This window comes from Aegilops tauschii, chromosome 4 (genome assembly GCF_002575655.3).
Source record: "Aegilops tauschii subsp. strangulata cultivar AL8/78 chromosome 4, Aet v6.0, whole genome shotgun sequence".
In the NCBI taxonomy this organism is placed as follows: Eukaryota; Viridiplantae; Streptophyta; class Magnoliopsida; order Poales; family Poaceae; genus Aegilops; species Aegilops tauschii.
In genome coordinates, this window is record NC_053038.3 from 434,814,226 (window position 1) to 434,885,864 (window position 71,639).

The 71,639-nt window shown below is 46.3% G+C and overlaps 3 protein-coding genes across 4 annotated transcripts; all 3 read left to right on the forward strand.

The window, feature by feature from the left end:
- The first annotated feature begins 25,845 nt into the window (after positions 1–25,845).
- On the forward strand, positions 25,846–28,625 carry LOC109731552 (FAD-linked sulfhydryl oxidase ERV1). Of its 2 annotated transcripts, none has more exons than XM_020290729.4 (6): positions 25,846–26,113; positions 26,195–26,275; positions 26,516–26,563; positions 27,163–27,227; positions 27,824–27,901; positions 28,184–28,625. In XM_020290729.4, the coding sequence occupies exons 1-6, from the start codon at positions 25,859–25,861 to the stop codon at positions 28,296–28,298; spliced, it is 642 nt and encodes a 213-aa protein (XP_020146318.2). In that variant the 5' UTR covers positions 25,846–25,858; the 3' UTR covers positions 28,299–28,625. The 2 variants fall into 2 exon arrangements, with proteins under 2 accessions (XP_020146318.2, XP_020146315.1); XM_020290726.4 differs by having other exon boundaries at positions 25,861–26,113; positions 26,192–26,275.
- Positions 28,626–28,946: 321 nt separating this feature from the next.
- Positions 28,947–30,579, forward strand: LOC109731528 (uncharacterized). The gene is made up of 3 exons (XM_020290700.4): positions 28,947–29,259; positions 29,765–29,808; positions 30,003–30,579. The coding sequence occupies exons 1-3, from the start codon at positions 28,977–28,979 to the stop codon at positions 30,225–30,227; spliced, it is 552 nt and encodes a 183-aa protein (XP_020146289.1). The 5' UTR covers positions 28,947–28,976; the 3' UTR covers positions 30,228–30,579.
- Positions 30,580–34,642: 4,063 nt separating this feature from the next.
- Positions 34,643–52,149, forward strand: LOC109731551 (QWRF motif-containing protein 2). The gene is made up of 7 exons (XM_020290724.3): positions 34,643–34,881; positions 47,513–48,813; positions 50,009–50,128; positions 50,257–50,373; positions 50,449–50,538; positions 51,456–51,563; positions 51,647–52,149. Exons 2-7 carry the CDS (start codon positions 47,668–47,670, stop codon positions 51,713–51,715), a joined length of 1,650 nt encoding a protein of 549 aa, XP_020146313.1. The 5' UTR covers positions 34,643–34,881; positions 47,513–47,667; the 3' UTR covers positions 51,716–52,149.
- Positions 52,150–71,639: the final 19,490 nt, after the last annotated feature.

Genomic DNA, 71,639 nt, shown 5'->3' on the forward strand with positions numbered 1-71,639 from the left:
ATGGTGTGTTGATGATGAACTCCTTGCTCTTGTGCTTCAAATGATAGTCTCCCCAACACTCAACTCTCTCTCATAGGATTGGATTTGGTGGAAAGATGATTTGAGTGGAAAGCAACTTGGGGAAGGCTAGAGATCAAGATTTATGTGGTTGGAATGGAATATCTTGACCTCAACACAAGTGTAGGTGGTTCTCTCTCAGAAAATATATGTTGGAAGTGTAGGCATGTTCTGATGGATCTCTCCACGAATGAAGAGTTGGTGGAGGGGTATATATAGCCTCCACACAAAATCTAACAGTTACACACAATTTACCAAACTCGGTGGGACCGAATCATGAAACTCGGTCGGACCAACTTGGTTCATAATGTGACCGTTAGGATTTTCAGTGGGATCGACACGTCAACTCGGTGAGACCGATTTCGTTAGGGTCAGGGCATAACGTAATCTCGGTGAGACCGATTACACAAACTCGGTGAGACCGATTTTGGTAATAGACAAACAGAGAGTTGGTCAGGCAAACTCGGTGGGACCGATTCGCTCATCTCGGTTTGACCGAAACATTACGAAAGGGAACCAGAGTGTTTGCATTGCAATGTCGGTGGGACCGATTGCATATTTCAGTGAGACCGAAATTATTGCAATAGGCAACAGAGAGTTTGCAATCCCATCTTGGTGATACCGAGATCCGTATCGGTGAGACCGAAAAGACTAGGGTTTCTGGCAGTGGCTATGTGAAGAGAACTCGGTGGCGCCGGATAGGAATTTTCGATGGGGCCAAGTTTGAATTTTGGTTTGGGACATATGTGGATGTGAGAAAGTGGTTGAGGGCTTCGGAGCATATCACTAAGCACTTTGAGCAAGCAAGCTATTAAGCAACACCTCATCCCCTCTTAATAGTATTGGCTTTCCTATGGACTCAATGTGATCTTGGATCACTAAAATAGAAAATGTAGAGTCCTGAGCTTTGAGCTTGAGCCAATCCTTTGTCCTCAGCATCTTGAAGGGGTTCCACATCGTCTAGTCCATGCCACTCCATTGTTGAACTTATCTGAAACATACTAGGTAGAAGCATTAGTCCAACAAGAGATATGTTGACATTAATTACCAAAATCACCCAAGGAGCACTTGTGCTTTCAATCTCCCCCTTTTTGGTAATTGATGACAACATACATCAAAGCTTTAGATAAGGATATAGAGAATAACAAGTAAAGCTTTGGAAAGACATATAACATGCATAGGCTCCCCCTAGATGTATGCAATCATGTAAATATGGAATATAGGAGCATGTGAATGCATAAGCATGACAGAGTAAGCAATGTGTTACATGTATCTTGGCTATATGCATCAGAGCAAATGTTGTAAATATGGGAAATGTATCTTCATGCTCGTGAGTCCCTCTTGCAAACAGTATGTACAACAGCAAGAAATCCTCATACACATGACTGTGATGCATATGCTTACCTTGTGGTCTTGAGTTGGCTTAGGAAGGAATGAACCTGAGTAAACAAGGTTAGATAACACAGATACACCTACTAGCCAGAGCAACCAAAAGAAACCACAAGAGTACCAAGACTGGGATGACATGTAGAGAGTGAGTACTGAGTACTTCATTGGATATAGACATGTCCCCAAAGGTAAAGATGTGCAATGAATTCAAGAATTTCCTTCCCTTAGATGTCTTGCTCCCCTTGAATCTAACATGGGATACTGGGAGAAGATAGGGAACAGAAAAGCAAAGCAAAGACAACAAACAGAGCTAATGCAAACAATCAAATATGAACATGTCTTTCCCCTCATAAAGACATGTGACTTCTCTCCTCTTGAACACAAAGCATCTGGGGTCTTTGATGTGATACTTCTTTCTCATTGAAGAATTCTCTCCCCCTGAGTATTCTCTCTCCCCCTATGATTAAGCTTTGATGTGATCTCTCTCTCCCCCTTTGACATCAATTTCCAAGAAGGGTTCTTCTGGATTTTTGTTTCAAATGGGTTTGGTCCTTGAGTCACAAAGCAAAGTAGCAAGTCGAATGTGATGCTGGTAGAGGACAAGAATCATTGAGTGGAGCTGGAGTAAAAACAATGCAGGAACAAGTGGCAAGCTGTCTTTTCTGAAGTGAAATCGGTAGCACCGAGTTGTGTGCTTCGGTGGCACCGAAAGAATTCGGTTGGACCGAAGAAAACAAATCGGTGTGACCGAGTTCAGCATAGTGAAAACACTTGTCACCTCAGATCACTAGGCAATTAAGATCTCACAAGGATTTGCAAGGAATTAACTAACAGATTTGCAATGAATTGGATGCAGGAAATGCAGAACAGAAAAGAAATGAAATGAAACGATCTAGATGAAGTATAAAAGGGGAAACAAGTATGCATGAGACAAATGCAAGAGCACGGAGAAACACGAGAGAACTTCATCTAGAATTGGTCGGTGACAAAGTCACCTATGTTAGAGTATATTGACTTAGGAGTCAAGTGAGGTCACTTGATCATAGGTCATACTCATCGTTTAAGCTCAAAATGGGGTTACCATTTTTCATTTAAGCATCTTGATGTGTTCACATCTTGTTGAGTTGCTTTGCCCCATGACTTGGAGTAAAGCTTCTCTAAGATGGAATAGCATACCTTGGGTGGTGGTGTTGATCTTGGTCATGTAGCTGAACTTGTGTGGGTTGCTCAAGGTTGATGTAGCTTGTCAAGAATTGGGAGCACGACATGGAATTTGAGTTCGTTTACCTACATGGGTTAGTTTTGCAAGGAAGAGCACTTGTGTATCCAAAATGGCAATCATAAAATTTAATATAGAATTTGTCAAAGGATATGTTTGAAGGGTTTCGAGCTTCCTTGTCTTCAACCACCATTGTGTAGAGACTTGGTGAGGTAGAAATTGCTCAAGATGTGAGTGAGTTGCAATCTCATAGATTTAGATTCAGCCAAGTACCTACAAGGGTTAGATAGCATGCAAGGGTGCAAATATATCCAAGACATATAAATAGCATCATGAAAGGAATATCAAGGATTAGTCAAAGGCTCATGCCTTGCATGTATCCAAATGGAGTTCCTACTCCAAGTTTGAAGCATCAATGATGTTCAATTCTCCTGTCAAACGGCAAAAGACTTTCTCATCAAGCGGTTTGGTGAATATATCCACCAATTTCTTATCGGTGCGAACATGCTTAAGATCAATGTCCCCTTTGGCAACATGATCTCGAATGAAATGATGACGAACTTCAATATGCTTAGTTCGAGAATGTTGCATGGGATTGTGAGCAATTTTGATAGCACTTTCATTGTCACAAAGCAATGGAACATGTTTCACATATATCCCATAATATTTAAGAGTTTGGGTCATCCAAAGTAATTGAGCACAACATGAACCAGCAGCAATGTATTCCACTTTGGCGGTGGATAAGGATACCTAGTTTTGTTTCTTGGAGGACCAAGACACAAGAGATCTACCAAGAAATTGACAAGTACCCGAAGTGGACTTTCTATCAACCTTGTCTCCGGCATAGTCCGAATCGGAGTAACCAACAAGATCGAAAGAAAACCTCTTAGGATACCAAATGCCAAAATTTGGTGTGTGCATTAAGTATCTTACTATCCTTTTCACAGCCTTAAGATGACATTCTTTAGGGGCCGCTTGATATCGTGCACACATGCACACACTTAGCATAATATCGGGACGAGAGGCACATAGATATAACAATGAACCAATCATGGAGCGGTAAACCTTTTGATCGACCGGTTCACCATCCTTGGTCAAATCAAGATGTCCACTAGTAGGCATGGGTGTAGTCATACCTTTGCATTCTTGCATATTGAACTTCTTGAATAAGTCCTTGGTGTACTTTGTTTGAGAGACAAATGTACCTTCCTTAGTTTGCTTCATTTGCAAACCGAGAAAGAATTTGAGTTCACTCATCATAGACATCTCAAACTTCTCCGACATTAGCTTTCCAAACTTCTCACTAAAGTGAGGGTTAGTCGAGCCAAATATAATATCATCAACATAGAGTTGGCACACAAATAGTTCTCCATTAACCCTTTTAGTAAAAATAGTAGAATCTATTTTTCCAATTTCAAAGCCTTTTTCAATAAGGAACTTGGTCAAGCATTTATACCACGCTCTAGGAGCTTGTTTAAGACCATAAAGAGCTTTGTGAAGTTTGTAAACATGATTAGGTTTCTTAGGATTGACAAAGCCGGGAGGTTGCTTAACATAAACTTCCTCCTCAATTTCACCATTTAGAAAAGCACTTTTAATGTCCATTTGGTACAAGGTGATATCATGGTGATTAGCATAAGCAAGTAAGATGCGAATGGACTCAAGTCTAGCAACGGGGGCATATGTCTCACCATAGTCCATACCTTCGAATTGAGTGTAGCCTTGGGCGACGAGACGTGCTTTGTTGCGAACTACTTGTCCATCTTCATCTTGCTTATTGCGAAACACCCATTTGGTACCGATGATGTTGTGGTTTTTGTCGGGCTTCTCAACCAATGTCCACACTTGATTTCTCTCAAAGTTGTGTAGCTCTTCATGCATAGCGTTTATCCAATCCGGATCTTCCAATGCTTCTTCAACCTTCATAGGTTCAATTCTAGAGATGAATGAATAATGTTCATAGAAGTTAGCCAAACGAGTTTTAGAGCGAGTGATTCTCCCGGTTTGGATATCATTGTAGATTTGCTCGACGGGATGGTCTTTGGCGACTCTTGCTCGAACTCGTGGGAGCTTTTGCTTTGCTCGGGGTGGAACATCTTGTTCTTCTTCTTGGCCTTCTTCATTGTTGACATTGTCGTTCTCTTGTCGCGGTGGAGAAAGAGGTTGTTGATGTTCATCTTGGTGTGCTTCCTCGTTTTCTTCGTCTTGGTGTGTCCCACTTGTGGATGCTTCCGTATCAATTCTTGGTTCACCTTGTCGTGAGGTGGAAGCTTCCACTTGGACGGACGAGGTACTCTCCTTCACCTCCGTTGGATGAATCTTGCCAATAGACAAGTCTTGGATTGCTTTCGAAGGGTCTTTATCTCCTACATCAATTGGCAATTGCTCTACTTGCGAGCCGTTAGATTCATCAAACTTCACATCTACCGTCTCTTCAACCTTTCGGGTGAAATTGTTGTAGACACGGTAAGTGTGAGAGTTTGAGCCATAACCAAGTACGAAACCTTCATGAGATTTAGGAGCAAATTTAGAATGACGATGCTTATCAAGAATGTAACACTTTGAGCTGAATACTCGAAGTATCCAACTTGGGGTTTGTTACCGGTGAGGAGCTCGTATGTCGTCTTGCCGAGTAGCTTGTGAAGATACAAGCGATTTGTTGCATGACAAGCTGTCTCAACCGCTTCCGCCCAAAAGTGTTTTGGAGTCTTGTACTCATCAAGCATCGCTCTTGCCATCTCGATAAGAGTCCGGTTCTTCCTCTCAACAACTCCATTTTGTTGAGGTGTGTACGTAGCCGAGAACTCGTGTGAAATCCCCTCTTCGTCAAGAAAGGTGTCCACATTTGCGTTCTTGAACTCCGTTCCGTTATCGCTCTGAACCTTCTTGATTTTCACTTCAAATTGATTTTGGGCCTTCCTAGCAAAGTGTTTGAAGATCTTTTGGACCTGCGATTTGTCATCAAGAAAGAACACCCACATAAATCTTGAAAAATCATCGACTATGACAAGACCAAATGAGTTACCACCGAGACTCTTGTAGGCATTGGGACCAAAGAGATCCATATGAAGTAGCTCGAGTGGTCTTCTCGTGGTCATGATGTTCTTCACGGGGTGACTCCCTCCAACTTGTTTTCCTGCTTGACAAGCACTACAAAGTCTATCCTTGTCAAATATAACATCTTTTACTCCAAGGATATGATCACCATAAGCTTATCAAGGTTTCGCATGCCCACATGACCTAACCTTCTATGCCACAACCAGCCTTTAGAAGATTTAGCAATTAAGCAAGTTCTAGGTTGAGCCTTTTTAGTGAAATCAACAATGTAAAGATCACCTCTACGTATACCGGTAAAGACCATTTTATGATTGTCTCTTCGAAACACTTGGCAATCTACTTCAGTAAATAGGACATTGAAACCGAAATCAGCAAGTCTAGATACTGAAAGTAAATTGTACCCAAGAGATTCAACGAGCATGACGTTTTGTATGGAGCTATCATGTGAGATGGCCACCTTACCGAGGCCAACCACCTTACCCTTTGAGTTATCACCAAAAGTGACATACTTTCGAGGGCCATCATTTTCAGCAAGCTCATGAAACATATCTTTGTCTCCGGTCATATGATCAGTACATCCACTATCAAGGACCCATTCCTTTCCTCCAGCCATGTAGCCGCGAGGATTAGCCATAAGACCAAAGTGTCTCATCGCATCGTCAAGATCATAGTCACTATCCTCATCCTCATCATAGTATCCATGTTCAACATTGACTTGTATTTGATCAATTCCTAGAGAGGGTAATTCATTAGATAAATGATCATCACAATGGTCACCTTTATGAATTCTAATAGCTTCGGATATGATATTGCTAATGATTCCAACATTTCCTTTGGCACGCATGAGATTGGTAAGCTCAAATAGACAATCACCAAAGCTAGGATCACTAGAATTCATCTTACTCAAGGCAATAGACTTATGAAGAATTTCATCTAAGTTTTGCAAGAAATAGTTTGGAAATATTTCCTCAAGAAATCTCCATATAGTGTAGGCACAATCAAGAGTAGGCAAACATCCAATCAAGTTTCTAGGCAAGCCTCTAGTGATAAGATTAACAGTTCTAAGGTTGCGGATCATGTCAATAGACTCATCAAGGGTAGGATGCAAGGGATCAACATGAGGTGCACAAGGGCTAGTAATGTACTTGTTCAAATGATACTCATTGAAAATCTCAAGCATTTCATTTTTCCACTCATGAAAGAATTCTCCATCAAGAATAGGCACTCTATGTCTAAGACTCCCCAACGTAGACTCATCCATCTTCCTCCAATAGTGATTAAACCAAAGCAATGGAGACCAAAGCTCTGATACCAATTGAAAGGATCGAGAAGAGGTGTCTAGAGGGGGGTGAATAGACTCTAAGGAGAAAAAGTTACAGTTTTTAATTTCCTTAAGTTGATGTGGAGTTTTGGCACAAGTTTAAACATTCACAATACATATCAAGCAAGCATGACAAGAGTATATGAGCAGCGGAAAGTAAAGCATGCAAGTTGCAAGAATGTAAAGGGATGGGATTGGAGTGTGCAAACGCAATTTGGAGACACGGAGATTTTTTATCCGTGGTTTCGATAGGTGGTGCTATCGTACATCCACGTTGATGGAGACTTCAACCCATGAAGCATAACGGTTGCGCAAGTCTACGGAGGGCTCCACCCACGAAGGGTCCACGAAGAAGCAACCTTGTCTATCCCACCATGGCCGTCGCCCACGAAGGACTTGCCTCACTAGGGTAGATCTTCACGAAGTAGGCGATCTCCTTGCCCTTACAAACTCCTTGGTTCAACTCCACAATCTTGACGGAGGCTCCCAAGTGACACCTAGCCAATCTAGGAGACACCGCTCTCCAAGAGGTAACAAATGGTGTGTTGATGATGAACTCCTTGCTCTTGTGCTTCAAATGATAGTCTCCCAAACACTCAACTCTCTCTCATAGGATTGGATTTGGTGGAAAGATGATTTGAGTGGAAAGCAACTTGGGGAAGGCTAGAGATCAAGATTTATGTGGTTGGAATGGAATATCTTAACCTCAACACAAGTGTACGTGGTTCTCTCTCAGAAAATATATCTTGGAAGTGTAGGCATGTTCTGATGGCTCTCTCCACGAATGAATAGTGGGTGGAGGGGTATATATAGCCTCCACACAAAATCTAACCGTTACACACAATTTACCAAACTCGGTAGGACCGAATCATGAAACTCGGTCGGACCGATTTGGTTTATAATGTGACCGTTAGGATTTTTGGTGGGACCAACACATCAACTCGGGGAGACCGATTTCGCTAGGGTTAGGGCATAACGTAATCTCGGTGAGACCGATTTTGGTAATAGACAAACAGAGAGTTGGTCAGGCAAACTCAGTGGGACCGATTCGCTCATCTCGGTTTGACCAAAAGGTTACGATAGGGAACCAGAGTGTTTGCATTGCAATCTCGGTGGGACCGATTGCATATTTCGGTGAGACCGAAATTATTGCAATAGGCAACAGAGAGTTTGCAATCCCATCTTGGTGATACCGAGATCCCTATCGGTGAGACCGAAAAGACTAGGGTTTCTGGCAGTGGCTATGTCAAGAGAACTCGGTGGCGCCGGATAGGAATTTTCGGTGGGGCCGAGTTTGAATTTTGGTTTGGGACATATGTGGATGTGAGAAAGTGGTTGAGGGCTTTGGAGCATATCACTAAGCACTTTGAGCAAGCAAGCCATTAAGCAACACCTCATCCCCTCTTAATAGTATTGGCTTTCCTATGGACTCAATGTGATCTTGGATCACTAAAATAGAAAATGTAGAGTCCTGAGCTTTGAGCTTGAGCCAATCCTTTGTCCTCGGCATCTTGAAGGGGTTCCACTTCCTCTAGTCCATGCCACTCTATTGTTGAACTTATCTGAAACATACTAGATAGAAGCATAGTCCAACAAGAGATATGTGGACATTAATTACCAAAATCACCCAGGGAGCACTTGTGCTTTCAGAGACACATATTGAATTGTTGCCATCGAGGATAAAAAGATGGGGTTTTCATCATATTGCTTGAGTTTATTCCTCTACATCATGTCATCTTACTTAAGGTGTTACTCCATTCTTTATGAACTTAATACTCTAGGTGCATGCTGGATAGCGGTCGATGTGTGGAGTAATAGTAGTAGATGCAGGCAGGAGTCGGTCTACTTGTCACGGATGTGTGGAGTAATAGTAGTAAACTTTTGTTTTGAATCTTATGGATCTAAACATTCATGCCACAATAAAGAAAATTACATGGTTAAATATGTTAGGTAGCATTCCACATCAAAAATTATGTTTTTATCATTTACCTACTCGAGGACGAGCAGGAATTAAGCTTGGGGATGCTTGATACGTCTCCAACGTATCTATAATTTTTTGTTTTTCCATGCTATTATATTATCTGTTTTGGATGTTTTATATGCATTAATATGCTATTTTATATTATTTTTGGGACTAACCTATTAACCTAGAGCCCAGTGCCAGTTTCTGTTTTTTCCTTGTTTTTGAGCTTCGCAGAAAAGGAATACTAAACGGAGTCCAAACGGAATAAAACTTCACGATGATTTTTCTTGGACCAGAAGACACCTAGGAGACTTAGAGTCCAAGCCAGAAGAGCCACGTGGCGGCGGCAAGGGTGGAGGGAACGCCCTAGGGGGCGCCCCTACCTTGTGGGCCCCTCGGTGACTCCCGACCTAGCTCTTTCTCCTATATATTCACATATATTCCAGAACCACCAGAAGCATCCACGAAAACACTTTTCCGCCGCCGCAACCTTTTGTTTCCGTGAGATCCCATCTTGGGGCCTTTTCCGGCATCCTACCGGAGGGGTATTCGATCACGGAGGGCATCTACATCAACTCTATTGCCCTCCCGATGAAGCGTGAGTAGTTTACACAGACCTACGGGTCCATAGCTAGTAGCTAGATGGCTTCTTCTCTCTCTTTGATTCTCAATACCATGTTCTCCTCGATGTTCTTGGAGATCTATCCGGTGTAATCTTCTTTTGCGGTGTGTTTGTCGAGATCCGATGAATTGTGGATTTATGATCAGCTTTTCTATGAATATTATTTGAATCTTCTCTGAATTCTTATATGCATGATTTGATATCTTTGTATTTCTCTTCGAACTATCAGTTTGGTTTGGCCAACTAGATTGGTTTTTCTTGCAATGGGAGAAGTGCTTAGCTTTGGGTTCAATCTTGCGTGATTTCATCCAGTGATAAAGTAGGGGTAGCGAGACACATATTGAATTGTTGCCATCGAGGATAAAAAGATGGGTTTTTCATCATATTGCTTGAGTTTATTCCTCTACATCATGTCATCTTACTTAAGGCATTACTCCATTCTTTATGAACTTAATACTCTAGATGCATGCTGGATAGCGGTCGATGTGTGGAGTAATAGTAGCAGATGCGGGCAGGAGTCGGTCTACTTGACACGGACGTGATGCCTATATTGCATAATCATTGCCTTGGATATCGTCATAACTTTGCGCTTTTCTATCAATTGCTCGACAATAATTTGTTCACCCACCGTATTATTTGCCTTCATGAGAGAAGTCTCTAGTGAAACCTATGGCCCCCGGGTCTATTTTCCATCATATTAGTTTCCGATCTACTATTTTGCAATCTTTTATTTTCAGATCTATAAACCAAAAAAACCAAAAATATTTTATCTTTTGTTTAGTTCTATCTATCTCTATCAGATCTCACCTTTGCAAGTGACCGTGAAGGGATTGACAACCCCTTTATCGCATTGGGTGCAAGTGTTTGATTGTTTGTGCAGGTGCATCTATTGGGGACTTGCGCGTTACTCCTACTGGATTGATACCTTGGTTCTTAACTGAGGGAAATACTTATCTCTACTGTGCTACATCACCCTTTTCCTCTTCAAGGGAAAAACCAACGCAAGCTCAAGAAGTAGCATTTTGGAACCGTCTATGATATATCTGGCATGGAAAGTATTGGGAACTACTCGATCGTTTTCGTTGACAGGAAAGGCATGCCACCCAAAATGTTTTACCTCTATATTTTTCGCTTTGAGCTCTGGCAGCTCTACAAATCCCTACTTCCCTCTGCGAAGGGCATTTCTTTTACTTTATGCAATTTTTATTTTTATTTGAGTCTTCATCTTCTCTTATAAAGCACCAACTAAGGGGCACTATGATCGTACTTGAGCATTGGGTGTAGCTAATATGTGAGTGTGTTTCATGAATGGATCAATGATTGAGCATAATGGGCTAGGGATAACTTGCTTTAGTGTTGATATTTTGAAAGACATGGTTGATTGTTGATAAACCTGTGAATAGTTTCAAATCCAGATTGAATCCAACCCAAACCAAACAACTCTTGGTCTCTAGTGCAAACCAATCCAATCCAAAAGTTTACAACTATAATCCAGACCAAACCAAATTATAGGTATTTTTCACCCAAACCCATCCAAACTATTTCCCCTTTTTGGATTCAACCCGCAGTTTCAAACCGTGGATACAAGAAGCTGACGTGCTGATGTCAATGTGCTGACTCCACGCCCACTGCCTGCCACGTGCATGATGCCCCAGTCGGCCGCAGTCTCGCGCACGGCGGCCACACAGGCGGAGCTGGCAGAGGGGGCCCGGTCCATCCACGTCGACGACGGGAAACTTCGGAGAGCCAGGCGGCCAGCTTGCCGTCGCCTAGTCCGAAGGCATCGTGCACCCAGGCCCTAGAGCTCCTTCACGGGCTGCACGTACTATGCCAGGATCGCGGACAGGCCACTCATGCTCAGCGGCTTGATGCATGGAATGGGTTGAGCTACGTACGTGTATATGGTAGCTGGTCTTCCCGTACGGTTTGGTCCAGAGACTGGATTATGTCCATGAATTGAGACCATTTAAGACCGAATGGTTTGTGTCCAGACCAAACCAATCCAAACCGGTAGTTGATAAAACCCAAACTAGACTAGATTGCTTTAGATTCTCAGACTATTTAAACCAACCCAACACAGTCCAATAGCAAAACCAACCTGAAACTAAGGTATCAGCCCAAACTATTCCCAGGTCTACTTGTTGATATGCTTGAGTATTGAAATCTTCATGTCAAAACTAGACTATTACTTTGAATCATATAAAAGTCCAAGTGTCCATACTACAAAGAAAAGAATATGTGATGAACATGTTAGGCTACATTCCACATCAAAAAATTTGTTTTTATCATTTACCTACTCGAGGACGAGCAGGAATTAAGCTTGGGGATGCTGATACGTCTCCAACGTATCTATAATTTTTTATTGTTCCATGTTGTTATATTATCATTCTTGGATGTTTTACAATCATTTTATAGCAACTTTATATCATTTTTTGGGCTAACCTATTGACATAGTGCCCAGTGTCAGTTGCTGTTTTTTTGCTTGTTTTTTACTTTGCAGAAAATCAATACCAAACGGAGTCCAAACGCAGCGGAACTTTTTGGAGAATTTTTCTAGGCCAGAAGACATAGGATGGGCCAAAGAAGTACCAGAGGGGTGCCCCGAGGGGGGCACAACCCACCTGGGCGTGGCCGGGGGCCCAGGCACACCCTGGTGGATTGTGCCCACCTCGGTGGCCTCTCGCACCGCCTCTTTTCTCTATAAATACCCCAATATTCCAAAAAAAACCTATGGGAGTTGACGAAACAAAATTCCAGCCACCGCAAGTTTCAGAAACCACAAATCCAATCTAGACACCATCATGGAGGGGTTCATCATCCTCATTGGTGCCTCTCCGATGATGCGTGAGTAGTTCATTGTAGACCTACGGGTCCGTAGGCAGTAGCTAGATGGCTTCGTCTCTCTTTTGATTCTCAATACAATGGTCTCTTGGAGATCTATTTGATGTAACTCTTTTTGCGGTGTGTTTGTTGCGATCCGATGAACTTTGAGTTTATGATCAGATCTATTTTATCCATGAAATTTATTTGAGTTTTGATCTCTTATATGCATGATTACTTATAGCCTCGTATTTCTTCTTCGAATCTTTGGTTTAGTTACCCCGACTAGATCAATTTTTCTTGCCATGGGAAGAGGTGCTTTGTGATGGTTTCGATCTTACGGTGCTCAATACCAGTGACAGAAGGGGAAATGACACGTGTGTATCATTGCTATTAAGGATAACAAGATGGGGTCTATTCCTACATGAACAGATGTTGTCTACATCATGTCATCGTTCTTATTGCATTACTCCGTTTCTCCATGAACTTAATACACTAATGCATGTTGGATAGCAGTCGATGTGTGGAGTACTAGTAGTAGATGCAAGCAGGAGTCGGTCTACTAATCTTGGACGTGATGCCTATATAATGATCATTGCCTGGATATCATCATAATTATTTAAAGTTCTATCAATTGCCTAACAGTAATTTTTTTACCCACCGTATGTTATTTTTCTCGAGAGAAGCCACTAGTACGGCCCCCGGGTCTCTTCTTTATCATATTTGCCTCCGAGATCTATTTTTATTTGCTTTTTATTTTCAGATCCATTAATCCAAAAACCCAAAAGTACCTTGCGGTAATTTTTTATTATTTATTTTATCTCGCGTTACCGCGAGATCTATTTATCCAATCTACTACAATTTTATCTATCTTTTTACCCGGGAGGGATTGACGACCCCTCTTACACGCCGGGTTGCAAGTATTTGTTCTTAGTGTGCAGGTACCATTTACATAGTGTTGCGTGGTTCTCCTACTGGTTCGATAACCTTGGTCTCATCATTGAGGGAAATACCTACCGTAGTTGTGCTACATCATCCCTTCCTCTTTGGGGAAATACCGACGAAGTTCAAGCCGCATCACATACCAACACATTCCAAGGAATTTATTATTTGACAACATAAAGTAAATACTTTTTTTTCATTTCAGGACTGGGCATCCCTAATACCTTTTCCATACTCTCGTGCAATGCCAAGTGAATAAACACTCATCTTGAGAATAACACATCTAGCATGGAAAAATATCAGCCTCCCCCTACCGTTTCATGAGCGGTACGAGCACACAAAAAGGAAATTTATTTTGAAGATTAGAGATGGCACATACAAATTTGCTTAGAATGGCACAGAAATACTGCATATAGGTAGGTATAGTGGACTCATATGGCAAAAAATGGGTTTAAGGATTTTGGTAGCCCGTGTTCCAGACCGTTGCCGCCTTCTCCCGCCGCCTCTTCATCGCCCCCGACACCGCACATGACGACCACCGCCTCCACCCCCTCCTCTCCCTCTCCCTCTCCCTCTCCCAGCTCGCGCCCCTGCCGCCAGAGGTCCTCAAGGCAAGCTCTCTCTCGCCGCTTCCTCTTCGTTTCTCCGTATGTAGGGGCTTGTCCTAAGGTGTTCGGGTGAATGTGCAGCAGAAGGATGCCAAGGTGGCGCCCCTGACGAAGGAGGAGGTCGGCCGGGCCACGTGGATGCTGCTCCACACCATCGCCGTGCAGGTGCTCCGTCTTTACCCGCTCTGTCAGTAGCACACCAATGTTCAGCAATTGCCTGAAGCTACTAGTCTTGTTCATTTAGCAGCATATCATGGGTCAACAATTTCCCATTGTTGTTTTCCCTTCATTGCAGGCAAATTTTCAGCATAAGTGAGATTGAATCTTTTAACTAAGTAAAATTCATGCGCATACTAATCTATCTCACTTACTGGACCTCTCATTGAAGTAATGAAATAGAGAGCATGTATGCAAGGTTGTCCAGTAATTTGACACTTTCTACAACTACATGCCGTTGCTTGTAGATCCACAGGATACATCCACTCCCTCTTCTCTTTGTCAATTGCAGTTACCTTTTCCTGGAATGTACTTCTCTTCACAAGTTCATGTTCAAGCCCTTGGACTTTAGCAGCAGCATTTTCGTCACTTTAGGGACTATGATGTGCCCTACATAAGTAGCAGCAGCAATGCTCTGCCTCAGGTCAAACAGGTCTACAATGTGAAATCCTTTCCATTTTCTTATCTTGGAATTAAATGACTCTGCAAGGTTATTGTTCACATAATCTAACTTGCAGAACTCATCGAAAAGTGCCCTGGCCCATATCTTGGTGTGATGCTCATCTAAATACTCTTTCACATCAGGCTGGCTATACAATTGCCTCAGGTGGTAGTTATGCTTTTTAGTGCTATAAGTTAGGGAACATGGCCACAAGTTCTCATCAAAAAATTCCCCCTTAAACTTCTTGGAGAAGTTAGCAGCAAGGTGCCTCATGCACTCCCTGTGCTTTACTCCTTGGAACACATCATCTACAGCTGATTCAAGTCCTTTGCATGCATTAGTGTGTATGACAAGCCCTTTTGGGTGCCCTATGAGTTTCTTCAAGTGCTGGAAAACCATGTCCAACTCTCTATGCTCTCTACCTCTAGCACATCATAAGCAACTGGAAAGATCCAGTTGTTTGCATCTACAGCACAAGCACTTACAAGTTGTCCTCTGTACCTCCCATTCAGAGCAGTGGCATCTACTGCCAGATATGGCCTACACACATTTAGAAACCCTTTCCAGCAGGCCTTAAATGACACAAAGGCTCTCCTCAAACACTCCTTGGACCTTCTCTGACCATTTTTTTTCAAACTCCACTGTGTGCTTATCAATGTGAACTACACTACCAGGTGATGCCTTCTCAACCTCGGCTTTGAATGTACAAAGCAAATGAAAATTTTCAGTCCACTTACCATATATGTTGTCAATGGCCATTTGCTTACCATATAAAACTCTCATGTATGGCAGTTCAACCCCATACTTTTTCTTCGGGTCAGTTTGAAGCTGTGGCACATAAATATTTGAATTTTCTCTGACCCAGTTCTTAATTGCATCTGCAACCCGTCTGCACTTTGTTGACCTCAACCTTTGCCTTCTTGTCACACTAGGGCCTGTGTGAGGATGTCTGTTAACTTTCACCTACAATTACAATTAATAAGCAAGTCAGACAAACAAATGAGCATAGAAATTGTGGAGTTGTATGCGCTGAAACAACAATTAACCTGCAATTAGTATTGTTATTTCCTGCTTGTTAGTACCTGAAATAATTTGATACTTCTCATTAAGGAGGCATGCATCCTCCACTTACACCTTGGATATGCACAGTGAACTGTCAATCTACCTGGCTCACTTTTGTCAATTTTGAACTCACTTTATGTCTTGATTGAGAAAGTTGCTAGTGCATTTCTGCATTTTATCACATCAGAGAATACAGTTCCTTCTGCCAAAGAAGGATCATCTCTGTTAAACTATACTTCTGCCCTATCCTCATTAGAACTCTCAGAATAAGCCATGTCATAATCCTCCTCTCTCTCATCTGAATCTGTCTCTTCAAATTGAGGGGGGGATACAATCTTGATCTTCTAGAACTGCTTCTTTCCCCTTGGGCACTTTCCCAATTACAAACTCTGGATGCAAGATTTCCTCCTCATCATCTGTGGGAACATCATCAGGAGCTTCCTCTTCTATGATAGGAGCAACATCTGATTATCTTCTACTGCTAGGACCAGCTCCAGTTGGTTCATGTACTGAACTAGCCTCTGAATTTCCTGCATTTCTACCACCAGAACTACCTCTGTCACCAGAACTTCCTCTGCTACCTGCATTTCCTCTCCCACCTACATTTCTACCCCTCCCTCTTGTCTGGCTGCACCTAGCTTGAGAACTATTAGCTTGTGATCTAGTAGTTCTCCTCTCAAGCTCTCCTCTACTTCTTTGTATTACATTGATTTCAATCTCTGTTGACTTACTTTCTGCATATATTCCAAACATGATAGCTAGCTCATCATCACACTGGACAGGCACCCAAGCAGTATTTGCCATGTCCCAATACCTAATTTCAACAGCATCATAGAACCCCCATGGATATTTCTTTGAGATTAACACTTCTAAACTTGATAAAAGTTGATGTACAATCAACAACCAATGGGAAAGAAAACCCTATGCCAGATCCTTTGGTACCAGAACTACCTACACACTTGTTTCCATCCTACAGTTCAGATTAAACGCTCTAGTTGGGTGCATCCTACGAGAAATATTCAGAAGAAAAAGCAAGTTCATGAACAGAGCACAAGCACTACTGACGAAATTAACCTAAACGAGTGTGCATGCAAGCAAACGATGACTGTGCATAGAGACATACCCTCTTGGAACCGCCCTTGTCGTTGTGCCGTGGTTTGTGAGCTCTCTGCTCTACCGCCCCCGTCGCTACCACGAACAACGGCCATTCCGTCTAGTCGCCGCCTCTTCTGCCACTTCTAAAGACCGATGATGAGCGGCGCAATCAGATCCACCGCCTCTGCATCTGGATCCACGAGCTCGCCCTCGACAGCCACATCGATAGGGGAAATCAATGAACTAGGGTTAGGGTTTGTCGCGAGAGAGAACATAAGAGAAGAGGGGGGGGGAATGAGATGGGGTTGGAGAGATGTGTGTAGGCCCCACATGTAAGAAAGAAGGGCAAGGATGTCCAGAATAACTAACTAACGCGGTCAAAGCACTTTGACCAGACAGAAAAGGTACGAAGGGGTATTTTCATAAGAGTCATTGACGGAAGAGGGGTATAGTTGAGCACCGTTTTTTTAGGGGTAAAGATGAGGTCGGGGCGAAGTTAGGGGGAAAATGTAAATGTCCCTTTTAATAATGTCGACCATGTTTATAGAGAATGTTTTTTTAAATAAAAAAATGGCCATCATGCATAAAAATGTTTATCGTGTATTTTACAAATTATCATGCATTTTTTAAAATATTTATCGCGTATATCATGAAAAAAATGAGTGTATTTACAAAATGTTTAGTGTGCACCTCCAAAAACATTTATCATGCATTAATATATTGCTCATCGTGTACTAGAAGATGTTCATTGTGTATCATAAAATGTTCACAGTGCATTTATAAAAATAGTAGTGTATTTATAAAATGTTCATCGTGTACTAAAAAGTGTTATCATGCATTGAAAAAAATTAATCCTATAGGAATAAAATGTTCATCATACTTTAATTCTTTAAGAAAATGTTCACCATATAGCTAAAATTGGTCATTGTGCATTAAGAAATTGTCATCATGCATTAGAAAACTAATTGTGTATTTTAATTTTTTTTTCATAGTGTTTTAAAAAATAATCATGCATAAAAAATCAATCATGAATCCAAAATATCCCATCCTATCTTTATAAAAAATCATCATGTATGTAAAAAAATCATAATTATTGTGTTTTTCAAAAATATTCATCGCGTAATTATAAAATTACACAAACTCTTTTTAAACAGTGAACACATTTCAGGAACTACATGGAAAAGTTAGCAAATTTACCCAAAATAAACTTCTATTTTCAAGTAGAGAAAACAATAAAAAATACTATAAATGTACACGTACAAGTGCAAAAAGAACAAAAGTTTCTATCCAGTTGCATAGACGTTGAATGCTTCAGCCAGGTCGGTATGTTCATTTTGTGGGCCACGGAAGGCTCATTTGGCTTGCCATAAGTGTCGTGTTTCCCTCTAGTTAGGGTTTTCTTCTCCCGGAGGCGATCTATCGCCGCCGTCGAGACCTTACCTTCCCTCCTCCGATCGCTCCTCGTCTAATGTTTCGGGCTGACTTAGGGGTGATCTCTGCATCACTTCCTGGCCTTGATCGTCGACCTGGTAGCGAGAAGAGAGCTAGGGTTCGTCCACAACGCCCGATCTGACTCTTTCTTCAGGCTAGGGTTCAGGTTTTTCGCTTACGGCAATGGGAGCGAACGATGATGAAGCGTGTGGTTCAGGCGCCATGACAGAGATGGAAAAGATGATGGCAGAGTTAGGGCTCAGGGAGGAGGACCTGGACGACGTTGTTTTCGACGAGAAGGCGGCGCCGTCGGAAGCTACCAGGTGGATGGCAGTGGCTAGGGTTCACATTGATAAACCATATAGCCAATACTGGTTCTTCAAGAACATGAGGTCAGCCTGGGATCTTGCGCATGATGTTAAGTTCCGCCCTCTCGAGGACAACCTCTACACGATGCAATTCTTCTGTCTAGGAGATTGGGAACGGGTCCTGCAGGAAGGGCCATGGAACTTTAGGGGAAACGCAGTGGTAATTGAGCCTTATGATGGTGTCACAAAGCCTACAAAGGTGAACCTTGACAACCTCAATATATGGATTCAGATCCATGGTGTTCCAGACCTTTATGCTCATCTAGTTGGGCCTCTTGCAGCTAAAGTTGGGGAGGTTCTGTTCACCGAAACAGCGACACAGGACTTCGCGGGTAATTTCTACCGTGTCTGGGTCAAAACCAATGTCCACAAGCCGCTCAAGAATGCGGTGTCTATGATACGCGATGGCAAACGACAGATTTACCGGGTGAAGTACGAGCGCCTCCCGGACTGGTGCGCTGTCTGTGGTCATCTAGGGCATGTTTTCAAGGAGCATGGAGATGGGATACATCCTCCCTCGGTCCTGTATTTTAAGGACCTAAGGGCGACATGGAACATGCGGGTTGGAGCCGGCCCTGGAGCTGGTCGTAGCAAGGAACGACGTGGAGGCCGTCGCGGCGGCCGGGGAGGACGTGGCATGGGTCCGACAAGTACGGGACAGGAGCACTCAGAGCAGGATACGGATGGTGATGTGGATGCGGTGATGAAGGAAGCAGACGGGAATAGGAAGCGTCTGCCAGATGACCTGAATGTGAATAGCCAAAAAACCATCCCGCCTGCAGCTAACAGCGCCCTTGCCCTGCCTCTGGCGATTGTGCCAGCGAGCCCCTCATCCAAACAGGAGCAGAAACGGCTTAGATCCAACCAAGACAAGAACAGTTTGAAGAAAAGTGGTGTTTCAGAAAAACAAATGACGCAAAATCGGCGACCTCCCGCCAGGAGGATCGCCGGGCGCAATGAATCTGCTCTGTTGGAATTGTCGTGGTGCGGGCAAAGCCGCGACAATTCAGGAACTTCGCGATCTAGCGAAGCAATTTGCCCCGACCGTGTTGTGCATAGTTGAGACACAAATTTCAAAGGCACGGGTCGAAAGTCTTGGTGATACTTTAGGTTTTTCTCATGCTTATGCAGTTGGTAGCACTGGCCGTAGCGGTGGTCTCAGCCTTTTTTGGAATGATGGAATAAATATAAATGTCTTTGGTTATTCGGAGTATCATATAGATGCCACTGTTAGTTCCCCGAACAGTATGGACTGGCGCCTCACTTGCGTTTATGGGGAGGCCCAGGTCGGAGAGCGGTATAAAACTTGGGACACGCTAAAATCTTTGGTCTCGGCTAGCCCTCTGCCCTGGCTGTGCTTAGGTGATTTCAATGAGGTCTTACATGCCCATGAACATGTCGGATCAGGTCAAAGGCGTGCCACCCAGATCGCTGGCTTTCGGGATGCGATGGACGTCTGCGCTCTAGATGATTTGGGTTACCAAGGGCGACCCTGGACCTTTGAGAAGAAGACAGCGGGCGGCACATACTGCCGAGTGCGCCTTGATCGTGCTATGGCAAACAGTGATTGGGTTGCTATGTATCCTCATGCCATGTTATTTCATGAACATGCAGCCTCTTCTGACCACTGTCCCATCTGGCTGCAACTAGAGCCACGCCCTATTTCTAGCCAGGGGAGAAAGATCTTCCGGTACGAACTGTATTGGGAGAGGCACGCTGATTATAAAGCTGCTCTTGACAGCCTATGGGCGCAGGAACCAGGAGCGAATACTGTGGTCGATTTGAATAAGAAGCTTACAAACTTGTCCGTTTCTCTGACCCAATGGAGTGGCGCCATGATTGAGCAAGTGTCCAGAGAAATTAAGAAACTGAAGAAAGCCCTTGCAAATTTCCAGAATGACCCTCAGAGAATCTCGCCGTCGCATGCAGAGGTCAAGACGGCGGATCGGCTCGTCGAGCTTTATCACATGGAAGAAATCCTGCTCCGTCAAAGATCCTGGGTGGACTGGCTTACGGATGGCGACAAGAACACAAAGTACTTCCAACGTCGAGCTAGCATGCGGCGACGGAAGAACCAAATAAAAAATCTCCAACGTGACGATGGTTCGACGACGCAGGATGTGCCTGAGATGGCCAACTTGGTGAATTCTTTCTACAAAAACCTTTTCACCTCTGAGGGCACGTCGGGGATGAATGAGGTTCTGGATACTGTCCCGTGTAAGGTGACAAGCAAGATGAATGAAAACCTGACCGCTCCGTACATAGCTGAGGAGGTCAAGACGGCCCTGTTTCAAATGTATCCTACGAAAGCACCGGGACCAGATGGATATCCTGCTCACTTTTTTCAAAGGCATTGGGCTTTATGCGGTAATGAGGTGACAGATGTGGTTCTTCGGATTCTTCGGAGAGAGGAGAGCCCGGAGGTTATTAATGAAACTATTTTAGTTCTCATCCCTAAGGTAAAGGACCCTACACAGCTCACGCAATTCCGCCCTATAAGTCTTTGTAACATTCTTTACAAGATTGCTTCAAAGGTTTTGTCCAATAGACTTAAAATCATTCTTCCTGATATTATCTCCGAGGAGCAATCTACTTTTGTTCCAGGAAGATTGATCACCGACAATATCATAACGGCATATGAATGTTTGCACTTCATGAAAAGGAACAAGGCACAAAGAAACCGTTTTTGTGCAGTTAAGGTGGACATGATGAAAGCCTACGACAGAGTCGAGTGGAGCTACCTGGAGGCTATAATGTTAAAGATGGGGTTTGCTCCCTCTTGGGTGGCTCTGATTATGAGAATGGTGAGTTCGGTAAAATTCTCAGTTTTATTCAATGGCAGCAAACTTGAAGAATTCCTGCCATCCAGAGGGATCCGACAGGGGGACCCAATTTCTCCATACCTGTTCTTGCTTGCAGCAGATGGCCTTTCGTGCCTCTTAAAAACTACAAATGAATCATCGCACCTCAGTGGTATTCGAGTAGCTCCATCGGCACCGCCGGTAAGCCACTTGCTTTTCGCAGATGATAGCCTGCTGTTTGTTAAGGCCAGTGTTGACGGAGCAAATGAGTTGTCCTCCTTGTTAGACTCTTATTGCCATGCCTCGGGTCAGAGAGTCAACCTTTCAAAATCTTCGGTATTTTTCAGTAAGGGATGCCCAAACAATCTCAGAACCAAAGTAAAACAGGTACTCAATATAACCAACAAATCTCTATCAGAAAGATATTTGGGTATGCCCTCTGATGTAGGCAACAACAAGAATGGTACTTTCAAGTTTCTGAAGGATAGAGTGTGGAACAAAGTTAAAGGTTGGCTTGAAAAAATTCTTTCCGTGGGGGGAAAAGAAGTCCTGATCAAATCAGTGGCTCAGGTCGTTCCGGTTTACTCGATGTCATGTTTCAAACTCCCTCGGGGACTTTGCGAGCATTTGAATTCTCTCATAAGGAAATTTTGGTGGGGCAGCAAGGATGGAAAGAGAAAGGCGCACTGGGTTTCTTGGAGTACCATGACTAGGCCTAAGCAGTGCGGGGGCCTTGGTTTCCGATATATCGAACTGTTTAACCTCGCCCTTCTCGCGAGACAGGCGTGGCGCATTTTATCGGAACCAAATACCCTAAGCGCGAGGATCCTAAAGGCCAAATATTTCCCAACAACAGAATTTCTTCATGCTGAACTTGGATCCTCTCCATCACAAGCGTGGAGAGCCATATTGGATGGGAGGGATACATTGTCACAAGGTCTTATACGCCGGATCGGAGACGGTCAGACTACAGAGATATGGCACCACAACTGGTTGCCGCGTGCCCACAATATGAGGCCGATCACGAGCAGGGTCCCTAATCCACCGCAGCTAGTTGGTGAATTGATACGGCCGGATGCGTCATGGGATAGACAGACTATCACTCAAGTTTTCCTGCCAACTGATGCAGCAACCATCTTCTCAATCCCTCTATGCACCAAGCATATTGATGATTTCTGGTCTTGGGCTCACGAGAAAAACGGAGTTTTTTCAGTCCGCTCGGCGTATCGCATGCTAGTTACCACAAAACACAGTCGCGAAGCTTGGCTGGAGGGGCGCTTAGATTCTTCCAACTCTGAAGGTGAACAAAAGTCATGGTCCAAATTATGGAAAATAGATGTGCCTTCAAAGGTCAAAATTTTCCTATGGAGACTAGCCCAACAGTCGATTCCGACAGCGGACGTGTTACATCATCGAAACATGTCGACAGTGGACACTTGCGGGCTGTGCGGTGCAACAGATTCCTGGCAGCACTCCCTTCTTCATTGCCATGTTTCTCATTCTGTTTGGGCTTTGCAAAAGCCGGAAATTTTCCAGGTACTAACTAAAACAACTGAACCAGATGCAAAGCGGTGGATCTTCTCCCTCCTGGACACGCTCCCGGTGGCGGAGTTTACACAAGTCCTGGTTACTCTCTGGGCTCTCTGGTTTTCCCGACGACAAGCTTTACACGAGCATATTTTCCAGAGCCCGTTATCAACCCACCATTTTATCATGAAGTATATACGAGAGCTCAATGACTGCAAGCCAATTCAGGTGAAGCACACCCCAACAACCCGACCTAGTGCGAGGAAGCCCAGATGGATAAGGCCTCCGGAGAACTTTGCAAAAATCCGTGTTGATGGGGCCGTCAATAGAGCAAATGATGAAGGTTCTTACAGTGCAGTGTGTAGGGACGGAGAAGGCAACTTCTTGGGCGCGTCGGCCATCAGATGTGCCGGCCTCACTGAACCGGCTACGCTTGAAGCATTAGCTTGCCGGGAAGCTCTTGCGCTTGCTCAAGATCTCTCGTTATCCCATGTTATAGTTGCTTCTGACTCCAAAGGGGTGGTGCAGGATATCAAGCTAGGCACTGGTGGGATGTATGCAACCATTGTGAAGGAGATTAGAGAGACAATGGAGCTTTTCCATCAATGTTCCGTCGTCTTTGAAGGACGGGAAACCAATCAAGAGGCACATAGCCTTGCTAAGCATGCTTTTGGTCTGGATCCGGGGCGCCACATGTGGCTTTTAAACCCCCCAGATTTGAATTGTATCCCTATGAACATTATTCAATAAAGTAAAGTGTGTTTAGACTCAAAAAAAGTCTGGAATTGGCGATAACCATGCCCACGGCCCACCGTAAAGCTCCCCTCGAAATCCATCGATTCCGCTACGCCCCACACCATGGAAGCTCCCCTCTCTCCTCCGGCCACAATGGCACCGTCGGGCTCGGACCCGCTGGAGCACCATGATGTATAAGTTCTTATCTCAGTTGTGTGGCACTCGCTTGCTAGCAGCGACGACATTGTCTGCAGGTTTGGGTTTATTTTGGTTGGGCGTGTGCAGACGGGGAGCGCACAGGAGGAGCTGAGCAACCCGGTTTGTACTGCTTTTAGTTCTTATAATCAATTTTCACTTCATGTTCTTCCCAAATTTCTAAATTGGCGTTCGATTCTTGCATAAGCTGCAGACTGGAGACGTCAGGAGACTGAACTTCCTGCCATAAGAGGTCATTTGACTTTTATAGTATATTGTTCTCATTGGTGCATGAACACTTTGCAGTTGTTGTTTCTTAGGAACACTCATTCTTGTTTGTTTTGTATCTCCAAGTAGTTTGGTCGGTTGCCTTTTTAGACAAGTTCTTATCCAGTGGCGGAGCCAGCTGAAGATCATTGGGGGGGCGAAACAGAAATCTTCAGTGTTTGTGGGGGATGCTAAAAGAAGTCTAATAAGCCTCCCTAAATAATTTTTCTTCAGGAATTGACCAAAGGCTGGGGAGGGGGGGTAGAGAAGTGTTCTTATCTATCCGTCAACATAGCTCCGCCATTGTTCTTATCTATCCGTTGTGAGGTAGAGAAGTGTTTGCGTAGAATTTTTGTGCTCTTTGAGAAATGAGAATGGAAACATCAACTACAAGTCTATGATTACTTAATGCTTAAATATAGCAAACGGACCCCCAAAATGACAATTTTTAATATGTGACAATTTTTAATATGTATGTTGAGTGTAGAAAAAAAATCAAGACCAACAGACAAAATAACCACTGTTTCATCTTCAAAACTGACCCGTTCTCTCTCGAAAACCAAGATTCTTAAAAATTTACCATGAACTTTTATGAAACATTCTTAAAAATTTACCACGAACTCTAGGGGTCATACCATGACACCATGTCAAGTTTTATATTTTTCTATCTTTGTTTAAATTTTTAGAATTAAAAAACCAACAAGCTCCATGTTGGTGGTCGAGTCTTGGCACCCTGGTATTTCGCACCGCTTTTCTTCCATTGGATAAGGCCTAAACATAGACTGAAGACCACCAATGTGAATTTTTAACCCATTTCTGGCCATTATTTCACACACTTGTAGTTCAAACCTTCATTGAATGCCTATAAATACACTTAATGGCTTGAATATAGCAATCAAACCCAAAAAATGCAAAAAAATGACACGTAACATGTAATGGTGTATGATCAAGTTGAAAGCTATCATTTGATAGAGCTGAAACTTGAAAGCCCCACCCATATTACCCCATAAAACTCCTTATCCTGGAAATATAATGGGAATTTGAAAGTGAAAAGATGAAATTGGGGAGGCGAAAAACTAACCACAACACACAACGGTATGGGAACCAATAGAGAAGATTGTCCACTTCAAAAGAAAAACAGAGAAGATGGTCACCCCAAAGGAAGGGAGAAGGTGGCGGCTGCCGAGGAGCCGGGGTGGAGGAACAATAATAGGAGGATGCAACGGCGACATGGGAGTATGAACAACGCTGGCGGAAAACAAGCCAGACGGCGGCGACGATGGGGGAAGGAAGACACATGAAGGAACAGACGACAAGGTATATTAAGAAACCTAAATGTTTAAGGACTTAAATGAAAAAGGGGAAAGCGGTAACCAAGAAAATGAAAATCGAAAACTGGGAAACACGCACGCTCGCCTCTCCTTACAACATATGTCGAATGCGGAGAGCGGCGAAAGAATCCCTCATCCCATGACAACGCGACACATGTTGCGCTGGGACTCTGATCCGAAGTGACATCCACAAGATATCCCTTAACTAGTGATTTTGCGTGTAGACTGAAAACAAAATCAACTCAACACCGGAAGCCTGGAATTGACGATAACCTTCCCGCAAGCCCATGATTTTGCGTGTAGACTGAAAAAAAAAATCAACTCATCCACAGGAATTGACGATAACCAGGCCCATGGTCCACGGCCCACCGTAAGCTCCCCTCGAAATCCATGGATTACGCTACGCCCCACACCGTTTCTGCGTGGAAGCTTCCCCTCTCTCCTCCGGCCGCGATGGCACCGTCAGGCTCGAACCCGCTGGGGCCCGTGTTCCAGACCGTCGCCGCCTTCTCCCGCCGCCTCCTCATCGCCCCCGACACCGCACCCGAAGACCACCGCCTCCGCCCCCTCCTCTCCCTCTCCCTCTCCCCCCCTGCGCCCGCGCCCCCGCCCCTGGCCCCGCCCCCGCCGCCGGAGGTCCTCAAGGCAAGCTCTCTCTCGCCGCTTCCTCTCCGTTTCTCCGTATGGAGGAGCTACTCCTAAGGTGTTCGGCTGAATGCGCAGCAGATGGATACGAAGGTGGCGCCCCTGACGAAGGAGGAGGTTGGACGGGCCACGTGGATGCTGCTCCACACCATCGCCGCGCAGGTGCTCCCTCTTTACTGGCTCTGTCGGTAGCAAACCAATGTTCAGCAATTGCCTGAAGCTACTAGTCTTGTTCATTTAGCAACATATCATGGGTCGTCAATGTGGATGGTCCATGGATTATTATGCATTTTGCGTTTATTGATCAATTTGCTTGTGGATAAGGCAACGAGTTGTTCGAACAATCGACACATTAAATCCATTTGCTGCCAGCTTACTTTGTTTTGTTTAACCGTGTTTCAGTTTCCTGATGAACCAACCAGGCAGCAGAAACGCGATGCGAAAGAGCTGGTAAGCAGGACAGGGAACTCACCTACATTTCTTTACATTTGGGGGTGATGCATAGGTGTATTGTATCGCATAATCTTCATATCTTGCGGAATTAAAATCTTGGAAGATGTATGCTTTTTTTTATATAGGCTTAGCTTGAGATCTGTACATGCTTTGATAAGATAGCCTGTAACGGATTCGTCGAAGGCAATGCTTGTTTTATTCTTCTATTGACTCAAATAGATGCGAGACTGTTACTTGATAAAATTCAGGCACAACGAGTTTCACAGATTGAGTATTGCTATGGCAAAACTACTGGGACATGCGATATTATAGACTTACCGATAACTCTTCTGTCCATTTCTAATAAGTTCTGAGCTTACACGGTTTTAGTAAGTATGTCTTCCACTGGGTTTATCATTACTCTGAATTATTATCATGTTATACGAGCGACTATTGACTACCACTTAATCTATCTGGAACATCAGTAGAAATTAGTTTGTTCAATTTTTTGTTTTCTCTCTTCCTGAAGATTTCCCTGTCACACATCTCATTTTAACTTTTGCTTGTCTTTTGGGTCCATGTACAAAGATAACATTTCTGCCTGTTTTCATATTCAGATGGCTTTACTTTCTAGAATTTATCCTTGCAAAGAGTGCGCTGAGCACTTCAAGGAAGTTTTGAAGTAAGCAATGCTCTCCGGCCTCTTGGATAAATTATTGTTTCCATTTAAGCGGTTTGATGCTTGAGATGCCTTTGTACGCTACAGGCTTATATCTTGCTGAAATGTTGGTATTTGATAGTTATCAAGGAATTGTTCTTTGACCTTTTGCTGCTATATGATTAGTTATTACTTTTGCAACATGACCTATGCGTATAGTGTCAGATTACCTAATTTATATACATGCACTTGTCTGGCACAATCTGCAACATTTTATGATTGAACTTTCCACACCTGCTCGGTTCTTCACAGAAACCAGCTGATAACTGACAAGGATCATATAGATATAACAATTGAGCATGATGATTCAATGGCTATTTATGTGTACCAATTGCTAATATGTGGCTCAGGTGAATTGCTGGCCATTTGGGTTCTTGAAAACTTGCTTAGATTAGAACACTTCATCGTTGTGGACTTGTGGTGTAATATGTTCAAACCATGTGATCAGGTTGTCCAGTTGTTGTTACTCGATCACCTTTTTGTGTTATGTCGACATAATGGCAAATAGGCTGTTCTCTTGGAACAATGTTAAACTGACTTCATTATGATCCCATTTTCAGAGCAAATCCTGTGCAGGCAGGATCCCAGGCTGAGTTCTCCCAGTGGTTATGCTATGTGCACAATGTGGTTAATCGAAGGTAAGTCCATACGAGCAACTTTGTAATGTTTACGCGGTGGTCCCTCGGAAAACCATCAAGGTAATTGTAGTTATAATGTGTTTCTGTTGTCACTGGAAAGATACCATCTGCAGGTCAAAAAGAGGAGAACCAAAGCAGTATATCGTTTTGGTTCCCTTTTACGATAAACAGATGTTCTCATTCATCACAACATATAATGACTTTACAGAATATTAGGCCGTTCACCGACGGGACCATTCTTGTGAGCTGCTCACCTGAGCATATTGTGGTTGTGTTTTGCAGCCTTGGAAAAACAATATTTCCCTGCCAGAGAGTAAATGCACGGTGGGGCAAGCTGGATTGCCCGGATCGTGCGTGCGACCTAGAAGGCTCGAACGACATCATGCCGAACCGATGACACTGCCCAGAAACCTTATAAAATCTCCGCGCCAGTAACAAATTTGAACCACTATTGGATGGGCAATACCAGGAGGACAAGGAAAGATAATTCAGGACAATACCGGTGTATTATTATTGTTTACCTCCTCCATCCTCTATCCCTGTCAAATGTAATACTAGTATATGTCATCTGAACCTGCCCCTTGATGCCGCGCTCCTGTACAGTACAGTTTCGCCATCTTTACGGTGATGAAATATCCTATGATCTGTAAAGGTTTTGGGTGAAGTTGTATCAGTTACACTGATTTACTGCTTTCTGAAATCTGAACCCTGATGCTTTTTTCAACTCCCCTATCTGGCAAACATTACAGGTTTCTGTGCAATCTGTATCACCGAAAACCCTGGAAATGGGACACGTTTCTGTTCATGAGATTGCATAGGATAATTTGTGGGAAAAAGAGGCGGCAAATGTGTGGATCGCTACTGATATAGTAGTAGTATATTCAGAGGCAACAAGACCTGCAAGAGCTTGGCAGTCAATGACAAAGCAGGCCCGGCGGAGGAATGCATGGAGGCCACCTTCCTCGCTTTTTCCGGCCATTTTTCCTGCACCGCCTGCCTCCTCGGTGTTGCCGAGACATAAATTCTGCCGTGTTATCGCGCCATTTCTTTAATCCCATGCTGACACCTACGAGTGATGCACATGCGGAGGTTGCATCACCCGTTGCATTGCATGCACTGCCTGTCTTTATCTTACAGCCAGGAGACGGTCTCAAGGAAGCAAACCACAAGAACCAACGCCGGTGCTGAAGTTGAACCGTCTCACCTTCTGAGCTTGGAGACCTTGCAAGCGGTGGAGAGGACGATGGCGATGAAGCGCCGCTCCGTGCTGGCTTTGCTCGTCGTGGCGTTCGTCGGAGGGAACCTGCTCCTCGGGGCCTCGTTTAGCGCCAGAAGCACGGTGAAGTCCTCAGCCTCAGGTACGCACGCAATGAAAACTGCCTCTGTTTGCTGTTCTCTCTCTTGCCCTCTTGTCACTTGTAGTTCAGATGAACCCCGTTCTGTTTCTTCTGTCCCGTTTGGTTTAGAGAGAAAAGTGTAGATAGCTTTAGCAGCTAGTGTCCGGTGTTGGTGCTTGGTTCGATCTTTAAAAAGATCTTGGATGCGAGGTGGTGAAAGAAACTGCCAGTCCGACATGATAAAGCAAATCTCATAGTTATATCTTTTTATTTTGGGTCTTCTCCTCTCTTTTGACGATTGGGTCCTCTTCTCTGCAACTGCATACAGCTTGAAGGAAATGTTTGTAGGAAACTAAGCGAGGTTCCCAAAGTTATCTTCGTAGCTCCAATAGACTGTTAGATTCCGTTACGTTTGCATGGTTTGGTGCTGGTTTCTTCGGTTCTCACTATGTAGGTTCAGCAGCTACTTAGTTTCAGTAGGGAATATATGGCCTATGGCTTGACATCTGAACTGCAACCAATGCAGACCCGGACTATGGAACCGCTCAGCTAAACGGCAGGAGACTAAAGGTGTGCATTCTCTGACAGACAGAACCTGTAAAAGCACACTACATTTCTTCACACATCAGTATAATATACAAACACCACATATACCCTCTACTTCACATAATTTTCATAATGAAAATTTGTTTTTGTTTCATTATAGCTTCTATAAACTCTGAAGGAAGAATACCTAAGTTGTGTTCCTTGTATACCTTTCCCAGGAAAGTGGACACGGTGTTACCAACAGGAAGACTAGAAACTTACAAGATGTGAAGGCTGATGACTACCAACCTATTGACCCAAGTCCAAGCTCGAAGGCAAGTATTAGGCCAGCTCCAATCGAGCATGGCACTCCTCTTCTTCCTTATGTGCCACGGTACCCGCCGCCTCCTGGTCAACCGAAGGATGCGCGTTCTGCTCAATCCGCTGCCTCTCCTGTCGCTTAGCTGAAAACTGAAATGCTCCAGAGGCGGTACTTGAAAGATTAGAGAACCACCATATGTCCAAAGTTTTCTCTGATGTTCCGTTGTGTGTCGTATGTGTGTTTACGCAAAGTACTTGGATGGTGCATGTTCTTTGATGTCTCAGTGTTTGGAACCACTTGGTGAGGGACAGTGTTAGTTGTATTTGTGGGTGGTCAATTAGTCAACTGCTCAAATCTTGAGGGCATACTTCTAGAGTAGATAAGGTACCAGCACTATTCTGGGGCACCTAGGTAAGCTGCAGTACTGTTGTCATATGTAAATGTGATTGTTATGTTATAGCATAACTATGTATTAGTCAGAACTGTTTACTGAATTCTTGTGCGACCTTGGTGCTTGGTTGAAGCAGTTACCCAATTTTCAGAGAACTATCAGTATTGGAATATCTATTTCCAGCGTGAATCATTGGACAGGTGTATTCACCAATCTAAGCCTCTTAGTAGGTCCGGTTTGGAACGCGAGAATTTTTCTGGGTTCCAGATTGAACTATTTCCTATGAAATTCTGTTGTCCCAAACATTCCCCCAAAAGTTTATTCTTCCACTTCTTCCACCAGCTATCTGTAAAGATGATGGATTTGACAACCTACTGAAGGTGGTATTGTCAAACCAGATTCCATAATTAATAGAAGTTGACACTTAAGCTCTAAGTGTTTCTCGTATGGGTATTCTCACATTTGAGAATCTTGCAATAAAGGTTTTCTAAGTATGGTACCCTCTAGTTTTGGTCGGTATGATGAGAAGGATGGCTAGTTAGTCCATGTCATTTCCAAAGACACTTTTCTGAATACAATAGTCAAAAATATACAAACATGTCCTGATTACATTTTGCACAATCACCTACCGTTACCATACCCCTTGTATGTATTCTGTGACATCCTATTGAGCACATGTTGATTCTTTTATTCTTAATTTGCCTTAGAAACTAAGGATCATGTGTTAATCAGCAAACAAAGCGTGCTACCTATCTGTACTGTCTTGGCAACTTCCTGCAGGCGTGTGTTCAATTGTATAGCATATTTGACTTGGTGATAGTGCAGTTAAGCTGCAGTTTAGTTGATGTGAGCATGCAGCTGCAAAATTGGCAACAAAACTTAGTTTGTCAAATCAAATTTACACCTGTCAAAACCATACAATGTCATTTTGCCGACATCGGAGGAGGAGGAATATAGCATGGTTTCTTCTTTAGTAAAATATGATATAATGCTGACATATTATGTTAGCTTATCTATTGATGTAATCTATCAATTCTGTAGAGCTGGTTGTTGGGATTTCCAGGATTGCTTTCAACTTAAGTTCAGACAAGCAGAACAAACTAATGGTGATTGACTGATGGTTCCCCTTATACCGGTCTCTTCCTTTCAAGCTTTGTTCATCTGTCCCACTGACACAAAGAGATGTCACAATATCATATGATCTATTATATGATACATGTCACTGTTTTTGTCTCGCGGACTAATATTTGTCAAAAGTAAATTTGACCACAAAAATCTTCTTGAAATGAACTTGGTTGCCAAAGGCATGTTCTGTTATATTAAGAATGCGTGCTCTAGATCAAAAGCAAGCAGAACTAAACATGCACATTACCTGCCAGGGCACATCCTGTTCATAATCTTATTAAAAAATACCAATGTTGATTCACACGCAGAGAAAAGAATCAATATGTCATCAGCAACTTGGATAAGCTAGAGTGACATGAGACCTAATCACCAAGCAACACTAGCAACAACCTTGATTACTATCATGACTTCATGAGTCATGACATGCATGTTCCTTCTGCCTCAAGGTATAATCCCATCACAGAGTTCTAGTTAAAGTCCACATACACAATGTATCCACCAGTAGGGATCTTTTTACAAGAAACTACTCATGCATGATGCATGCATCCTCATTTTTATCTACTATAGGCAGTGAGCTTCAATTACCTCTCCACTGACAGGCGACAGCCTTCAACTATTATCACTTTGAGTCTGAGTGAGACCTACTTTCAGCGATAGGCTATTAGTGCAAACAGCCTAGCTCACAAGCTTTTGTAGTGGACAATAATTGTGGTTGAGTACCGGTGTTAAGACTCAGCAATCACAAAAATCGCCCTTTGCTGACACCTTAGCTGCTAATGGTGACGCATTGTTAGACTTGGAGCGAAAACCGATGGTGTTGTTTCTTTCAACAGTATTCCTGACCCAACAGATACAGTGACAGAGGTTGTTCAGAAGATGTTGAGTTTGCGATGACATTTTTCCAAACCATCGGTTCGCAGCGGTACGATTATCGTAGTCGGAAACAGACATTTCAAAGTAGCGTATATCTGAATTTACCTTTTGGAAATAGTCATGCACCTATCCCCTTCTGTCATCTGACACAACGTTTCCTGAATCATTCTTCTAGATAAATGACATTCTGCTGCAACTATCACGTTTATTTTCGAAACTGTTATGTTTCCTTTTCTTCTTCTTTTTTTGGTATTATATCTTATGTGCCCATCCATATCCTTCATGGCCGATAATTCCAATATCAGTACCATCATCTTGCTGCATATGTGGATGATCTCCATGGTGTATATGTTACGCTCGAAACTAATAGTACCAAATATATCTCCGGTAAGCTTATTACAGATGACAAGGATGCTTATTTTGTTTTCTTGGTCCAAGAAGAAGCATCTGTCTCATGGAAGGCAAGGATTGCATCGCTCCGTCCGTTTACGAGAGCTTTAAAAGAGGAAAGTGGGATTCCACTTTGACAAATTCTCAAGTCTCAAACGAGAATAGATTCTAAAACAAGCCAAAATGCTGCTTTTCATGAGCCTTATTTGAAGCAACTGCATCTTAGCATTCTCTGAGCGTTTCATTCCCCGATCCAAGCAAAGTTATGCTGAAGCCTAAAGAACGGAGATTTCCTTTCCAGGAATTGAACCAGCCGATCAAAATAAATTGCAGCACTGAATCCCAAGCTTGTGAAACTGAAACCTCACTCTGATGTTACATTCAAATGCACTTATGCCCAGATCCTCTGCACTAAGCATGGAACATGACAAGTGCAAGCAAGGCCAACTGGCCACTCAGAGCAAGAATGATGGCTTGCTGCAACTCATGGATAAAGACAATTTGGCTCAATTCAAACAGTTTTGGGACCATTTGAATTCTGTATGGAGACGTAAGCGGATTAAGCGGTCGCACACTTGCCTAGCTGTCGCGTCGCACGCCGTGTGATGCTCGCTCCTTATCTGAAAGCCGGGGAGCAATCGTCCGAGTCACGCTGCGTTGCTGCAAAGGCATAGGCATGATAGACAATTATGCCTGCCATGCCCGGGTTTAGCCCAGTTGAGCCCCTATTCTTTTCGCAGTAGTCAGTGCTAAGTCATGTGCTCTTGAGCGATACTCATGCCTTCCCTCTCTCTGCTTTCCCTGGATGCTTCCTCTGCTTTGATAGCGCAAACCTGTGAGCTCTTTTTTCCTTTTCTCTGCGATGAAGAACAATCCTGTGAGCTCTTATTTGCGCGTTCGTTCTCTAACCAGTAACCACTCATCAATGCTAGCACATCAGACTTACATGTTCCTTTCTGATTTTCTCTCTGAAAGTACTTATACAGTGCCATTGTACCATTCTGGTGCAGTAAGCAGCAACTGGTTAGTACAGTACGATCAAACTTAACTTACGAGCTACTACCACTTAACCACAGCCAATACTGCATGACATGTGTAAACGCCAAATGCTAATTAATGCTGTAATGCATGGTCCTGGAGCTACATTTGGCTGCTTTCTTTGGTATCCACTGTTCCTCTATGCTGAAACTGCACTAGTTAGTTAAAAGCCACTGAACAGTAACACTGCCGTGACTCCATAGCACGTCCATTTCCAGTCCTCGAATCAATACTCACTGCATCAGAAACAGCAATGCACAGCCACTACGAACCTTCTTCACCAGCTAGCCAGTAGCCAGTGGGCAGTACAAAAGCGTCCAGCTCTGCTCTACTAAGATTCTGCCGCTTTTACACTGTGAGGAAGTGGAGCAGCGGTCAGATACCCGTCGCCTTTGTACACACACACACATGTGCACATGCATGATGCATCAGCACATGGCCAATATGCTAACGTGATATATTCACTCGCAGACTAACTATAACCAATGATTAATCAGTGCTGATGGAGGCGAGAACATATGTCTTTGGGAAAGCCGATGCACTGTTCCAATCTGTAAACTAAAGAAGACACAGCAGTGCAGTGCAGTGCAGTGTGCCCCATGAGGCTGAGCCATGACTGATTAATTAAAAAGCGCATGTATATGAGGAAAAAATAATATGGGAGCAGATCCTCCTTAGAAGCAAAGGGGAGAGGAGGACAAGGAAAGGTATGTTATGTATGCAGACTTGCAGAGGGGGGAGGGAACTGGGTGGGGGCCTAACGAAGCTTAATTTGCAGGCAAATAACAGCCGCTTTTAAGGGCCCTCTAGCTGCTTGCTCGCTGGGTTTTGGAGCCTAGTATTTTGTCAAGGACGAGCTGAAGAGCTTCTCGTCTCTGGGAGGGAGGAACGAGGCAGCTAAGGCAGGCCGGGTTTCATCCGAAGAATATTAAGCTTCTCGTCCCTGCCTCTCTGCTGCATTGCGTTTCAGCCGACTCAGGTACCACTGAAACCCATGCAACCTTTGGAAATTCAGGCTTGTTCTTCCTTACTGTAATGGCAGTTTTGCTTGGTCTCGTTTTCGATCGGTTTTGTTGGGAATCTTAATGTTCTCCATCCGGTGTTCTTTCTCCTCTGTTGCTGCGTCTGCTCTTCATTTTTCTCTGGTCGAAGTTGCGTCGTAGCTTAGCTTGTGAACTGGAATCATGCACCGCATTGCTCGATCCTCTTTTAGCTAGGTGACGAGTTATCAGGTTCGATAAGACAATCGAAGCTGGGGTTAACCTTCGGACTACTTAACTTATCGGGCGTGATTAACAACAAGGCCATTTGTGAAAGTAAAAAGGCGATTCCTAGCTTTCGGCAAACATAGCACACTTTCTTGGCAAAAAGTAGCTAGCTGCCTCACAAGTCAGAACTGCGTCGTAATGAACACGTGGTCTGCTAGTGGTAATCTTCTTGTCCAACTGTTATTTTTGGATCTTTCGGGACAGCGTCGGCGTCGTAGCAGCTTTGTTTGCTGATGCCACATACGCAAATCTCATTTTGGGTGCGAAGAAGTTACCACAAAAGGCCAAAGGAAATACTTCACGGCTTGTCCAATTGTTGTCGCATATCCTTATCACCGGCCGGGGATGAATTACGTATAACATACGTAGTTCATGTCGTCATCCTAGCCTGACGAGACCCTGTAATAAATCACCATCGACGACACACCTTGACTGATCCATATAATGTGCCGCGATCGAGCCCGTGTTGTACAATCTACCGTGTTGGTGTATATAACTAACTCATGCTCAGAACGCCCAGATTCCACTGCCATTCTAGGAGCTCCAGCTGGGACTACTATTATTAGCACACACGTCAATCGGAATGGATTCAGAGACCTTATCATTTTTCCCAGTATCTCGAACTAAAATGGGTGGACGCTATAGTACACGATGGCACAAACTGTATGCGTGTATGTGTAACGCAAACGCACACGATTCACATGTACGTGCTGGGATCAGAGCCCTCTGATCCGCCGTAGACAGGCAAGCACAATCATGGGCACATGATGCTTCCCCTCTGTCTCGTCCCATGTCCATCATCGTCGGACACAAGCTAAGCTAAGCTACGGTCAAACTGAACCCCAATCAGGATGGATGTACAGTGCTGCCCGGCCGGCGAGATGATCGCCCTGATCATTGGGGGTGGATTTCTTCCTCTTGTCCAAGATCTAGGAGAATGTGTAGTGTTCATTCATTTCAAAAAGAAAAGTGTAGTGTTCATGTCGTTACCAGTGTCCATGCATGGCTCGTGGGAGGAACGGAGTCTGTCTTGGACTCTTCTGCCTATAATTTTTTTTTTAAGTTCGCCGGCCTGTTTTGTTTCTGTACACTAGAATCGGTGATCTGGTTCGCTGTTCTCGGACCAAGCCCCGTCCACGTGGTTAGGTACACAGAAACCGATACGGTTCTTGCACGTGGTTTCCCGTCGCGTCTCCATGCGTCGGCTGTGGATTTGTCGTGCCGTAACTCAGATTGCCATGGTCCTTTTTGTGATCGAGTAACACGTAGGAGTACTCCGTTACTCTCGCACCCGCACAGCACTAAACCAACCCAGCACAAGTGGAGAGCAGTGTCGATGCCGATGCAGTGCTGGTCTCGTGCAAGGACCGGCACACCCGGCGGCAGCAGATGCAGACAGAGAGGCGAAAACGGCAAGGAGGCTTCCGGCCATTTAAAGGGAGCTGTGTAGTGCAGCCTAGTGAGCGGTGGCACTCCCTGTGGTCCAAACGTGTACTCAATCCAGTACCAGTACTCAAGAAAGAAAGAAACCATGCGTGGTCTTGTCTTGGCTCCGTCTTCCGTCCAGTAATCTGGATTGCCTCCAAGCCATGGCTCTACCGGCTCTACGTGCATGTGCGCCGGCCCCGTTGGTCTCCCGGCGGCGCCCTCGACTCACCCACTGAATCACTGTAGTCTGTATGGCTGGAGAGCACCAGAGCACTAGACCCCCCATCGGCCATTTCCGGTTACGGCGCAGACCAGGCCCAGGTTCTATCGTCGGCATGGAAGGCCACGACGTCCTCCTTCTTCCCTCACTCCCTCCTCCCCGTCGTTCTCTCGCCCGTTGATGTCTTGCCATTGGTAGGCCAATCCGTGGACGGATCTCCCGCTCGGCTGCGCCGCGGTCGGTCCTGCGAACCGACATGCCGCTCGCGACCGTGACAGCCGGTCTTTATTACCGCCGCCGCGCTAGCTCAGCTACTTCTACTACTACAGGCCTACAGTGCAAAGCTGGTCTGGTCGGGTCCCCTGATCCGTGGAGCTGGAGGCCCGGGCACCGGCAATGGGACGCGCTCCTCGAAAGAAGAGAGAGAATTCTTAACGCCACCTTTACAGAGGGGGGGAGCGGCCTTTTTGTCCGGCGGGCGAGGCGAGCGAGCAGGTGCGGAGGAGCAAGACCGGCCCGAGGGGGACCAGCGAGAACGTGCTCCATGGACCAACGGACGCGGAGGAGGCGACGGATGCCGGTGCCGGTCGCGATAAGGTGGCCGAAAGACGAGCGCTTTGTGCCAAGTGCGTGACAACTGACAAACCCGGGAGGTTCCGGCTGGATCGCTCCGCTTTACAGCATCCGCTCGGCCACGGCCACGGCCACGGGCGCGCACATCCATCCAACCCAACCCACCCCAACGCTACGTTCGTCTCCGTGGCCAGTGGGGATGCCGTGCCATGGCGTCTTCCCGTTGGTACAGCTTCCGGCCAAAGGCGGGTGGCACTTGTACTGTTGTGTTATGGCCACTGTAACTAACCTACTGCGCGTAGTACTGATGAGTGTAGCCAAGTATGATTGACCTAGGGATAACTAGCATGAATGCCAAGTTTGTTTTTTTTATAGAGAGCTGCCTCTCTCTCGGATTGGTTAGGCTCAGACAGGCAAAGCCCACTGGGCCGGCCTGAGCCCAACCACTTCCTTTCCCGGTCTGGCTAGAGACAAGCACTCGGGGGCCAGATTAATTGCGACCGTCGACGTCCCCCGTTGATGAATTAGGAAAGGTTTAGCAGATCGGTAACGTAAGACTCCGTCCGACGTGACACGCCTGGCCTGCGTGCGTCGTAGGTGCAGTGGGTGCCACCGTGCCAACTAATGAGACGCACGTAAGTATTGTACATCCCAGCTAAACTTTCCGGTGGCCATCGCCATGGGATTGTTTATGGCCGCTCCTCAGTGCACACCACCTTGATTATCATACGGCACCGGACGGACTACAAACTAGGCTTGGCACTGCTTTAGTTGTTCATTGAAGCAACCGCACGTATATTATCTGTGTTTGTGCGTGTGTGCACTGTGCAGAGTAAAGATTATTATCGCCACCGATAGCTAGCGTACAACGCAAAATACTGCTTCTTGTCAAATACAAAACCTCCTTTTTCTCCTTTTGACTTTAGATAATACAACATGCTGTCATTGGTGGTGGTTGATGCTGATTGTTACTGCCGCATCTTGTAGTTCACTTCGACGGGATATTATGTCACCTTTCTTTTACGTTTTTTTTTGCGGGCAAACCTTTTTTTTACGTTGATGCTTTGTATTCTCTTGATGCTAGTGTCAAAAAACGGCTTACATTATAGACGGAGGGAGTAATAAAATACACCATTTACTGGAATGAAAATTAGACATCGTACCGGAAGAAGAAGAAAAAAAGGCCAACCACTCTTAGCCTCAAAGAATTTAAATTATATTGACAGAATCCTTTAGTTATGGCCCTTTGATAGTTTTCACCCAGTTTTTTCTTAAAAGAAAATTGATAAGGTGGATCAATGGGATAGGATGATGTGGCAACCGACTAGGCGGCCAACTTGTGCCTGTATTCGCTAAGGAGAGTAGTTTAGTGCAACCAACTACACATTTTCGACAAAACTGGCAAAATTTAAATAATTTGATTGAATTGAATGAAATTCAAACCAATTTGACATGATTTGGTATGCTTACAACGAGTATGCAATAGAGTTGTCTTGTCAATCATGTACGATGTTCTTCTAACAGTTGATCTAGCTTTTCAAATTGGGAAAGGTGGTAAGATAGGGTAAAAGCTATCACATGATCACAATTCAAGGTAAAATGCAGTAAGTATTTCTAAATGTGGTAAAATTTGTCACGATGTCACAGCTAAGGTGTACAAGGAATGGGTAGCAATATACAATTATAAATTGCACGCATCAACCACTTCATAAGAAAACAATTGTCGAAAAAATGACTAGCAACATACCTGAACACATTTGAATCACGACAAGGACCGAGTAGAGGAACCGAGCAAAACTCACTAAAGACCTAGCAGCCGGTGAGCTAAGGTTCAAAAGCGACTAAGGGTGGAGGTGAACAGGCAGGACCATGTGAAAGATCGTGGATGTCGCCTAGAGGGGAGGGGATGAATAGGCGCTTTAAAATAATTGCAGTTGAGGCTTGAACAAATGCGGAATAAACCTAGCGGTTAATTTGTCAAGCACAAAACCTACAACAACTAGGCTCACCTATGTGCACCAACAACTATGCTAAGCAAGAAAAACTGCTTAGGTGATAGCAAGATATATGACAAGAAACAATATGGCTATCACAAAGTAAATTGCATAAGTAAAGAGCTCGGGTAAGAGATAACCGAGGCACGCGGAGACGACGATGTATCCCGAAGTTCACACCCTTGCGGATGCTAATCTCCGTTTGGAGCGGTGTGGAGGCACAATGCTCCCCAAGAAGCCCCTAGGGCCACTGTAATCTCCTCACGCCCTCGCACAATGCAAGATGTCGTGATTCCACTAAGGGACCCTTGAGGGCGGTCACCGAACCCGTACAAATGGCAACCCTTGGGGCGGTCACCGAACCCGTACACTTTGGCAACCCTTAGGGGCGGTCACTGGTACCCGTCAAATTGCTCGGGGCGATCTCCACAACCTAATTGGAGACCCCGACGCTTGCCCGGAGCTTTGCACCACAATGATTGAGCTCCGAACACCACCAACCGTCTAGGGCGCCCAAGCACTCAAGAGGAACAAACTCAAGGGTACCAAGCACCCAAGAGTAATAAGCTTCTCAACTTGTAACTTCCACGTATCATGTGGAGAAATCAAACCGATGCACTAAATGCAATGGCAAGGGCACACGGAGTGCCCAAGTCCTTCTCTCTCAAATCCCACTGAAGCAACTAATGCTAGGTAGGAAAATGAGAGGAAGAACAAGAAGGAGAACACTAAGAACTGCAAGATCTAGATCCAAGGGGTTCCCCTCACATAGAGGAGAAAGTGATTGGTGGAAATATGGATCTAGATCTCCTCTCTCTTTTCCCTCAAAAACTAGCAAGAATCCATGAAGGGATTGAGAGTTAGCAAGCTCGAAGAAGGTCAACAATGGGGGAAGAACACGAGCTCAAGAGATAAGGTTCATTGGGGAAGAAGACCCCCTTTTATAGGAGGGGGAAAATCCAACCGTTATGTGCTCAGCCCGCACACGAGCGGTAGTACCGCTCCACGAGCGGTACTACCGCTCGGGCGGAAGAAGCAGTGAAAAGGAGCAACAAAACAAGAACCTTGGGGCGGTAGTACCGCTGATAAGCGGTACTACCGCTCACCCCAGCGGTACTACCGCTGGAGGAGCAGAACACGGAACAAAAGGAGGTAGGACAGAGCAGAGTACGGTGGCAGTAGTGCAGTAGCGGTACTACCGCTCGACCGGAGCGGTACTACCGCTTATAGGCGGTACTACCGTGCCTTACTGCCGCGCGACTACCGCTGAACCCGACACGAAAAGAGCAGACCCAAAATCGAGGCGGTAGTAGAGCGGTACTACCGCTTGACGCTACAAGCGGTACTACCGCTGCCACCGCGGTACTACCGCAGGGAGAAAAACAGAACTGCCAAAACTTCTTCATATGAGCTCCGAATTGAGCAAACTCAAGCTTGTTGGATACAAGTCGACGAGTAGCATCAAAACAGCGACTGGTTATAGTAAAAAGAGGCAGGGGAGGTATGCCAACAAATAGAGGAGTGAAACCTCCAACCGAGAAGAACCAGCAAAACCTCCAACATCGAAAACATCATAGAAGATGCGAGTGAACTCCGTTTTCGATGAATTCGAGCTTGTCATCAAGATGACCATAAGCTCCAAAACTCACAAAGAGAAGAACCAAACAAGAACCAATAAAGATGATGCAAGGATGCAATGGTTTGAGCTCTCTATGAACGATACGATCAAGCTACTCATCGAGAGCCCCCCTTGATAGTACGGCAATCGATCCTATAACCCGGTCTCCCAACTACCATCATGAGACCGGTAAAATATAAAACCTATCAAGAGCAAACCTTTGCCTTGCACATGGTCCACTTGAACTAGATGATGACGATCTTGACTCCCTCAAGATGGACCACCTTTCTTGATTGCGCTGGCTCGATGAAGACTAGTTGATTGCTCCCCATACTCCACTATGGGTGAGCCACCCTTCCGCACATCTTCACAAGTCCATTGTCACCACAATGGCTTCAAGCATTTGATCTCTTCGTGATGCTTTACTTGAACTTGCCCGCTTCACTTGAACTTGCACACCGCAACCTAACCCCACAAAGAACTCTCACGAAGACCATGGGTTAGTACACAAAGCGTAATTGACAATGCTTACCATACCATGGGATCGCTTGATCGCTTGGTACATCTTGTGTGCTTTGTGTGTTGATCAACTTGATTCACTCTTGACTTAGTCTTGATCAACCTTGACTCTTTCCAACTCTCTTCATTTGGATGATGTTTTGAAGGTAAACATGAATGATCACACAATCTTCTTCTTCAAGACATGCTTGCAATAAGCTCAACTCTCACATGACCAATCTTTGGATAATTCCTTAATAACACCTTGGTCACCACATAAACTCCTTAAAACCAACACATGGACTTCAAGAAATGCCTATGGACAAATCCTTCAAATATAACTCAAGGCAACCATTAGTCCATAGAGATTGTCATCAATTACCAAAACCAAACATGGGGGCACCGCATGTTCTTTCACCATGCCACTTCGAGCATCTCCAACTGGACCCTTACGAGCCCACTGATATGTCCGGGAGGGACAGCCAAAACCCAAAAATGCCACCCAACCCAACTCATATGTTCGGACTATCCGGCACCCCCATTTCCAGCTCATATGTGGAACGAATTTGAGACCACCCGCACATGTTGGACTGAGCGGTAGGACACATGGGAAAACCCAACGGTCTCAAGGAGGTCACTGTTTTGGTGCCTCACATTCATGGTGCCACGCCGGTGCGCCGATCCCGGGCTATATGTTAAAGTCGGACGGTGAGGGCCAAACCCTAGCGACCCTCATTTCCTACCTTTCGCCTTTCGTTCGGTCGCCACCACGCCCCCGTCGTCTACTCCGACCTTGCAGCCCACCGTTCTCCATGGGATGTGAGAAGATTATTAATTACAAGATGCCCACACCGGTGCGTGGGGCGGAGCTCGTGGCGGAGATGCACATTGTGGAGGCATGGTGCGGCGCCTGCATTGCGGTCGGCCAACCTCCGAGCTCTCTGGAGGTGGGATTAGAGGAGGAGGAGGAGGAGGATGCAAGCATGGATGGTGATGATCAAGATGATATGTATGTTTAACCCATTGCCGGGTTCGAGGCGGTGGACGCCGCGACCGTGGGGGGCGTTGGCATCTACCACCTCTCGATGGGTGGATGAGCAGTTCCTCCTCGCCCAAGCTGAGGAGTCGGAACACCTCGCGGCGGAGGCACATTTCAAGGCCGAAAGCGTGGGTGTTGTTGCCTTCACCGAGCTCGTCTATGACAACACCCACGTTCGCGGAGACCCCCCCCCCCCCCCCCCCCCCCCCCGCGGATTCTCGAGTCTGAGTGAGTGGTGGCGGCGAATTGCCGCCAAATCTACCTCCGCGACGTCGAGCGGGATGAGCTCTTCGCGGACGATGCCGACGACATGGAGATGCTCTCAATTTCTCCCACCGCCAACGACCACGAGGCAGGCAACTCCTGCAAGGGTTCATCGAGCTAGGAGTAGGATAGTACGTAGCTTGCAATTTTCTTTTCGAATGTAGCACGTTTTTTATCTATATATGATGGAATTACGTACAAAAATTGCGTGGCTTTGCATGAAATTAAGGTTTTTAATTTGAGGGTTGTAATTGCCCGGGAGTTGGTTGCATTTTGGCTCCTGCTAGTCACACGTTGGCCCTCCTCGTAGGGTCGAGTTTTTTTTTTTTTGCGAGAGTAGGGTCGAGTTAATATGACACACGAGCGCATCACGTGAAACAACGGGACATCAAGGTACAGATCTGAAGGTACTTAGCACGTCCAGCATTTTTAATTGAAGTACGTACAGTAATTAACGTAGGAAAGTAGCGCGCACTGGCACTGGAGCAGTAAGATAAGACGTGGTTGAAGTAGGGGATCCTATGCCGTCCTGCGCAGGAACGTACTCCGTGCTAACGCGTTGCGACTTTGTGATGAGTAAATGAGATGCAACCGTGTTAATTACTGTGTACGTACGGCACAGTATTCTCCAGCTGCCGTCCTGCGCAGGTACGTAAACGTACGTACGCGCGCGTGCGACGGCTCGCCCTCTGCGCGGTTCCCCCGTCTCCGTTGGACGACGACGTGCCCGTCTTGGCGGGTAATACGACGTGTCGGCGCGCACCGGAGGGTACGCACGCGTCTGCGTACGGTCTTGTTGGACCGACCGGCCGGTTGCTTGAGCATGACTGCTGTATCTTTCACCCAGCTCTGCATGCCCATACACATTATACTTTTTTCTTTTATATTGCCCCGGAAAAGGTATGCCGATATATTATGACCAAGCGTTGCCGAGTCCGGTGAGCTACATATGTCCAGGTGAAATTCAATTGATGGATTTCACACGTGGCTTGAAAAATTGGATTTACAAATGCCGGCACTATTTTCATGTTTAGCTTTGGAGAAATAACTTACGGTATGGATGGTATGGTTAAAGGCCAAATGGAGTATGCTACATAGTTTATGGTTACCAATTTAAGATGACGCAAAGAATTTGACATGCGATTGGCAGTTTGGCACTTGACCTCATGTGGAATGTTTGGTTTCAAAGCAAAAAGCCATGTCATCATATCCCTCTATTGACACAAAAATATCAAGCCGATAATTACAGTGACAGCTCATGTAACGGCACAAATTGGCGCGACAATGTAACATATACAAAAATAAAGATAGAGGACGTCGGAGGAGAAGGGTGCCGTGTCGGCGCTAGAACTACTGCCCAAGTAAGAAGCTCACATCCATTTCTAAATGGAATTCTTAATATACTTTAGTGATCTAAACGCTCTTATATTAGTTTACAGAGGGAGTATATGCAATGGGCGGACACTCGGCCGCAGTATCCGTGTTTTTTGGGAGAGAGTGAGTCTTGAATCATTATTACCTTTAGAAAAGAAAAAAAAAAAACTGTTACTTGATATGAAGGCCTCCACTATCTCCTAATGATATATTTCACCCAGGTCAAAAGGGAATAAAATGACATGCTTCACTAGGCCATATACTAGCATGTAGTGGCGCCTTCTGGTCCAGACAGGACGGAAAACAACACACCCACAGAAAGGGTTCGATCGGAAGGTTAGATGCTAAGCAACCACGCGATTAGGAAAAAGAAAGGCGGAGCCTGAGAAGGACTCCTTAGCGAGACTGCTATATTTAGCATGAGATGATGCGTACATAACAGAGTGATTTGAGCAGCCTAGCTAATGATGCAGCTCCGTGCTGTTGTTTAAATAGCTACTGTTTACCTAAAATCAAAGAAAGGTGGGAAAATGACACTGATTATTAGTATCATGTGGATTTGTAGTACTACTAGCTAGTGTGCACTGGAGTTAAAGTGATGTGTGCAGTGTACTATTATTTCCGTTTATTACTTTATTAAGCAAGTTAAGAAAATAAAATATAATTGGTAAGTTAAAGTCTGATGAATCTGGGATATATACTAGTACTCGTATATGGTTATCATATAATTTCTCCTCTGAGCGGGAAAAAAACTGGTAGACTGTTTTTTCTCAAGTATCAGTGTCTACTTTTCACATATTCATTATCAACAGAGCAGAGTGGATTCCACCTGGTTTAAGAAGAAATCAGCTAATACACACTGTTATTTATTTCCGTACAACACATTTTTCCTTTTCATACCTACGTACACACGCAGCACGGTTGTCAATACCCAAGAGTCTTGCGTCATGATAATACTTTGCAGTTTTGACATAAAGAAACCAACCAACTACAACTAGCAAGTGGTGTAAAATGCCGACTTTGTGGGACGATCTTCCTCATGGGTCACACACGCAATCATATCACAAAATATTTTGTCATTTCAATAGTATCCATTCGCCCCATATTTAAAGGGATGTCCATTGGTGCACCCATTTAAGAATTTTCATCCGCATATTTTTTCAGTACAAAAAATCCAGAAAGAAACCTATATGGTACGTTTCTTTAGCGAAACACCAACTTCCCATGCATGCTAACTTGCCTTTTTGTGTGCCATCCATTACTTTTTTGCATTTGCCAAAAGAGAAGAATTAAGAATTATACACTACCATCCCATATGTTTCTGTGTGGTAGTCTTGCTTAGGACGTAGTCCCTTTTCGGGAAACTTGTTCAGGGCATACACCAAACCTTTGTGAGGAGTTGTTAAGGTGGGTCATGGATGCATTATTATTTTCCCAGGGGATTGAGTTTGTGGTTGTGATTAGTGACTACATATACGCTCTCCATTATTGTTACGTTTAGTTGAAGAAACCTATATGTAGCTTGGCTCAGGAATATATTGAGATCGCAAGTAGCCATCACAGGCTCATCACCGAATGCGGTTCGTGCCTAGTTAGAGGTGGAGTCGTGTCATCCCGGTCGTCAAATCGGATACCCGCCCGGACATTGATCTCACACGTCAAATCATCACCGCAAGTCCCCTGCAAAAAAAAAAAAGAGTCGTCACCCCAAGTGCCATGAGCCTGCCCGCCACTTGATTAGCTCATGATGCTGGTTCAGTTCACATGGTGGGTTGCCACTGTCCGTGGAGCCTCAAGTGTTCAAAACATTTCATAATGTTTTAAAAATGCCGGCTCTTTAGAGCATCAATATATCGCAAAAAATATAAGTATTATATTATATAGGGCTGCACATTTTTTTCATTTTAGACACGGAGAACAGACTCTGATCATCAGTCATAAATGCAAGATAGTAGATAAATTCCAATGAAATGTCGCCGGCATTTGTGAAAAACTATGAAGGCACCTCACATAAATAGAGGGCAAGCTGAACTGATGATTGAACTCTTTAACCTCTCGTGCAACAAACATTCACCTTTAATTAGAAGAGAGCTGCTATACATACATGCATGTGACGTTTTGAACAAGGGACAAGATCTTGTGCCGAAAACGAAAGAGGCAAAAGCAAATCCAGTAAGAACTTATCGTTCCTCCGTAATACACCAGCAAGCACCCAGATTAAACAATGTAGTAACCAGGACACAAGATGTAATTAAACTAGAGGAAGTACTAGTAGCTAGTAGTAGAGGAGTTGGACAATGGCAGTTAGCTAATCTACCAAAAACACTTCGGCTCCCGGTCTCCCACTAGGTCATATCCAGTACTCGTGTCCGCTTCCATTTATTATTCTATGGAGTAGATTTGATCTTTTTCTCCCTCTCTCTCTCCTGTTTGTTTATCTTCATTTTGGTTTCCCAAGTTTGCTTTGAGAGAAACCAGCACTACTACCTGCATTGTGTACAACTTTTCTTCTGATTTTTATTTCTTGGCCAGATTTTACCGAACATTGCAACATTTCTTTTAATATTTTCATTTTTTTTGTGCACCTCATTCCCATCGAGGCCATCAAAGTTGGTTGCTGAATTATTTTCACAAGTGAAAGAAAATCACTAAAGCATTGACGAGACGAAACACAAGGAATCTGCATCCGTTAGCTAGCTAGCTTCAAACATCTGCGGGAACGTCACTTAACAAATTGACAAGATGATGCACCTTTTCAATTGTTATTCTTATTCTCTTCTCTTTTAATCTATTAAACCACATAGCTATCATTCGTTTGAGACATAAGCTGATGCTCAACATTGTCAAACAGAGAAAACTATTACTCAAACACCAGTTTCTCGAAAGTTCAAAGTCCATTCTCTAAGTTACCCCACTTAGAAGCTGTTGTTAAAAAAACTAAGTAAACTATTTCAAAAAGCATTTTGATCAAATGAAAGAAAAATAAAAAGGTTGGCTTGATGGGCACACCAGAGTGAGTAGATAGAGTGTAGGAGAAGGCCACACGGGCGCGCCCACGGCAAGGAGGATCAGGTGGGGGAGCAGAGCAGAGAGCTTCCCGAGCAAAGATCCCCAAGACCCAATACAAAACGAGTAAAACAAGAGCAAAGCGGCCAAAGAAAAAAATAGCAGGAAAAAAGAGGCGCAGAAAATCCCCACTTCACTCGTCCCCCCTCTCTCTTCTACCTCTCTCTCTCTCTGCGTCCGTCCGCGCTCCCCAACCCCCCACCCATGCTGTAACTACACTGCATCGCCAGTTCGTACCACACCTCATCCTTCCTCCTCCTCCTCGCAGGCAGGGAGGCGCGCCACGTCGATCCGGGAGGGGCGCCGCCCGCGCGCGCCGCCGGCGGAAGAGGCAGAGGGAGCGCCGAATCTGGGGCCGGGGGGAGCTGCATTGCCGGCGCGGGCGGCCAGATCTCCGGCGCCATCGGGCCGCCGCGGCACGGCATGGTGGCTGCCGCCGCCGCGCCAGATCCGGCCCGCACGTCGCGCCCGCCGCTCACGCCGGCGCTCGACAAGCCCAACTCCGGCGCAGCGGCGCCCCGCCGCCCCGCGCGCTCCGGCAGCAAGCCCGTCTCCTCGCGCTACCTCGCCTCCGCCGCGTCGCCGGCCTCCTCCACCTCGTCGACTTCGTCCTCGTCGTCCTCGTCCGCCTCGTCGCGCCGCTCCCTGTCAGCGCAGCGCGGCCGCTCCTCGACTCCACCGCCGCAGCACGCCACGTCGCCCACGCCCGTGGCCGCGGCGGCAACGGCCGCGACCGTGACGGCGACCACGATGCGGAGCCTCTCGGTGTCCTTCCAGGGGGAGTCCTTCTTCTACCAGACGTCGCGCGCGCCGCGGGCCGCGTCGCCGTCCTCCCCTGCCGGCCGGCGGGGCCCCACGCCGGAGCGGCGGAAGAGCGTGTCCTCTGTGCCGGAGGCCGAGAACGCGCGGCCCCAGCACCGATGGCCCGCGGCCAAGCCCAAGGCGTCGGACCCGCTCGCTCGCAGCCTCGACTGTAACCTCGACCGCAAGGACTCCATCCTGGCTGCCGTTCAACTACTACGCCGATCCATGGCCTTCGACTCCACCACCTCCTTCTCACCCTCTGACCATGCCGCGGCCGCTGGTCCTGACCTCTCCGCCTCCGACACCGACAGTGTCTCCTCCGGTAGCAACTCGGGAGCCGGTGATCCGCCACGCCGCGGCATCAGCGTGCCAGCGAGGTTCTGGCAGGAAACTAACAGCCGCCTACGAAGGCTTCCGGACGCAGGGCTGCCGCAACAGTCGTCTGGACGGAGATCGTTCTCAGACAGTCAAATGTCACCGAGGCTGCCTGGCCGGTCCCCGTCTCCAAGCCGAGGAAGCAAGGGGACGGCGAGCCCATCTAGGGGGCGAGCTGGGGAGGCATCACCAAATGGGCACATGGTTCAGACGGCAGCAAATGCGCCTTCTATCATTAGCTTTGCTGCAGAGGTGAGGAGGGCAAAGAAGGGGGAGAACAGAATTGAGGAGGCACACAGATTGCGAATGCTGGACAACCAGCATTTGCAGTGGCGGTGCATCAATGCTCGGACAGATGCAACCCTTCTGGTGCAGAGCTTCACTGCCGAGGTAAATCTTAACCTATGAACTTTTCTATATACCTTTTGTTCAAATGTTGATAGCTTGTTGTTAAACCTAAGTTCACTCTAAAATTCCACTTTGTGCCTCTGATAGGTAGCACTTCACTAGTTAACAAAACCAATTTTGCTGTTGTGGTTGCTTGCTTAATATTTTTATTACTGCAAATGTGCGGTAATTCTGGGATAATATGCTACTCTAGTGATCTAAAAAGTCTTATATTTCTTAGGACATTTAGTATTCGCTAGCTGCCTTTTTCAGGATAACGGTTAGTTTTTCACAATCTACATTGATTAGCAGATGATTTGTAAAGCGAACATATCCAACCCTTTTCAGTCAAATGTAGCGATCCTAGCTATACTATCTCTGATTGTTGATAGAGGAGATAAGGAGAATCTTTGAACACACTGCATTTCAAATGTATAAAGTATGCATCATTACTTAAGTTTGCCCCGGTCTGTTGAATCAAACCAAACTTGTTGTTTTGGACTTTGATGGACATAGTTGAAGGCGCAGGCAGACTGGCATGCAATTGTGGGTGTACGAAAACACAAATTTAAGATTGGTTATTCATTAACATCTATGCCCTATTTGAAAAGTATGGATCACAGCTCAACATGTATTGTCATAAATAACTGGACTAAGCTATTAGACTTTATGAGAACAAGGGGATACTAATGATGAAAGATTATCCATCTCACACGAATTGCAGTTAATACTATCTGATAAATCATGTACTTCCTTTTGAGCACGAAGAAAAGAAAGGGTACCAAATTAGGCATGGAAAAAGAATGATAGCTGTCCTCGTGGTTTGTGTAACCCAGTTTTTCAGCTCACCATGGATGTCCTTTTTCATTGGTACTCTAGGTTACTCTCTAGTGATTACTATGCGAATCTAGTGATTGTGAGGCTTCAGCTAAATCCTACACGTGTGTACATGTATTTACCGCTGGCAGTGAAATCCACAGTTTATATTATGTGAAACAAATGGATATACACACTAAAATTGGCAAATATAGAGATGCTTAATCACTTGTACTTGCAAAGCTATCTTTTGATAAAACTACATTGTATTTTGAAACTTCTTACATTGCAGCATAATTATATGCCTATGCGTAAAATAATCGGAAAAGGCCCAATATGTTTTTATTATAACAACTGTTTTCTATCTCATTTTTTTCATCAGAAAACCCTACACAGTGCATGGAAGGAAATATCAAAGTTGCGTGACAATGTCAGTTCGAAAAGGTGCAAACTCCAGCTTCAAAAACAAAAACTGAAGCTGTTTGCTATTCTTAGGGGAGAGGTATGTGATATGAGTTACATAGCTTATCTTATTGCTTTTACCGTTTTATGGTTTGTATATGATTTTCTTTTCCTTTTATTTACTTTGTATAGCTTATTTATCTGACAGCTTTCATTTGACATGTTCAGATGTCTTATCTAGAGGAGTGGTCTCATGTCGAGAAACACCATTCAAGTTCTTTGTCAGCAGCAATTGAAGCACTAAAGGCCAGTACTCTCCGTCTTCCAGTTGTTGGTGGTGCAAAGGTGGGAATTTTCTCATCAAACCTTAGCTGACTCGTTTTGTTTTCCGCAAGCTAACAATTGCTTATCTCTGAGCAGGCTGATGCCCAAGGTGTGAAGGAGGCTGTTAACTCAGCGGTTGATGTAATGCATACAATGGCATCTTCGATGTGTAATTTGTTGTCAAAGGTGCATTCCAACATCCTGCAAAGCTTCAATCCACATTTCTTTTCCTTGGTTTCGGTTGTTATATAATCTCAACTTGTCAAGAAGGAACTCATCATTTTTATGTCACAACAAGCCCACAAAATAGATGAATAGATCCATATAAGCTCCATCCCTGATGGATGGCTTTGTGATAATGCTGAAAATTGTATTTATTCTTGATTTCTCTTATTGTGTTGTATAAGATAATCTTTGGCACTATGCCTTAGTATGCACCTCTTAGTTATTAAGGCTCTGTTCGGTATTGCAGTGGATTTTAATAATCCTTCTTGTCTTAACCAGCTTTTGCCCTATTTTACCGTTCACTTGACCAAAATTTCCGACTTCTGTCAGATATTCTTCCGGATCAGTTTATAAAATAAGTTCGGCACAACACACGTCAGTGACTACATACTGGGCCTAAGTCTGCCTGGTGTCTTTGTTTTTGACAACTACATTTTTCTTTCTTTATATAGCTTATAAGGTCGTATGACATAGTCTGTTCTTCTAGTTCCTGATCTGTCTTGAGTATGAGCTCTGATTTCCAATCTGGATCTATGCTCTAATTGCTTTCTGATCCCGGTTGTAAATACATAATGACAAGTGGGCAGCTATTTTCTGCTATATTGATTCTTCATAAATGCAGATCTAAGATACATATAGGATGTAATTACACTTGATAGTCTGCTTGAAAAACAGTCCTGCGTTCTGTAATAGACCTACAGTTCTGTTGTTGATTCTGAATGTAGTCAATGAGTTTATGAAGACATAGGATGTAATTACACTTGATGGTCTACATGGCCTTGAACAATAAGCGGACTGTCAAGACATTCATGTCATGTCAATGAGTTTCTTGTGGCAATCTCCCATTTCTTAACTTGTCATAAATTTTATTGATCCAGGTGGAGGGGACAAGCTCTGTGGTGTATGAGCTTGCGAAGCTTGCAACACAAGAGCAAATGCTGTTGGACCAATCAAGGGATCTGTTGTCCACGGTGGCAGCGATACATGTAGGGAGAACTTCTATGACCTTTGGTTCAGTTCTGGACATTGTTTAGATAATCGTGTTAACCTTACATACATTGCAACGCAGGTCAAGCAGTGCAGCTTGAAAACTCACTTGCTGCAGCGAAAGCAAAGGCAGAGCCAAACACAGTGGTAGATCAGTTATCCCAGCCACGTTGGTGGTCACTACTAACATGACACGGCCTCATCTTTCCTCACTGGAGACTACTACTACAGGTAATAAAGCTGTAACCATTTGTTGGGTGTGAAGTGTGTCCCCCCTAATCCGCTCGACCGATCCCGCTGAGTGTAGCTGATTCATGTAATTTTTTTCGAGTGCATATCACCATAGAATGGCCTCCCCCCCTCTTTGCCTGCGGTTTGTTTGCAGCGGGTGTATACAGAGAGAGAAGCTAGTGTTTGACCAAAAGATAAGCTTTGCTGTAGATATGAGAAAGCTTAGCTTGCTTGTTGTCGTCGTCTGCGTGCTGAGTGCTCGAGTGCTGGTTTGTAATTCTGGGAATGGAAACAACTGTCTGTTTGATATAGGCGTTTTCATGGCCGATTAACGTGGAGATTTGTTTTCCCTTATCATAGCCTGCTCGTGCTGGATGTGTCTGCGTTGTTAATCCTGGAAGCGTGAAGTGCTCTCTCTGCTTGTTGTAACGAAACTGTGATACTTACGCTGGTCGCGTGGACCTCTGACTCTGAGCGGCTGTTGCTGTTGTCTTTCCGTGTTGCTGCTGATATTGCAGTAATTGAGAAGAAATGGTAACGTGAGATGTGTGTGGCATGTTAAATGTGGTACGGGATGTGGATCCTGCTGAGGTGTGTAGGGCACGTACCGTAATGGAAGGCCCGGACGGCGTCCGCGTCCGCCGGTTGGCGGCGTGTCACTTCACAGGCAAACCGACACAGCAGGCCACCGTCCCCCGTTGGCCGTTGCCCACGCGCGGCGAACGTACGTGCCCACCAACCGTCCTGTTCGGCTGCCTCCGCCGGAGAGCGACGGTATTCGACGGGCGCGGCGACAGGGGTGCACGGCGATTTAATACCGGCGGCCCCTTGCGCCAGCGTTGCGCGTAAAAGCAGTGCCGTGATACGGAGGGATCCAAGGCGTTTGTTGGCTCTGGACTCTGGTCGTTGCAGCCTGAACAAAAACAGGTCTTTGTATCTTAAAAAAAAACAGGTTTTTCTTGTTTGAAAAACAGTCCACCTCGAACACCAGGCAGTATCAGCGCCACGACCCTGGTTGTCCCTCGGTCGCGCAGGACTGTGCTGCGGGTCGTGCACTGGAACGAGTTTTTTCTCATAATATTTTTTATTTTAGGGGATGATGCGAGCTACTTTTGCTCCTGCCCCATGACGCCGACGCTGGGCCGTATGCCCATGTGTAATTTAGGCAGCAGGCTGAAGCCTCAGCCCATCAGCACATCATGTCTACGAGTGGCATGTTCTTGCCTCGAAAAAAAAAGAGTGGTGTCAGGACCGAACGGCGAGCATCTGAAGAATTAGAACAAAGATTCAGTTATGTTTGAATTCGTAGTTGTTGCCGCGAAGCTCTCAGCACCGTCCATCTGCGATATGACGTTCCTGCGCCCGTACCGCTTCGCGGTTTCTTGATGCTCTGGATCGCGTCCATCCTGCATCAGACGGTTGTAGCGGTTTCTTGATGCTCTGGATCGCGTCCATCCTGCATCAGACGGTTGTAGATCTCGAGCGTGTCGTTGTTTACCTTTCCGGCAAGGTGAACAATGTCTACCAACTTCAGTTTTACTTTCTTACCTTTTCCATCATTTTGTAAGGCTATAAAGCCCGGTTTCTGGATCGATGGATAACCGTCTCTTGTATTAGGGTTCCCCCCTAGCCACCAGTGTTCCTAGCCGGCCTTAGGTTCCTCTTGATTTGCATCCAAACTCTCAAAATCATCCAATAAAGTTGCTAAGATTTGAGTGTTTCAGTTAACTTGTCTGAATCTAGTTCTTCAGACCGACTCGAGTTTGACAAGTGGTAATCAAAGCTTGGTTCATCTCCCCGGCGACAGGAGATCCGGTGCTGAAGTGGAGTTGAAGGAGCCGTAAAATCCTTCACTCATGGTGTGTTCCCTGGCGGAGTGTGGCGACGACGATAGTTCGGTACAGGTCTGGAGCTGGGAAGTGGTTCAGAAACGCACCGTTTTGGCAGTAAAATCTCACCCTCCCAGCCGGATCCGATGTACTTCCGACGACGCGGCATTGGCGGTAGTGCTAGCGACGGCAGGATCAATGGCCAAGGTCTGGTTGCAGCTTTTGCTGTCGTAAAATCCCCTCCTTTACCCGAAGATCATCAATAGTGAGGTTACTTGGCTCCTTGCCAGTTCTAAAACCCTTCCTGTTCTGCTTCTTCTCACATGATGGCTGGCCAACCGACACCTCTTCCACGGAGAACTTGGAAGTACAGTCCTTGCAATTGGATGTCAAAACCCTACAACAACATAGAGAGCACGACAGGCAGGACTTTGAGGATTTCACGAGCATGTGACAAACAACTTTCAGTCACTCCAGAAAACCTTAGGGGATCTACAGGGCACTTTAAATCAGTTTATCTCTGGTTTCCCTAAACTAAGAGATAACCCACCCAATGCTCAAGATGTTAGTCAAGGCAGTGGGCAACATCAAACCCCCCAAGGCTCTCTCAAACACCCAATAGATGATCTTCATGCTCCACCAAAGGATGGCTCTGCAGTCCTTGTTTAGCGGTAGACTGGAAAAGAGCTCAGTTTGGATGGCAGCAATAGAATTCCCTATGGACACCCTCATTTTGCTCGGAACAAAAATAATGCTACTGAAGCAAAAGCTACCACTGGAGGTCCTCAAATAGGAACTGCACAACAAATTATTCAGCTAGATTAGGAACAACCTGAAGACCCTACTGAGCAGCAAGAAAGAAGAGTAGCAGATATGCCAAGAGATCAAGTGCAATCCCAATCGCGCAACATGATATGGCTAATTTTGTAGCCCGGAGTTTGACAAAAAAGGCATGTTTTTGGTTCGGTTAGCCTATTTTGTGGAATGGGAATACCAACATGGAGGCAAATTATGTCATACAAATGGGATGGGACTAACCACGATTAACCCGATTTGGGGTACGATTTGGAATCTATCTTGCCCAGCTAAGGTGAATTTTTTTTATATGGCGTACGTTGCATGGCACACTCCCATGTCGTGTTACGCTTGCTAGTAGACATATGAAGGTCTCGCCAAATTGTCCTTCTTGCTCATCTGGTCCAGAAAATACGGAGCATCTGCTATTTCTATGGCATAAAGCAAGAGCAATTTGGAGGAGACTAGGACTTGATGATATTGTTCTTAAGGCCTATGAAATAGATCGCACGGGTGAGGCGGTGCTGGAATACTTCTTATGCCAGAACAGGAATTGCGTATTATTGGAATCCAGAATGTGCGTGAAACGATTGCAATTTCAACCTGGTATCTCTGGTGGGAAAGGTGTAAATTGGTTCACAACAAGACAACTCAGAATGCGCAACCGATTTCTATGGGGATCCATGCTCTTACAACTAATTTTTTTACAACCACATCTCCTAAGGTTTCCATGAAAAAAGTGGGCTGGTCATGTCCTCCTGTGGGGTTTGTTAAACTTAACGTTGATACTTCTTTTGACCATGACCTTCTTAGGGGTACGATGGGGGCGGTCCTAAGGGATGCTAAAGGAAGATTCATTGCTGGGGGGAATGGAAAGATAGAATGGTGCGGATGTATTGTCGGCCGAAGCTCTGGCCCTAAAAGTCGGCCTATCACTCACGCAAAGGACGGGATGCAATTGTATTATCATTAACTCGGACAACATGGAGGTGATTGATATCATCAAGGAAGGAGGACGGTCAACGACTGCTGTCGTGGTTCTAAGTCTGACAGTAGAATAGGGGGTAGGAATGTAGAGGCAAGATCTCAGCTATGAAGAAGTTGTACGCACGAGTTTTACGAGTTCAAGCCCTTCTCGGAGGAAGTAATAGCCCTACGTCTCGGTGCCCGGAGGCGGTCGACTGGATTATATGCGTGTGTGTTACAGGGGGTGCGAACCCTTGTCACTGAGGAGGGGGGTGGCTTATATAGAGTTCGCCAGACCCCTCCGGCCCTCAATTACACAGGGTTTAAGGTACATTAAGACAGGGCGTTACTGGTAACGCTAGTAATAAAGTGTTATAAATGGCTATTAAGTCTAGGAGTTAATGCCCGACCGTTGCTGTGTAGAGTGACTTTAGGTCTTCAGTCCGTCGAGTGTTTCTTATTACGGTCGAGTGATCTTGATTCCTCCGAGTGGAAATGTTCCTGGTCGAGTGGGTGATGGTACCCCTCGAATGCTTCTGGCTTTAGAGTGATGTCCTTGGGGAGGGTATTTAGGTCAGGCCTGTGACCCTACCCTAGGTACATGTCCTCATCATTAACCCCCGAATGGATCAGGGTTTGAGTGAAGAAGGAGTTGAAAATACTTCCGACTCATTTTTCGCGCTTCGGGTGTGTCTTGTTTTGGATCAACGAACCGAGGTGGTGACACCAACTTCTTTTTCAGTCGCCTTGATCCATTCCTGGTTTTGTCGAGTGAAATTTTGCTGGAAGAGGTTCGAGTGCTAATGTGGAGGAGATCTTTCGTCTGACAAGTTGTTCTGTTGCCCGTGGATCTCGCGGGATTCGAATTTCGGGAAGCGCGCGGGGCGGAGGAGGCCGCAGTAATCGGGCTGGATAAGGCAAGGCCACCTCGATTCCCGTGTCGCCTTTTTTGCCACGTATCGCGGGCGCGACTGTTGTGGGATTTGATAAGATCGCCCGGGCCTACAGGTCAGTCACTCGGAAGCAACCCCATATAAGGCGTCGGACCGGGGTTTTTGAACAGTGCGTCCTCATTCTTCTTCTCCCTTCTCAGTTTTCCCCACTGCGCCTGCTCCTGCTCCAGCGCCGCCGCTCTGTTTGAGCTCCGTCCGCGGCGATGGGGAAAGAAAAGATGGTGGCTCTGGAGCGCGCGAAGAAGGCGACGACGAAGGCGAAGGGGAAAAAGTCTAGCCGGGGCGCGGTCCGGTTTGCCGCGCGGCTGGAGTCCAGGGCGACTGGATCCGGTCGACGATCCGCCAGGACGACCTCGACGATCTGGCGGAGGAGGGGCTGATTCCTCACGGATCGGCGCGGCTCCCGGAGGATGAGACCGAACCCTGACCGCGGGAGGGTGAGTGCGTCCTCCTCGCCACTCACATCGACCGTGGATTTTCTTTGCCTCCACATCCTTTTTTCCGAGCTTTCTTGAATTTCTTTGGAGCACAACTTCATCACTTTCCCCCCAACACCATCGTGTATCTTGCTGCTTTCGTGTCTCTGTGCGAAAACTTCTTGGGTTGTCGACCACATTGGGGTCTCTTCAAGCACATTTTCATGTGTCGCTCCCAGTCGGTCAAAAAGGCCAACCCGAGTGACGAGAAGACCCAAGTGATCCAGATGTGTGGGCGTCTTGGGATTCAGATGAGGGGTAAGAGCTCTTTCCCAGCCATAATTCTTCCTGAGTCAGTTCGAGGGTGGCAGTCGACCTGGTTTTACTATAAAGACCAACCGACTCCAGGCCAGTCGACTGGACTCCCTCCTTTTTTCTATGGCTCGCGTAGAGAAGCCCTCCGCCTTGAAAGTGACTCCAGGGGAGAAAGCGGAGGTGAAAGTGCTGGTTGAGCGAGTGGTCCATCTCATCCGTGAGGGTGTAACTGGAATGGATCTGCTGGAAGTCTTTCTCAGACGACGCATTCAGCCACTTCAAGCTCGCGACCATCCGATGTGGATGTACTCGGGCATTGAAGATTCCACTCGGGTGCACCCAGAAGAAGTCGACGAGGATACGGTGGAGAAGTGGCTGAAGGGCATCACCGGCAACAAGGACAACCCCAGGGGGTCCAGGAGAATCCCTCCGCTCGAGAATTCGTACGATACAGACAAGGTCCAATTCTGAATCGCCGAGTGTTATCTTGATTTACCATGAAATTGCTTATGCTTCACCGACTGACTTTGTCTTGCTTGTTTTCTTCTAGGCCCTTACTGAAATGTATTATTTGATGCCCAACGGAAAGCAGGAGCAGGACCCGGAGGGGGAGGCAAGCGGAGGTGAAAGTGGCGAGTGGCATTCTGACGGAGAGGGGGACGAGGAGAGCGATGAACCGAGTGACGAAGAAGAGGTCGACTCTCCTCCCCACAGGGAAAGGCGATCCAAACTTACTCACGACCCGGCGAGCGCCCGTGACAAGGCGACCGTTCAGACCGGGCAGTCGTCAAAGCGTCCTCGGACGTCCTCTCTGGCACCAACTGAAAAGGCTCCAAAGCAGTCCAAGGTTGTAGTGCAGAAGACTCGGAAGGCGCTGCCGAGAATCAAAATTGACGTTCCTGTTACTTCTGTGTGAGTGTCCTTCTTTCGCTTTTACTCGACACTCTGTGCTGTTTATTTTCCCCTTGGTTTGACCGAATGAATCTTGCAACTGGCAGTGCCGCTACCTCCGGGACCTCTGCTTATAAAAATGAGGACGAGGAAATGGAAGATGCGGTCACCTCCAATCCGGGTACAATCTTCGTGATTTTGTCTTCGCTTTGTCGATTGAACTGTGATATATCCAATCGGGTGATGAAATTTTGGCGACTGATCTTTTTACAGCTCTCAATGTCATTGACCTCCCCGACGACAACGAGGACGAGCCACAGAGGCCCTTGGGGAGAAGAAACAGGAAAATGTCTACTGGCAAGACGCTTCAGTCAACGCCGGTGGCGGAATCGGTAGTTCAGGACGCCGGCGATGCCAATCGGACCTCCGTCTCCTTCGCCATACCGCTGTCGAGTGCTCGGCCTTCCGCGTCAGTTGCACAGGCTCCCGCCGATCCACCTTCACTTTTTGCTACACATCACGTCCCAGAGGACCAAGTGGGTGTTGCCAAAGAGGCTATACGCCAGGCGGGCATTATGATGGAGAAGATGAAGATGGTGCGGGAAGCCAGCCAAGCTGCTTATGACGCCAGCTCCGCTCTCCAGAGCAACGCCCAGGTTAGCAGATTGCCTACCGACTCTTTTGGCTTGTTCTGTTAGGATATGGTACCTGAACACTTTATTTCAAAGAATCTTTTCATCTGTCTGCGCTTCGCATCTGTACACCCACTGGGTGTTTCGATTTGTCACTGAGCAAATCCGTACTTTGAGCTGAATTCGATGTTGTCGTCGATTGAATTTTTGAACCAGTGGGGGCACGCTGAGTGCACCCACTGGGTGTAGTCCCCGAGACTATGGTGGACTGCGGGCAGTCGATTGTAGTCTTGGAATTTGAATTTCTTCACTCGGTCTGGTCGGGCCATGTCGAGTGGAACCTTGAACCAGTGGGGGCACGCTGAGTGCACCCACTGGGTGTAGTCACCGAGACCGTGGTCGACTGCTGGCAGTCGACTATGGTCTGAAGACTCTGTTTGTTACTTTCTGTCTTTTTTTTGCACTCGAGTTGGACAGGCCTTGTCGAGTGTAAACTGAACCAGTGGGGGCACGCTAAGTGCACCCACTGGGTGTAGTCCCAGAGACTACTGTTGGATGTTTGATTCGGCAGTAGTCTTAGAATTTGTTGGCTTTATCCTTTTATCTCTCTGAAATAACCAATCTTTTCACCTGTCGACTGACCTGTTCTTTGGTTGCAGAAATCTTGTGATCTTGGAGCTTGTTTTGCTGACCTGGAGAAGCAGCAGATTCAACTCAACCTTGATCTAGAGCTGGCCAAGACAGAACTGCAGAAAGCCAAGGATGACGCCACTGGTTAGGAAGACCTGCCGACTGAGTTATCCCTGAACCGGATTTCATTCTGCTTTTTCTGAATCAAGCATTATTTCTTTCAGAGAAACTGAACCAAGCTCTGGCGAAAAAGGATCAAGATTTGGCGGCCGCGCAGAAAAAAGCTGATGAGAAAACCGCGCTCGCTGAACAGAAGTTGGCTTCAGTCAGCAAATTGGAGGAAGAAAACTCCAAGCTGAAAACTACCCTTAACGAAGCCAACAAGGAAGCGACTCGCCTGAAGAAGGACAAGGAAAATCTGAACGAGAAGATGGAAGGTATTTCCCGCAGGAGGAACGATCTGGAGAGTTATCTGGGAAGCCTTGCTAAGAAGTTGTTCGTCATGCTTGAAGGTGTTTTCTTCGATCCGACTGGTTTGTTCTTGTCGACTCGACATATGATCATTGACTCACCCTAGAATTGTGCATGCAGAGTTTTGCCGGGACTTCGAGGAAGAGACCGGGTGAATTGAACCAAGCTTGGACCCCATCAACTCTCCAGTGAAGGATGAAGCTGCCATGAATGTGCTCCGACTGGAATCCCGCATCACTGGTGTTGTTGATTATCTCGGCTGACTGAAAGTCGCGATGTCGCGGATTGACACAGCTCTCTGGCCCATGGCAACACTTCAGAATGACCTCAAGTCTATGATGGCTCGGCTCAATGAAGTTCCCAGTCGAATTCAAGAATGGAAGAAGTCTTCTGCCCGGTGCGGCGCTGATGTGGCTCTATCTCTGGTTCGCGTCCACTGTCGAGAAGCTCGGGAAGAGAAGCTGGCGACGAATAAAGTTGTTAACACCAAGAGGCACGACTTCCAGTCCTTCATGGAGACTCTCATTGCTGCCGCCACTCGAATTGCTGATGGGATCGACCTGGACGAATTCGTCGAGCCTGCCAGTCCCCCTCTTGCGGAGTGAACCAACTTTTATGGTTTGCCTTAAATTTTCCTTGGAATGCCGAGTGACTTTGTAATCGTTAAAATCCTTCGGGCTGAATGCCCGAGCACTTTGATCCGTGGTCTTGAACTTTAGGATTTATCTGAACTTGATTTATCTCTGAATATGCTTGCATTTGCCTTCGAGTGGAATTTGTTCTCCACACGGAATAATCTCTGTGCTTGAGATGCAACTCTGAGGTGGATACTCCAGTCGACTTGCACCTCGTCGTCCTTGCAGATAAGGGTGGAGCGCACGTTGTACATGTGACGCGGCTCCGAAGGAGAAGGTTGCAGTCGACCTGCACCTCGTCGTCCTTGCGGATAGGGATGGAGCGCACGTTGTATTTGTGGCGTAGCTCCGAAGGGGAAGGTTGCAGTTGACCTGCACCTCGTTGTCCTTGCGGATAGGGATGGAGCGCACGTTGTATTTGTGGCGTAGCTCCGAAGGAGAAGGTTGCAGTCGACCTGCACCTCGTCGTCCTTGCGGATAGGGATGGAGCGCACGTTGTACTTGTGGCGTAGCTCCGAAGGAGAAGGTTGCAGTCGACCTGCACCTCGTCGTCCTTGCGGATAGGGATGGAGCGCAAACTTAGGCGAGTACTGGACTGCAACTAAGCCCCTGAGTGGGAGGGTTGCTCACCACTCGGTAGGATTTTTCAAACTTAGGCGAGTAATGGACTGCAGCTAAGCCCCCGAGTGGGAGGGTTGCTCACCACTCGGTAGGATTTTACAAACTTAGGCGAGTACTGGACTGCAGCTAAGCCCCCGAGTGGGAGGGTTGCTCGCCACTCGGTAGGATTTTACAAACTTAGGCGAGTACTGGACTGAAGCTAAGCCCCCGAGTGGGAGGTTTGCTCACCACTCGGTAGGATTTTTCAAACTTAAGCGAGTACTGGACTGCAGCTAAGCCCCTGAGTGGGAGGGTTGCTCACCACTCGGTAGGATTTTACAAACTTAGGCGAGTACTGGACTGCAGCTAAGCCCCTGAGTGGGAGGGTTGCTCGCCACTCGGTAGGATTTTACAAACTTAGGCGAGTACTGGACTGCAGCTAAGCCCCCGAGTGGGAGGTTTGTTCACCACTCGGTAGGATTTTTCAAACTTAGGCGAGTACGGGACTGCAGCTAAGCCCCCGAGTGGGAGGTTTGCTCACCACTCGGTAGGATTTTTCAAACTTAGGTGAGTACTGGACTGCAGCTAAGCCCCCGAGTGGGAGGGTTGCTCACCACTCGGTAGGATTTTTCAAACTTAGGCGAGTACTGGACTGCAGCTAAGCCCCCGAGTGGGAGGGTTGCTCGCCACTCGGTAGGATTTTTAAAACTTAGGCGAGTACCGGACTGCAGCTAAGCCCCCGAGTGGGAGGGTTGCTCACCACTCGGTAGGATTTTACAAACTTAGGCGAGTACTGGACTGCAGCTAAGCCCCCGAGTGGGAGGCTTGCTCACCACTCGGTAGGATTTTTCAAACTTAGGCGAGTACTGGACTGCAGCTAAGCCCTCGAGTGAGAGGTTTGCTCATCACTCGGTAGGATTTTTCAAACTTAGGCGAAACGGATTCGCGGCTAAGCCCCCGAGTAAGAGGCTTGCTCACCACTCGGTAGGATTTTTCAAACTTAGGCGAAACGGATTCGCGGCAAAGTCACCCACTGGGGGATTTCAGACGCAAACAACAGCAACAACAATCGTTTAAGAAGACTGTAAAGCTCTTGTCTTTGATAAACAAACTACAAAGGTATTTCTTATTACATCTCATCCGAATGAGTACTTAAGTATAAAAGGGGCGGAGCAGCTCGGCATTCCAAGCCCATGGCTCGTCTTTCTGATGCATGACATTGTAAAGATGGTATGCTCCATTGTGGAGAACTCTGGTGACAATGAAGGGACCTTCCCAAGCAGGGGCGAGCTTGTGTGGTTTCTGCTGATCCACTCGAAGAACCAAGTCTCCCTCTTGAAAGGCTCGGCCCCTCACGTTTCTGGCATGGAATCGACGCAAGTCTTGCTGATAAATGGTCGACCGGATTAAGGCCATCTCTCTTCCTCCTCTAGGAGATTGACTGCGTCCTGCCGGGCCTGTTCTGCTTCATCTTCAGAGAAGAGCTCGACTCGGGGTGCATTGTGAAGCAGGTCACTCGGTAGAACAGCTTCAGCTCCATAGACCAAGAAGAATGGAGTTCGGCCAGTCGACTGATTGGGAGTTGTCCTCAATCCCCAAAGAACTGATGGAAGTTCATCGACCCAGGCGCCTGCTGCGTGCTTGAGATCATGCATCAGTCGAGGTTTCAGTCCTTTGAGAATCAAGCCATTTGCTCTTTCTGCTTGTCCATTCGACTGGGGGTGGGCGACTGAAGCATAGCCGACTCGTGTGCCTTGGGAAGCGCAGAAGGCTCTGAACTCATCAGAATCGAAGTTCGACCTGCTGTCAGTGATGATGCTGTGCGGAACCCCATATCTGAATGTCAACTCTCTGATGAAGCTGACGACAGTACTGGCTTCAAGATTCCTGATAGGCTTGGCTTCAATCCATTTGGTAAACTTGTTGACTGCTACAAGCACATGAGTGAAGCCGCTCCTACCAGTCCTCAGCGGTCCAACCATATCCAATCCCCAAACAGCAAAGGGCCAGACGAGTGGAATGGTCTTCAGGGCTGACGCAGGCTTGTGGGACATATTGGAGTAAAACTGGCAGCCTTCACATTTGTCAACTATATCTTTCGCCATTTCATTTGCTCGTGGCCAATAAAATCCAGCTCGGTATGCTTTGGCCACAATGGTCCGAGAGGACGCATGGTGGCCACAGGTCCCCGAGTGGATATCGTTGAGGATCACTCGACCTTCTTCTGGCGTTATGCATTTCTGGCTGACTCCAGTCGCACTTTCTCTGAACTGCTGTCCTCTTATCACAGTAAAGGCTTTGGATCGACGGACGATCTGTCGAGCCTCTTCTTCATCCTCTGGGAGTTCCTTCCTAAGGATATACACAATGTATGGCACTGTCCAGTCGGGAGTGATGACCAAAACCTCCATGATCAGGTCGACCACGGCTGGGACTTCGACTTCAGTCGGATCTGTGGCACTCTTAGGCCGCGGGGGCTCTTCAGTGAAAGGATCTTCTTGAACTGAAGGTGTATGAATGTGTTCCAAAAACAGGTTGCTGGGAATGGCTTCCCTCTTGGAACCTATCTTTGCCAAATCATCGGCTGCTTGATTTTTCAGTCGGGGTATATGATGGAGCTCTAACCCCTCAAACTTCTTTTCCAACTTCCTCACCGCATTGCAGTAACCAGTCATAGCTGGGCTTCTGACGTCCCACTCCTTCATCACTTGATTGACTACCAAATCTGAGTCGCCGTAGACCATGAGGCGACGGACGCCGAGTGAGATGACCATACGTAATCCATATAAGAGTGCTTCATATTCCGCTTCGTTATTGGAGGAATCAAAGTGAATCTGGAGAACATATCTGAGCTTGTCTCCTCGGGGGGATACCAGTACCACCCCAGCACCGGAACCATTCGGCATCTTGGAGCCATCAAAGAACATGGTCCAATGCTCCGAGTGGACTTGAGTCGGCAGTTGTTGTTCGATCCACTCGGCGAGGAAATCTGCTATTGCTTGGGATTTGATAGCTTTCTTTGCCTCAAACTTGATATCCAAGGGAAGGAGTTCAATCGCCCACTTTGCCACTCGACCAGTTGCATCTCTGTTGTTCAGAATCTCTGATAATGGAGCGTCGCTGACGACTGTAATGGAGTGGTCAGAGAAATAGTGTGCAACCTTCTTCGTGGTCATATAAATCCCATAAACAAGCTTCTGATAATGTGGTATCTTTGCTTTGATGGAGTCAAAACTTCAGAAACATAATATACTGGGCGCTGAACTTTATAGGCTTTTCCTTCTTCTTCCCGCTCAACCGTAAGTACTGTACTGACGACTTGTCCAGTGGCTGCAATGTAAAGCAGTAAAGGCTCTTTGCTGATTGGGGCAGCAAGCACCGGCTGGGTGGAAAGCAGGGCTTTGAGCTCTGCAAATGCTGCATCAGCTTCAGGAGTCCACTCGAACTTATCAGACTTCTTCATCAGTCGGTAAAGAGGCAATGCCTTTTCACCGAGGCGAGAAATAAATCGACTTAAGGCGGCCAAACAACCTGTAAGCTTCTGGACATCGTGCACACGCACAGGGCGTTTCATTCGGAGAATGGCACCAACTTTCTTTGGGTTAGCGTCGATCCCCTGTTCGGAAACGAGGAAGCCGAGTAATTTTCCGCCCGGAACTCCGAATGTGCACTTTGATGGATTAAGCTTGATATCATACCTTCTGAGGTTGGCAAAAGTTTCAGCAAGGTCAGCCAACAGGTCGGAACCTTTACGTGACTTAACCACAATGTCATCCATGTATGCTTCCACATTCCGATTGATTTGAGTGAGTAAACACTTCTGAATCATCCTCATGAATGTGGCTCCAGCGTTCTTCAAGCCGAATGGCATAGTGACATAACAGAAGCACCCAAATGGGGTGATGAAAGCTGTTTTTATCTCATCGGGTCCATACAGTCGGATCTGATGATACCCGGAATAAGCGTCCAGAAAGGACAAGCGCTCGCACCCCGCAGTCGAGTCAACTATTTGGTCGATGAGGGGGAGGGGAAAGTGATCTTTCGGGTAGTCCTGATTGATATGCTTGAAGTCAATGCACATGCGAAGTGAGTCGTCCTTCTTGGGGACCATGACAACATTGGCTAGCCACTCGGAGTGGTAAATCTCTCGGATAAACTCAGCTGCTAGGAGCCGAGCCACTTCTTCACCGATTGCTTTTCTCTTCTGTACGGCGGACCGTCGAAGATGTTCTTTGACTGGTTTCACTTTTGGGTCGACTCGCAAACGGTGCTCAGCCAGCCCCCTGGGAACACCCGGCATGTCAGAAGGTTTCCATGCAAAGATGTCCCAGTTCTCACGGAGGAACTGGATGAGCGCTTCTTCCTATTTGGAGTCGAGTGTTGTCGAAATGTGAGTCGGAGCAGCATTGGGATCAGTCGAGTGAATATGAATCGGCTTCGTTTTACCAGGCGACTGAAATGCTGAATCCGTGGCAGGCTTCTTAGCTCGCAACAAATCACTCGGATCTGCATTTTTTTTGATACTCCTGCAATTCTACTACTGTCATTTGCGCATCGGCGATCTTTGAGCCCTTCTGGAAGCACTCTTCTGCGTTCTTCCGATTGCCAGTGATAGTGATCACTCCTTTAGGACCAGGCATCTTCAATTTGAGGTAAACGTAACATGGTCGAGCCATGAAACGTGCATAAGCCGGCCTGCCCAGAATAGCATGATAAGCACTCTGGAAATCCACGACTTCAAACATCAACTTTTCTTTGCGGTAATTCTTGGAATCACCGAAAACCACATCGAGGGTGATCTGGCCAAGTGACTCAGCCTTCTTGCCAGGAATAACTCCATGGAAACTCATATTGCTTTCACTGAGTGTGGACATCGGAATGCCCATTCCTTTCAAGGTCTCCGCATACAGTATATTCAGGCCACTGCCACCATCCATCAGAACCTTAGTCAACCGAGTGCCTTCGACGACTGGGTCGACCACCAACGCTTGCCTCCCAGGGGTGGCTATGTGTGTCGGGTGATTAGACTGGTCGAATGTAATGGCAGTCCGAGACCACTTCAAATAACTGGGCGTCGCCGGAGCGACCATGTTCACTTCTCTATTGACGACTTTCAGTCGACTCTTGCTCTCAACATCAGCAAAAATCATCAGAGTGGAATTGACGTGGGGGTAACCATCATCGTCCTCTTCCTTATCCTCAACTTTGTCCGATTCTTTCTCCTTCTCTTTGGGCTGTTTCTCCCGGAACTGCTGGATTAGGAGCCGACACTGTCGAGTGGTATGTTTTGGATAAATGAGATTACCCTCCTCATCTTTTTTGGTGTGAATGTGGCATGGTAAATCCAACACATCATTTCCATCTTGATCTTTTACTTTCTTGGGGTTCCATGGCCCTTTGGGCTTCCCCTTGAACTTTCCTTGAGTCACGGCTAAGGCTTCTCCGGGAGCAGCTGGCTCGGCTTTGCGCTTTTGCTTCCGACTGGAGTTCCCTCCCCCGGTTTCGTGGGCGACTGTTTTGTGCTTGCCACTTCGGAGCCGATCCTCCTCTTCACCATTAGCATATTTGGTGGCAATCTCCATCATTCGACTCAGAGACATATCTCCGGTCCGACCGAACTTCAGATTCAATTCTCGATACTTGACACCTTCTTTGAAGGCACAAACTGCTTGGTGATCTGACACATTCTCCATCGTGTGGTGTAACGTGATCCATCTCTGGATATAATCCCTCAAAGTTTCATTCGGCTTCTGAACACAAGATTGTAGCTCTGTTAGCCCTGCTCGCCATTTGCAAGTACCTTCAAATGTTCTGACAAACACTCGGGCAAGCTCTTCCCAGCTATAAATACTGCCAGGTGCTAACTGATTCAACCACGCTCTGGCCGAGCCCTCTAACATCAGAGGAAGGTGCTTCATGGCCACTTCATCATTGCCACCACCAATCTGCACAACCACTCGGTAGTCCTCAAGCCAAGTGTCAGGCTTGGACTCACCAGTGAACTTGCTGACTCCAGTCGCCAACCTGAAGTTGGGAGGAATCACTGCTGCTCTGATGGCTTTGCTGAAACACTCGGGACCTGAAACATGCACTCTGCCACCGGTCGGATAATCTCTATCGTGGCCATCTCTGTGTGCCCTGTTCCTGTCGACCAGTCCTTGAACGAGAATGGATCTTGCGTCAAAGCCCGGCTCCCGGGGGTCGACTGGAATCCTTCGCCCACCACTGTGAGGGCGTCTGTCTATCCACTCCTTGGGGGAGGCGTGGGTACTCGACGATGATCATACTGCTCACGGTTTCTGTATTGATCCTGTCGATCTCCACATCCCTCACGCCTTGGAGGCGATCTTGGGCTGTGAGCCGACTGAACAGTGTCTGCCATTACAGATCTACTGTGGATCCTATTCCGAGACTGTGACACTGCTGTGTTCTGCTCCCCCGCCGCCCGGAGCAAAGCCCGGATTTGCATCAAACCTCTATCAGCCTCCGACTGGGAAGGCTAAATCGACTCTGCTATTCGGGCAGCAGCTATGAGATTCTGGATCGGAGTTCGATATACCTGGGCTGGAGGCGGAAAAAGTTGTCGTCGATTGGACTCAGGAACTCGCTGCCGAGCACGCTCGTCGAGTGCGTGCTGGAGGTTCTCCAGTCGAGTGCGCTCAGCCAGGTTGGCCAGGCGCGCCTCCTCCAAGGCCCGGGCCTCGGGAGTTTCTCCAACGATAGGAGTGTGAAGTGCATCCATGTTACGGCGGCGAAGCTCTTGTTGGGAATCGTAGCATAATTTAAAATTTTCCTACGCTCACCAAGATGCATCTATGGAGTCTACTAGCAACGAGGGGAAAGGAGTGGATCTACATACCCTTGTAGATCGCGAGCGGAAGCGTTCCAATGAACGTGGATGACGGAGTCGTACTCGCCGTGATCCAAATCACCGATGATCGAGTGCCGAACGGACGGCACCTCCGCGTTCAACACACGTACGGTGCAGCGACGTCTCCTCCTTCTTGATCCAGCAAGGGGGAAGGAGAGGTTGATGGAGATCCAACAGCACGACGGCGTGGTGGTGGATGTAGCGGGTCTCCGGCAGGGCTTCGCCGAGCTTCTGCGAGAGAGAGAGAGGTGTTGCAGGGGAGGAGGGAGGCGCCCAAGGCTTAGATGTTGCTGCCCTCCCTTCCCCCCACTATATATAGGGCCAAGGGAGAGGGGGGGGGGGGGGGGCGCAGCCTTGCCCCTTCCTTCAAGGAAGGGTGCGGCCAGGGGGGAGTCCTTCCCCCCCAAGGCACCTCGGAGGTGCCTTCCCCCTTTAGGACTCTCCCTTCTTTCTTATCTCTTGCGCATGGGCCTCTTGGGGCTGGTGCCCTTGGCCCATATAGGCCAAGGCGCACCCCTTACAGCCCATGTGGCCCCCCGGGGCTGGTGGACCCCCTTGGTGGACCCCCGGACCCCTTTCGGCACTCCCGGTACAATACCGATAAAGCGCGAAACCTTTCCGGCGACCAAAATAAGACTTCCCATATATAAATCTTTACCTCCGGACCATTCCGGAACCTCTCGTGACGTCCGGGATCTCATCCGGGACTCCGAACAACTTTCGGGTTTCCGCATACATATATCTCTACAACCCTAGCGTCACCGGACCTTAAGTGTGTAGACCCTACGGGTTCGGGAGACATGCAGACATGACCGAGACGCCTCTCCGGTCAATAACCAACAGCGGGATCTGGATACCCATGTTGGCTCCCACATGTTCCACGATGATATCATCGGATGAACCACGGTGTCGAGGATTCAATCAATCCGTATGCAATTCCCTTTGTCAATCGGTATGTTACTTGCCCGAGATTCGATCGTCGGTATCCCAATACCTTGTTCAATCTCGTTACCGGCAAGTCTCTTTACTCGTACCGCAATGCATGATCCCGTGACTAACGCCTTAGTCATATTGAGCTCATTATGATGATGCATTACCGAGTGGGCCCAGAGATACCTCTCCGTCACACGGAGTGACAAATCCCAGTCTCGATCCGTGCCAACCCAACAGACACTTTCGGAGATACCCGTAATGCACCTTTATAGTCACCCAGTTACGTTGTGACGTTTGGCACACCCAAAGCACTCCTACGGTATCCGGGAGTTGCACGATCTCATGGTCCAAGGAAAAGATACTTGACATTGGAAAAGCTCTAGCAAACGAAACTACACGATCTTTTATGCTATGCTTAGGATTGGGTCTTGTCCATCACATCATTCTCCTAATGATGTGATCCCGTTATCAATGACATCCAATGTCCATAGTCAGGAAACCATGACTATCTGTTGATCAACGAGCTAGTCAACTAGAGGCTTACTAGGGACAGGTTGTGGTCTATGTATTCACACATGTATCACGATTTCCGGACAATACAATTATAGCATGAATAATAGACAATTACCATGAACAAAGAAATATAATAATAACCATTTATTATTGCCTCTAGGGCATATTTCCAACAGTCTCCCACTTGCACTAGAGTCAATAATCTAGTTACATTGTGATGAATCGAACACCCATTGCGTCCTGGTGTTGATCATGTTTTGCCCTAGGGAGAGGTTTAGTCAGCGGATCTGCTACATTCAGGTCCGTGTGCACTTTACAAATATCTATGTCTCCATTTTGAACACTTTCACGAATGGAGTTGAAGCGACGCTTGATATGTCTGGTCTTCCTGTGAAACCTGGGCTCCTTCGCAAGGGCAATAGCTCCAGTGTTGTCACAAAAGAGAGTCATTGGGCCCGACGCATTGGGAATCACCCCTAGGTCGGTAATGAACTCCTTCATCCAGACTGCTTCCTGTGCTGCCTCCAAGGCTGCCATGTACTCCGCTTCACATGTAGATCCCGCCACGACGCTTTGCTTGCAACTGCACCAGCTTACTGCTCCTCTATTCAATATATACACGTATCCGGTCTGTGACTTCGAGTCATCCAGATCTGTGTCGAAGCTAGCGTCGACGTAACCCTTTACGACGAGCTCTTCGTCACCTCCATAAACGAGAAACATATCCTTAGTCCTCTTCAGGTACTTCAGGATATTCTTGACCGCTGTCCAGTGTTCCTTGCCGGGATTACTTTGGTACCTTCCTACCAAACTTACGGCAAGGTTTACATCAGGTCTGGTACACAGCATGGCATACATAATAGACCCTATGGCCGAGGCATAGGGGATGACACTCATCTGTTCTATATCTTCTGCCGTGGTCGGGCATTGAGCCGTGCTCAATTGCACACCTTGCAATACAGGCAAGAACCCCTTCTTGGACTGATCCATACTGAACTTCTTCAATATCTTGTCAAGGTATGTACTCTGTGAAAGACCAATGAGGCGTCTTGATCTATCTCTATAGATCTTGATGCCTAATATATAAGCAGCTTCTCCAAGGTCCTTCATTGAAAAACATTTATTCAAATAGGCCTTTATACTTTCCAAGAATTCTATATCATTTCCCATCAATAATATGTCATCCACATATAATATGAGAAATGCTACAGAGCTCCCACTCACTTTCTTGTAAACACAGGCTTCTCCATAAGTCTGTGTAAACCCAAACGCTTTGATCATCTCATCAAAGCGAATGTTCCAACTCCAAGATGCTTGCACCAGCCCATAGATTGAGCGCTGGAGCTTGCATACTTTGTTAGCATTCTTAGGATCGACAAAACCTTCCGGATGCATCATATACAACTCTTCCTTAAGGAAGCCGTTAAGGAATGCCGTTTTGACGTCCATCTGCCATATCTCATAATCATAGTATGCGGCAATTGCTAACATGATTCGGACGGACTTCAGCTTCGCTACGGGTGAGAAAGTCTCATCGTAGTCAACCCCTTGAACTTGTCGATAACCCTTAGCGACAAGTCGAGCTTTGTAGATGGTCACATTACCATCTGCGTCCGTCTTCTTCTTAAAGATCCATTTGTTTTCTATGGCTCGCCGCTCATCGGGCAAGTCAGTCAAAGTCCATACTTTGTTTTCATACATGGATTCTATCTCGGATTTCATGGCTTCTAGCCATTTGTCGGAATCCGGGCCCGCCATCGCTTCTTCATAGTTCGAAGGTTCACCGTTGTCTAACAACATGATTTCAAGGACAGGGTTGCCGTACCACTCTGGTGCGGAACGTGTCCTTGTGGACCTACGAAGTTCAGTGGCAACTTGATCCGAAGCTTCATGATCATCATCATTAACTTCCTCCCCCGTCGGTGTAGGCACCACAGGAACATTTTCCCGCGCTGCACTATTTTCCGACTCGGAAGGGGTGACTATCACCTCATCAAGTTCCACTTTCCTCCCACTCAATTCTTTCGAGAGAAACTCCTTCTCTAGAAAGGACCCGTTCTTGGCAACGAAGATCTTGCCTTCGGATCTGAGGTAGAAGGTGTACCCAATAGTTTCCTTAGGGTATCCTATGAAGACGCATTTTTCCGATTTGGGTTCGAGCTTTTCAGGTTGAAGTTTCTTGACATAAGCATCGCATCCCCAAACTTTTAGAAACGACAGCTTAGGTTTCTTCCCAAACCATAATTCATACGGTGTCGTCTCAACGGATTTAGACGGTGCCCTATTTAAAGTGAATGCGGCAGTCTCTAAAGCATAACCCCAAAATGAGAGCGGTAAATCGGTAAGAGACATCATAGATCGCACCATATCCAATATAGTGCGATTACGACGTTC

Bases quoted from the DNA above. Each gene is read 5' to 3' on its own strand.
- LOC109731552 (XM_020290729.4), top strand. From the start codon at position 25,859: ATGGATTACGCTACGCCCCACACCGTTTCTGCGTGGAAGCTTCCCCTC. The intron at 26,564-27,162 runs GTAAGCAGGACA...TTTCATATTCAG, and splicing joins AACGCGATGCGAAAGAGCTG to ATGGCTTTACTTTCTAGAAT. The intron at 27,228-27,823 runs GTAAGCAATGCT...TCCCATTTTCAG, and splicing joins CACTTCAAGGAAGTTTTGAA to AGCAAATCCTGTGCAGGCAG.
- LOC109731528 (XM_020290700.4), top strand. From the start codon at position 28,977: ATGCACATGCGGAGGTTGCATCACCCGTTGCATTGCATGCACTGCCTG. The intron at 29,260-29,764 runs GTACGCACGCAA...CAACCAATGCAG, and splicing joins GGTGAAGTCCTCAGCCTCAG to ACCCGGACTATGGAACCGCT. The intron at 29,809-30,002 runs GTGTGCATTCTC...TACCTTTCCCAG, and splicing joins TAAACGGCAGGAGACTAAAG to GAAAGTGGACACGGTGTTAC.
- LOC109731551 (XM_020290724.3), top strand. From the start codon at position 47,668: ATGGTGGCTGCCGCCGCCGCGCCAGATCCGGCCCGCACGTCGCGCCCG. The intron at 50,374-50,448 runs GTGGGAATTTTC...ATCTCTGAGCAG, and splicing joins CAGTTGTTGGTGGTGCAAAG to GCTGATGCCCAAGGTGTGAA. The intron at 50,539-51,455 runs GTGCATTCCAAC...TTATTGATCCAG, and splicing joins TGTGTAATTTGTTGTCAAAG to GTGGAGGGGACAAGCTCTGT.